This window comes from Desmodus rotundus, chromosome 12 (genome assembly GCF_022682495.2).
Source record: "Desmodus rotundus isolate HL8 chromosome 12, HLdesRot8A.1, whole genome shotgun sequence".
NCBI lineage: Eukaryota > Metazoa > Chordata > Mammalia > Chiroptera > Phyllostomidae > Desmodus > Desmodus rotundus.
The window spans coordinates 77,079,600-77,143,207 of record NC_071398.1 but is presented as its reverse complement, the minus strand read 5'-3'; the positions used below and the strand labels follow the sequence as shown (position 1 = coordinate 77,143,207).

At 41.3% G+C, this 63,608-nt stretch overlaps 1 protein-coding gene across 1 annotated transcript; it reads right to left on the bottom strand.

The window, feature by feature from the left end:
• Positions 1–16,189: 16,189 nt before the first annotated feature.
• On the bottom strand, positions 16,190–37,901 carry ACP6 (acid phosphatase 6, lysophosphatidic). The gene is given in 10 exon segments (XM_024572476.2): positions 16,190–16,330; positions 16,469–16,634; positions 18,261–18,350; positions 20,451–20,587; positions 21,773–21,905; positions 22,746–22,782; positions 22,785–22,832; positions 37,688–37,722; positions 37,724–37,811; positions 37,814–37,901. Coding segments are annotated over 10 exon segments (963 nt in total).
• Between the last annotated feature and the right edge of the window lie 25,707 nt (positions 37,902–63,608).

The following is a 63,608-nucleotide window of genomic DNA, read 5'->3' as shown; positions in this document are numbered from 1 at the left end:
AGCTGTGAAGGAAGAACCCCTAAGACTTCATTAGATATTGGGGAGAAAAAGAAGGAGAAGTCAAACAAGGCCAGAATTTTGAGAAACTAAAAGATAGAATCCTGGTGTAGGAAAGGACCAACTGACTGCTCTACAGTGTTTCTGACAGGTAGTCTTCCAGTAGTGGAAGGCCATTCTATTGAACGTCATCAGTTCTAACATTTGGAAAATTCTAGGACACATAATATCAGGCTTCTTTTTGCTTTTTGTCAATCTCAATCCTGCCTTTAGAATAAATACAGAATAAGCACAGTCCTTATTTCACATGCCAGTTTTTCTGATAGTTGAAAATAGTTATGTCCCTCCTAATTTCTTTTTTCCCAGGCTAAGTCCCCTGCTCTATCAATTAAGACCTATGAGATCTAGTTTTTAGTTCCCTAAGAGCCCTCATAGTTTTATCCTGCTTTATTACAGCTTATAATTTCCTTAAAAGTACAATACCGAGAACTGAAGACAGTGTTTGGTGCCCCAGTGTTGTATGATCAGCACAGTGAGACTGTTAACTTCCTTTTATCTGAACAGTTATACTAATAGGTGAAAGTTTACTTTTTTTTCTTGCTATGGGGTTACTTTGGAGTTTTAGAAAATAAAAACCCCACAATCATTTTCATATAAAAGAAATCATTTCCCCTAATTCTATGTACTCTTGCTTATTTTTATTCTGCAGTCAGAATTTTACAGTTATTCCTCTTTAATTTCAGTATTAATTTTGATTTATTATTCCAGAATCTTAAAGTCCTTAGAAACTTGTTCTAACATTCTTTGTATTGGTTTTAATTTTTCTATCAGAAGGAAAGCTGTTAAGATTTTTATCCAAGTGATGAAAGGACCCAGAATAAAGTCCTGAAGCTCACAATTAGAGATACTTTATTTTTGCCTATTTCTTTTTATTGTAGTTTAAAAAATACATAACATAAAATTTACCGTTTTAAGTGTATAGCTCTGTGGCATTAAGTACATCATTGTTGTGTAACCATCACCACCATCCACCCCTAGGATTCTTCTTATCTTGCAAAACTGAAATTCTGTACCCAACAAACAATAACTTCCTATTCCCACCCCCACACCCTTTGACCTGGCAATCAGTATTCTATTATCTATAAATATGACTCCATGTACCTCATACAAGTGGGATCAGGTTGTATTTGTCTTTTTATGACTGGCTTATTTTACTTAGCATAATGTCTTCAAGGTCCGTACATGTAGAGTGTATCAGAATTTCCTTCCGTTTAAAGGCTGCATAATATTCCATTGCATATCTATTCCATGCTTTGTTTATCCATGGACACTTGGGTTAATTCTAGCTTTTGGTTATTGTGAATCATGTGCTATAAACACAGCTATACAAATATCTGTGTGAGTTCCTGCTTTAACTTCATTTATCTCTTTTTGCTTTAACTTTTTATTTCTTTTAACTTCTTTAATTACAGAAGTGGAATTGCTGGATTCTCAACTTAATTTTCTGAGGAATTGCTATATACTTTTCCACAGTGGCTATACCATTTTACACAAAAGAATTCCAATTTATCTGCATCCTTGCCAACATTTGTTATTGTAGAGGTTTTTAAAAAATAATAGTCATCCTAATGGTTGTGAAGTGGTATCTCATGGTTTTAGTTTGTATCTCCCTGATTACTAGTGATATTGAGAATCATTTCATGTGCTTATGGAACATTTGTATATCTTTTTTTTTACTCCCCCTATTTGTATATCTTTAGAAAAATGTCTGTTCTGGTCCTTTGACTGTTTTTGAATTGGGTTGTTTTATGTGTGTATGTTGAGTTGTAGGATTTCTTTTTATATATTCTGGATATCAATCCCTTATGATTTGTAAACATTTTTCTCCCATTTCATGGACTGCCATTGTGTTCTTTGATGCACAAAAGTTTAAAAATTTTGATGAAGTCCAACTTACCTATTTTTTTCTTTTCTTGCCTATGCTTTTGGTGTCATATCTAAATCATTGCCAAATCCAATGTCATGAAGTTTTTCCCCTATATTTTCTTCTAAGTGTTTTGTAGTTAAAGCTAATCTTTAGATTGACATCAATCAGTAATTTATTTTTAGGATGTACTTTTGCACTCATAAATCTATTATAATCCAGCTCACACTTTCCATCTACCATTAAGTAATTAACTCTTATATTTATTCTTTGTAGTACCTACAAAGCTAGGAACTGTGACTACAGCAGTGAAATGGTCATAGTCTCACCCTGCCCTCACCAAGCTCATAGTCTGTTGAAGAAGTCAGACACTGAACAAGTGATCACAGACACAGATGTGACATAAAAGAAGAAAAGGGAGCTGATGACATGTAATATTGAGAAACACAAACTACCTGGAAAGATTTTATCAAATTTCTAAGGAACCTTTGATCTACTGGTCTATTAATTCAAACATTGTTTTTCTTTCTTTTTATTTGCATTCATTTATTTGCTTATTTGTATTTTCTAATTTGATCCAAAATCAAGGAAAAACACTTTGGAGTTTTGTTTTGTTTTATACCAGAAACTAAACAGAAGAGGCAAAAAGCAAAGAAACCACAAGGAAAATATACCCAAAAGTTAATAGTGGTGTTCACTGGGTAAGCCTAAAGGCAATCATTCTTCTCATTCCTTTTTCTCATTTTATCTACTCTTTCTACAATGACCATTCTTTGCTTTGCTTTTATAATAATAATAGCCAACATCCCTATACACAAAACAAAAGACATTTTGTTTTTTAAAAAATGTGAAAGACTAAACCATACCAAAATGTAAACAATGGTTATTTATGAAAAAAAAAGTTTACTTAACTACTGATTCCTAATGGTGATTACTGTTTTCTTTCCTAAGTGCTCACAGACTGTTGTTTAAGATTCCATTCTAGACTCTACTGGGACCAAGGAGCTGTAGGCCTTCAGATTCTGGAGTTTACAATTTCATGGGTTTACAAAAACTAGGACCATATTTGCCTTTGTATTTTGGCTTTCTGAGACTAAAATCTGAATGGTTTCATTTTGTCTCTCTCCTCCATTAAATCCTTTTACCCAGATATGGTGCTTACTTTTTACTTCATTATTTTCTCATAATATAACTTAAAAGCCTTTAGCTTCCCCTTCCTGCCCTGCCTAACCCAAGCATGTGGTATCATGGGTAAAACCCAGGGAAGTTGGGTAAGAGTGTTTATGGGGGTTGAGGAAGCACTGAGTGTTTAGGGATGATGTGGCATCTATGTGTGGACAGTTGGAGATAAGGGCAGGAGGATGAGTGGTTTGGCCAAACTATGGAGATATGAATTCCTCCATGTGGAGATGAGTATGGATTATCTCCCCATGGAAGTGAGAAAAGAAAGCCAAATGGAGAGCCATGAACCAAGTCAGGAGAGATTGGCATAGTCAGGGATTAGGGGAAGAAGTTCCAGGAAAAGAAACGGAAATTCCTAGAATAGGAAGAAACCTGAGAAATGATCTAGCTCACCTTTTTCATGTAACTGATGAAAAAATGGTGTCCAGATTAAAAACAAAGGGTCAGTCATGGGGGTAGCAACAAAAGTACAGAGTTGCATAAATCCAGGGATGGGGAGGTGAGAGAGTGGCTTTCAAGAAATAGAAGGTGGTCCATAGGGCCAAGTGCTACTGAGGAATCAAGGAAGGTGAGGATACTAAGAATGGTTCCCAAAATTGATTGATGCTTTGGTCTCCCAGAATACAGTTTTGGTGAAGTAGGAGAAATGGAAGTCACATTGCAAGGGTAAATATTAGGGAAGAGGGTTTGGTATGAAAGAAAGGACCTACTGATTACACATGCTCAGTTGGTTTGGCAGTACTAGGCAAAAGAAATAGGATGATAGCTAGAAGGAAAGCAAAAATAAAGTTTAAGATAATGGAAATATTACTATTTTAAGACAGAAAGGAAGGAACCAACTGAGTGAGAGGAATTGAGGATACAAGATAACCCCTGCCATCCTAGGATGACAAGAAGATCACAAGAAGCAGGAAAGGAACCTGAACACCAGTGGAGGTAAGCTTTGGAGAAAGGAAGATACAAGGAAGTAAAAGGAAGAAGGTACCACATGAAGTGAAGGAGTCAAAGAAAGGGAAAGCCACATGCCCAGAGGAGAGATGTGGGGATACAGGGAGAAAACCAAGCTGACCCCAAGGTCAAATGTGGGAGTTGGAGTCCTGCCTCTGCCTCTTCTGGATCATTGACTTTGATCTCTCTGAGCCAGCGGCTTTACATTTGAATGTCGCATAGTTTTTGTGAGACTGATATCAGGTAACATGTACATATGCTTAGTACAAGGTGAGTTATCGGAGAGTCATCCTGGGGCTCATAATACAGCGACCTAAAATGGCTGCTCTAGTGAGTAAATGCAAAAGCTCAGAGGATATGCTGGCTGGGCAGTAAGAAGGTTCTAGCTGGAACTGGAAATTGTCTTTTTGCTTTCAGAAGGTAGGCCCTCTTGAGGTTCTCCTGGGCACTGAAAGGTAGCAGAGGAAAGCCTCAGAGAAAGATTCACCGGAGTGGAAATCTCAAGATGGGATGGTGGTAGAAGCAGCAAGAAGGCCTTTTTTTTTTTTAAAGAATGCCTTTTCAAGAGCTACTATTGGGTTGGCCAAAAAGTCTGTTTAGTTTTTTCCATAAAATAAAAGACACATTTTTTCATTTTCACCAATAACTTTATTGATTTCGATATTTTGAGTATGCTAGTGCTCTCCTGTGTGGCATAATGTTGATTGTTCTCAATTAATGTCTCAATTTAATCGCTATCAACTTCAGGTGGTCTACCCAATGGTGGAGCATTGTCCATTGAGAAATCTCCAGCACAAAACTTTGCAAACCACTTTGACACATTCGATAGATCACAGCACCTTCTCTATACACTGCATAAATCTTTTTTTTTTTGCATTTCAGTTGCATTTCTACCTTTCTTGAAATAATAAAGCATAATATGCTATAAATGTTGCTTATTTTCTTCCATCTTAAATATTAAAATGGCTACACAAAAATTCACTGACTTTGATTTTTTTTTTTTGCACACTGATATGACAGCTGTCACAATACAATCTAACAAGATTGTTTCAAATAAAGACAACTAAGTGCTACTAGAGCCATATTATGGAAAAACCAAATAAACTTTTTGGCCAACCCAATATTTTCTAGAGTCTCAAAGCCCTAGTGGCCCAAGGTGGTAGTAGCAACAACCTCTTCAATCAGGTTATACTAAAGTCACCAGATTCTCAAGCACTTCCCTCTTCCCTCTTTAAAGATCAGAATCATCAAATTAGAGGACCAAGCCCTATTCCTGACTACATGAAAAGCAAAATGAGGCCTGTCTCTGACTCACTGTTCACAGGAAATGAAGGATGCTGTGGAATTATAGAGCCACTGATTTTCAGGGTGAGTGGAGACTTTAAAAACCATTTATTATTTAGTCCAATCACCTAGCTGGTATGTAACCCTTTACAATATTCTGGCTAAATGCCAAGGTAAGCTCAAAATCCTCCAGAGATGGGAAACCCTCCAAAGTAGACCAATTTATCCATGGCCAGATCATCATATCAAAGATTTTCCTTATATTGACCTGAAGTCCTTGTACTTACACCCTGGTCTGAGTGTGGTCTTTGGGGCCCACATAAATAAAATGGGGTAGCCCCTTGAACCCCTCCTGCTGTATGATCATTCTCCAGTTGACATGTTTGCCTCTCTCTGCTATCAAGCCTGTTTGTCGGCTCTGAGCACAGTTCTCTGGATGTGGTCTAGCTGTGCAGGTTGAAACAGAACCGTTACCTCCTTTTTTCCAGGCACCAGTGCAGCACAGCACATTTTGAATTTTGAAGAATATGTCATACTGAACAAATTGGTCACTGCAAACCCTATCCTGTTGTGAGCCATTGACTTTGAGATCAAGAACTCTTATTTATCCCCCATTTAGTTTCATTTCATTTTAGCTCAAGATAAAAAAAAAATCAGCATGGACTATCTAACATACCTATCATTTATTCACTCATTCATTCAGTCATTCCTCCCAGTTTTATGTCCTTAGTAAATGTGACCAGCCTGCATTCTGTATGTTTATTCAGCTGTACTTTTATGTAAACCATTTAAAAAGAGGTCCAAAAGGGTAGAGGCCTACCACATAACACAAAACACCTCCTGGAAGAACAAATGACCACTGAATTATTTCATTAATTCAGCAAATTCATTCCATAAATGTTGAGGCCCTACTATGTGGCTGGTCATGATCCATATGCTGGAGAAACACACAGCAGTGAACAAAACATGAGGTTCCTGCTGATTACATTGGGGGAGATGGAGGACACTAAAATAATACTAACTAACATTTATTGAGCATTTTCTTTGTGCCAGGCATCATTCTAAACACTCTACATGTTTGTTCTTCACAAAAATTTGAGGTATATACTATCATTATTCCTTTTTTATAGATTAAGTGTACTGAGGCACATAGGAGTTAAGTCACTTGCTCAAAAACATATAGGTCCTGAAGGATGCAGCACTGACCTAGGCAATCTGACTTCAGAGACCATGGACTTTTTGTTGTTGTTGTTTTAATCCTCACCTGAGGATATGTTCATTGATTTTAGAAAGAGAGAGGGAGAGAGAGAAATGTTGATTGGCTGCCTCCCATACACTCCCCAATAGGGGGTTGAACCCACAACATTTATTTGGTGCGAGGGATGATGTTCCAACCAGCTGAGCCACATGGCCAAGGCAGAGTCTGAATGTTTTAACCATTGGGCTTCTATTGTGTCTCTGCAAAAAATAAACATAAATTAAATGTACACATAAGGAAATACTCTCATATGAGGCAGTGTTACATTTAAGCTGAGGTGTGAAAGACATGAAGGAGCGAACATCTCATGATCTGAGGGAAGAGCAAAAAGAAGGGTAATAGGGGTGGAATTTGGAGAAGTGGGCAGGGACCTTGCACATGGGGGCCTTGTGTACTAAGGAATGGTAGGGATTGGGGCTACAAGAATTCAAACAGTTACAAATAAGCCTAACTGATTCAGTACCCAGCTTACATATAACCATCTTGTTTGCAAATATACCATGAATGATTTCCTTTCCTGATCCCTACATGTGATCAAAGGATGCCTCCTTTACACTCAGAGCAGCTCCCTCCCAGTTGTCACCATCAGTGTGGAACAGAGTGTGTACTCTATATGCACAATCAGGATGCAGAGTCCAATCTCCATCTTGCTATAGTATCTCGGCCAAGTCACTGCCTCTCAGATCTTCAGTTTCTGAGGATTTCTCCCATTGCTTCACAATGTTACCTTTCCCCTAGAATTGAACCACTAAGGAATGAAGCATTTTGGGACACTGATCTAGGGAGCAATTGCTCTCAACCTTTCCCCTTCCTGATCTCTTCCCTCCTCTCCACAAGGCCCAGGTAAGCTGTGTCTAACTTTGGCTTTAGTTACTAAGAGTAACAGTCCTCCAGGGACTGTTTAGCAGTCCTCCAAGGACTGCTTTCTCTTCTCCCAGAAGCCCTATTGGTTTGACCTCATCAAGTTCTACTTACCCAAAGTGTTATACAACTGTCCCCTTAATTACACACTCAATCAGTTCCTCCTGAGCTCAGCAATTTGTCATCTCCAGGCATCCCCCAGCTGCTTTTTTGGAGGTAGCTCCCAGGCTGGGCCTTGGCATGACTCTGAAACACTGACTGAGTAACTAAGGCCATGGTGCCCAGACTTGAAAGCCTTGATGCTATTTCACACTATTTCCTTCCAAATTAATTCTCTGATTAATACTATCCTTTGCAGTGATTCAGTGTGGGCTATTTATTCAGATCCTTCCTTTACCTTTGAGACTTTTAATCTGTCTTGACTCCAGTTTTGCCGCTGTGGAAGCCTGCATTAGAGAGAAATGTCTTGCTTTCCAAACAATATAAACAGCCCTACCACCACTGGCTGCAGCCTCCTGACACTTCTTTTACTGGTTTACCTAGGATGTATGTTTGATTTCAAAGCACATACTCACCTTCTGTAAAAATCTAAACCAAAAGGAGCAACTGAGTTCTGGGGAGATAGTGAGCCACTGAATTCTAGTTTCTTTAAGCCTCAAATACATGATTATGCAGATTTAAAGTTTATATTTGAGCAGCTACCATGTTCTAGACCCTCCCACCTGCAGGGAGCATCCTCCTCCTCAATATGCAGGTAAAAAGAGACCTGCAATGTTCGGTGAGTTGCCCAAGATCGTGGGGCCCAGGAAAGTGGTAAAGCTGGAATTCAAATCCCTAGATCTTTATTCTGTGGGAGGTGCTTCTTTCACCCCCTAAAACAATCACCAGGATCTTATCACCAATGGCACACTATCCAGGCTGGGCACCCACTGCCCCAGCTGCCTGAGGAACACTCAGAAGTAGCCACAAAGAGGCTTTCCTGACAATAACATGAACAATGCCTTATGTTTGTAAAACACTATGTATTATGAAGTGCTCACATACCTAATCTAGGTGATCCCAGGATAATTATGTGAGGGATTCCCATTTTACAAAAGAGGACTTGTTAACAGGAAGTTAATGGACTTGCCCCAAGTTGCACAGATAGTACATACAGAGGTAGGACTCATGACTCCAAGACAAGTTCTCTCTCTAGTTCTCAGACATTAGATTGGATCTTTACTTCACAAATTAAGATTGTGGGCCCTGGCCAGTGTGGCTCAGTTGGTTGGAGTATTGTCCCATAAACCAAAAGGACGTGGGCTTGATTCCCTGTCAGGAACATGCCTAGGTTGTGGGGAAAGGTAACCAATAGATGTTTCTCTATCACATAGAGGTTTCCTCCTCTCTTTCCTTCTCTTCACCTCACTCTAAAGGCAGTGGGAAAAAAATGACCTCAGGTGAGGATAAAAAAAAAAATTAAGGTTGTGGGCCATGCCACCACTCCACCCCTCACCTTCAAGGAAGTGTACATTTCAAAACCCAGGTAGAAAGGATACCTGGAAAGACCAGCTTTTGGGGGGTTAAGTATTTTTTAGCTCTCTCTCTCTAGCTACCCTTAGACAGGGACCAGTTCCTAGAGGCTGACAGGGTGCACTCGCAGGGTTGGGACTGCTCAGCCAGTCCCCTTGGCCACTAGAGGGCAGGGTCTGAACAATGCACACAGCCGTCTCCCCAGAGAATTCCCAGCCAGCTGAAGCGACACATTCTTTCCCTAGTAGCTCCAGGGTACACAGCAAACTGCAGCTCTAGCCCCAAATCTGAAAGATGATACTTCCCCAGCATATAGTAAATAAAGCTGTTTTCTTGACCCCTCCCAACCTCCTTTGCAAGTAGATGGGCCTCGAAGATTCCAACTGAGGAGAAGAGGTGCTAGGTACCATTTGCAAAGACCTGAGAATTTGGGGTTTTTTTTTTCAACAAATGCAAACAGGTCAGCATGCCAAGTTCTGGTGCTCTGAGGACTGAGAGTGGGATGGGATGGGAACTACCCCCCTCCAGGTGGGCCCTTCAGAGTTTTGATCCTCTTGCTGTCCTTTCAAACTATCTACATGAAACTATTAAAGGGGTATCAGTACATAGGAAAGAGCTCCCTGAGTAAGATAAGCCAAGAGGCCCTAAGGAAGGTCTGTCAAGTGAGTTCCTGATGATGTCAACCTACCCAAGCAAGCTCAGCTATGCAGGGGAAGAGGACAGACCACTCTATCCTGGCAGGCCCTTTATTTTCAAGGGCGGGATGACCTCTGTATATTAATTTAATCTTTGATTTTTAAATATATTTTAATGTTATAGTATACATTTTATAATTTATGTATTGTATTTTTTCCATTGTCATTTAGCCCCCTTATATCCCCCTCTCCCCACAATCACCACTGTTGTCCATGTCCACGAGTGCTTTTACCTTTTTGCTTGATCCCTCTCCCCCTAAACTCAACCCCCCCAACTATCATCCTGCTCTCTATCTATGAGTCTGTTTTTATTTTCTTTGTTAGTTCAGTTTATTCATTAGAGTCCATATATGAGTGAAATTATGTGGTATTTGCCTTTCTCTGACTGGCTTATTTCACTTAGTATAATGTTTTCCAAGTCCATCCATGCTGTTGCAAGGGTTAATTTTTCTTTTTTATGGCCAAGTAGTATTCCAGCATGTAGTTGTTTTATCAACTCATTTATTGATGTATACTTGGGGTGCTTCCATATCTTGGCGATTGTAAATAACACTACAATGAACACAGGGATACTTATGTTACATCTTTCAAATTAGAACTTTGGATATATTTCCAGAACTGGGATTGCTGGGATAAAAGGCAGATTCATTTTTAATTTTTTGAGGTATCTCCATACTGCTTTCCATATTGGTTGTATGAACCTAAATTCCCACCAACAGTGCGAAAGTGTTCCCCTTTCTCTACATCTTCATCAGCACTTACTTGATTTATTGATGACAGCCATTCTGAAAGGTGTGAGGTGATATCTCTTTGTGGTTTTAATTTGCATTTCTCTGATGACTAGTGACATTGAGCATCTTTTCATGTCTATTGGCCGTCTGCGTATCCTCTTTGCATAAGTGTCTATTCAGCTCCTTTGCCCATTTTTTAACTGGATTATTTGAGGTTTTTAGATGTTGAGTTTTGTAAGTTCTTTATACACTTCTGATAGTAATCCTTTGTCAGACGTATCTGTGAATGTTCTCCCATTTGGTGGGTTGTCTTTTTATTTCATTGATTTCCTTTGCTGTGCAAAAACGTTTTAGTTTGACCTAGTCCCATTTATTTTTTCGTTTCCCTTGCCTGAAGTGATTTATTAGAAAAAAAAATGCTATGAGAAATGTCCAAGAATTACTGCCTATGTCTTCTTCTAGGATTTTTATGGTTTCAGGTCTAATATTTAAGTTTTTGATCCATTTTGAATTTATTCTTGTGTGGTGTAAGAAGGTGGTCTAGTTTCATTTTTCTGCACGTATCTGTCCAATTTTCCCAGCACCATTTATTGAACAAACTATCTTTAGCCCATTGTATGTGCTTGCCTCCTCTGTCAAACATTAATGGATTATAAAGGTGTGGGTTTATTTCTGGGCTCTCTATTCTCTTCCATTCATCTATGTGTTTCTTTTTATGCCAGTACCATGGTGATTTGATTACTATGGCCTTATAGTATAGTTTGATATTAGGTAGTATGATTCTGCCAACTTGGTTCTTCTTTCTCAGGGTCGCTGTTGCTATGCAGGGCCTTTTGTGGTTCCATATACATTTTTGAAATATTTGTTCTAGTTCTGTGAAATATGTCATTGGACTCTAGGAATTGAATTGAATCCATAGATTGCTTTGGGTAGCATGGATGAAATTAATTTAATCTTCACAGCACTCATTATAAAAGCATTAAGGGAAAAAAGGCCAGGGGCAAGTTAGGAGTTTATGAAGTGCTTTTCATATCTATCCTCAGGACAAACTGTCAGGTAGGCAAATATTAATGTCCTTGTGTTATAGGTGGAAAATATAAGCACAGAGAAGTTAAGTGACTTGCCCACAGTCACACAACTGGTGAGTGACAGAGCCAGGGCTTTCCATTTACATAGGAACACTCCCCACAGTAAGGGCAAGCAGAGAGGAGGCACTACTTGCAGAGAGGGCAGCTGCAAAGAGCATTTCCAAAGTTCCGTATCAGTTGAGAAAACCTCTCACAGCTAAGAACCGAGTCAGGAAAAATAGCAAAAAGATAAAAAAAGAACACTTGACAGCCCTTACATTTATTCAGTGTAAGCCCTCACACCAACCTTCACTAGTAGGTATAATTACCTCCATTTTACAGGCTCAGAAACATCTGTCCAGGGGTCACAAAGAAACATACAGACTAGTGTCAGAATTTGAACCCAATAGAAGCCTTATTTTCCTTTACTCCATGTTTTCCCCTGGTGGTGCATGGGGAAGAGCACACAGAGCCACCTTTGTAGGAAGAGTTCAGAATACATTCAATAAATGTTTCTTGAAGTCCACTTTGTGCCAAGTCTTTGCTTGGCTCTAGAAACACAAGAGTAGACAAGGTAGTCCCCACTGAGAAACAAACAGAAACACGTGAGGCATCAAGATGAGCAGGGATTAAGAGGGGCAAAGGGAGTGCCTGTCAGGGGTGAGAGGCCATATTTTTCTTAAAACAGTTTTGTCTGGCCAAAGAGGATGTGTGAGGATTGTGAGGGGTGAGGCTGGAGAAGTAAGCAGGAACCAGATCTCAAACGTAACAAAAGGAATGAAAGGGTGTAACCCATTAGGAGGCCACGCCTGGGAGGATGATTAGGGGCCCAGGAAAGTAGTAATGGATATGTTCACTCATTCAACAAATGTTTGAGTACTTGCATGCAGGAGGAACTATTCTTGATGCTGGGCACACATCAGTGAACAAGGCAAAGTCTACTTTCATGGAGCTTATTGTCTAGTCAGAGAGATAAATAAATATACTGATGTATAATATTAAGCACTGATCAAATTCCATGGTGGGAGGAGATGGGACAAGGAGTGTTGGTTTACTAGGGCTACCATAACAAAATACACAGATCAGGTAGCTTAAACAACAGAAATATACAATATTTCCTTACAGTACTGGAGGCCAGAAGTCCAAGATCATGGTGTCAGCAGGGTTGGTTTCTTTTGAGTCCTTTCTCCTTGGCTTGTAGATGGCCATTTTCTCTGTTTTCACATGATCTTCCCTCTGTGTTGGTGTCCTAACCTCTTCTTGTAATGATACCAATCACTGGATATGGTCCCCCCACATGACCCCCTCTTTACCTTAATTGCCTCTTTAAAGGCCCTATCTGCAGTCACATCAACATAAGAATTTTGAGGGGACATAATTCAGCCCATAACAAGGTGATAGGATATAACTGAGGCTGGAGTTAGGAGGAAAGGGAAGGGTCTGAAATAGTTTATGTAGGATAATATGGTAGGATCTCTCTCAAATGACACTGAGTTGAGATCTGAGATCTAAGAAGGAGCCAACCATGTATAGAACATTCCAGAGAGAGGGAACAGCTTATGCAACTATACCAGGTGAGGACATGACTTAGGGCTATGTGGCATACAAGATAGTAAGAAGGCGAGAAAGAGAGAAAGACAGAGGAGAGGGTGTCATAAGGCCTTGAGGACCATTCTGATGGATGGCTCTTTGATATGGGAAGCTAGGGGAGAATTTTAAACAGAAGAGTGGCACGATCTGACTTGTTTGTGTGTGTGAATTTTAAAAAATTTTATTTATTTTTAGAGAGGGGAAGAGAGGAAGTGAGAGAAACATCAATGTGTGGTTGCCTCTCGAATGCCCCCTACTGGGAACCTGGCCAGCAACCCAGGCATGTGCCCTGACTGGAAATTGAATGGCAACCCTTTGGTTCACAGGCCGGTGCTCAATCCACTGAACCACACCAACCAGGGCTGACTTGTGTTTTAAAAGCACTGGAGATGTTGAAAATAAACTGGGGGAGAGGGGAAGGGCAGAAACAGGACTTTGCAATAAATCCAGGTGAGAGATAATGCTGGCACTAAGACAGTAGCAGTGGAAGTCTTGAGAAGTGGTCAATTATGGATATAGTTTAAAGAGAAACACAACAGGATTTACTGATGGATTAGATGTAGAAATGAGAAAAAGGGAGGAATCAAGGGTAATTCCTAAGTTCTTGGCCAAGCAACTGGGTGAATGGTAGTGCCATTTATCTAGATGGGGAAGCCTGTGGAAGAAGTATATTTAAGGAGGAATACTCATAAGAATTGAGAGTTGATTATGGACAATGGAAAGTTTAATACCTATTATATATCTTAAATATCGATGTAGAGATTTTGAGTACACAATTGGAAATGAGAATTCAGGGGGAAGGTGCAGATTTAAGATGTAAATTTAGGAGATCTTGTATAAATACTATGGAACTGCTTGCGATCCACTGGGAATAAGTATAGGAGAAAAAGTCAAAGGACTAAGCCCTGAGACATTCCAACACTTAGAGATCAGAAAAAGGTAGAATCAGAAAAAATCTGAGAAGTTGAGAAGCTGGAGGAAAACTAAGAAAGTATTTATTATGGTAGCCAAATGAAAAAAACACATAACAAGACTGCTGACAAGAATCTGCGTAAGACTGGAAACTGGCTACTGGATTGAGCACTCAGAGGTCACTGATGATTTTAACAAGAGCTGTTTTCATGGAGTTGGAAGGGCTGAGTACCTAATCACAATTGGCTCAAGCAAGAATGGGAAGGGAAGAATCAGAGATGGCAAATATAAACAACTCTTTTGAGAAGTTTTGTTGTAAAGGGGAGAAAAAAGTATAGTAGTTGTTCGAAGATGTCAAAAAATTTAACAGATTTTACAGCATATTTGTATGCCAATGGCAATCATTGATAGGAAGAGAAAATTAACAATGCAGAAAAGAGATAAATGTAGGGGTCAACAAAAAACTGGAGGGTTGGGCTTGGATAGGAGTAGGGATGGTAGCAGGAAGGCCTTATGGCCACTAATACAAATGGGTTAGCAGATTTGGTGGTGGTGGTTGGGAGACCAAAGATCTCTTCTGATTGCTTTTACTTTCTTATAGGAATCATTAAGAGTGAGGATGGGGAGGGGATATTGAAGATCAAGGATAAAGAGATGAGAATAGATTCAATAAGTAAACTAGGTAGGATGGCCCTGGTCAAGTAGCTCAGCTGGTTAGAGCATCGGCCTGATATGCCAAGGTTGCAGGTTCAAGCCTTGGTCAGGATACCCAATGACATGGCTCTGGTTTCTCTTCTGAGCTTCAGATACTCCTGTCCACTTGGATGTACCACAGACAGGACATTTCCTGTGTCAAAATCAAACCCCTCTCTTCTCCCAGGCCTGCTCCTTCACAGGCTTCCCTATTTGAATGAAAGACACCTCCACCATCCACTCAGTTGCTAAGCCAGAAATCTATCTTTGTCTCCTTACTCTCACATTCCCCTGTCTTAATCAGTTAAGTTCTATCAATCCTACCTAGTTTATTTTTTAAAAAGTTTTTATTTACTGGTTTTTAGAGAGAGAGGGAGAGAGAGAGAAACATCGATTTGTCGTTCCACTTATTTATGCAGTCATTGGTTGATTCTTGTATGTGCCCTAACTGGGGATCAAATTCACAACCTTGGTGTATTGAGATGATGCTCTAGCCAACTGAGTTACCCAGCCAGGGCTTTATATTTGTGAAATGAAGACAGAAAAAAAAAGAACTGAAGTCCAAAGCCAGCATAATTCTATAGGGTTATGATGTTCCCAGCCTATATCATAGGCAGATGTTTCTGGATGTGGAAATCAAGCCACAATATAGGAAATATCCTTTTGATATTAATATTCAAGAGACCTTAGCCCTGGCTGGTGTGGCTCAGTTGGTTGGGTGTTGTCCCACAAACCAAAAGGTCACGTTTTTGATTGCCGGTTGCAGTTTCAGGATGTGTACAAAGGGCAACCTGGTCAATGTTACTCTCTCACATAGAAGTTTCTTTCCCACTCTACCTCCCTTCCCCTCTCTCTCTAAAAAATTTTTGTTTTGAAAAAGAGACCTTAATATTACCTGTAGGAAGGAAATACCCTTACCTTATGTTAAAGCACACTAACTCTTGTTCCTGCCTTTTCCAAACACAATAGCCAGAGGCATGGTATAGAGGCATTTTATTTAAAAATCAACACATCCTGCTTGGATAATCAGTCACCCTCCATTTCCAAGTTCCATCACCTGTGCTCGAGAGCTGAGCGCGTGGTATTTTTCTGGGTTTCAGGTGTAAACTGACATGGTGTTCAAGAAGTTGTCCAGTGGACAGAGCTGGTCAAGGCAACCTCTCAGCACTTGCTCTTGTGGAAGAAACATTACTCACCAGGGCCAGGACCCTGTCTTACTGTTTTCAGCTGTGCCCTATGGTCTGTGCATGCACACATATTACAGCCGAGAAGACCCCACTACTCGGTCAGCCTCCAGAATAACAGCACTATGTCTGCTTGTAAAAGTCACTCAAGACATGTTTGTTGAACTGACTGGGAAGACACGGTCAAGTTAGGCCCAGAGCTGGAAGGGCTAAAGGTCTAATCCTTGGGACTGCTCTAGCCTCTGCCCTGGACAGCAAGCTGCTGAGGCAGCCAAGGTATCAAGAGTACTGACAGCACAAATCACGTCCCAGAACACCATCATTAATTTTCAAAATAGGCTTCTTAGGATGTTACAACCTGGCAGAAACAGAAGAGTGGGGTACTCCTATCACTAGAAGGAGTTTATAGGAGAACTGGGATAAGGCACGAATCCCAGCCTGCCTCTGTATGCCAAGTTCTGACTTCTCCCTGGGCCACAGCCATGAGTCACCCTAGAGGGTTCAGAGTGCTAATTATATCAACAGAGGTTCCAGTGGGCCTGAGGAGGGAGACTTGGTGCTTAAAAGCAGGTGGGTGAAGTTGGGGGAAGGGTGACTAGCCATCACCCAACCCCACCTCAGAGGCCTTACCTCCCCATGGTAATAGAGCTGCACAAACCACTCCTTAGATTCCTGGTGCTGGTAGAGTTCCATGGTCACGTCAACAGCAAGTGGTGGCCATTTGTGGTCAAAAATCCCCAGGGCCATTAACAGAGGAATGATGGTCACGTCATGAGTTGCGTAGAGGTACAGCTTTCTGCAGTGCAGAAACAGTTCTTCACAAATCTTTACTCAGGATTCTGGAGGCCAGGACATTGCCTGCCTCCTTTCAGTAAGGAATAACACTTGCCTCAGAAACCAGGTGATAACCTAGAAGTCAGCTGAGCCTGGTATGAAACTCCTTTGAAGTAGATGGTGGGAGAAGCCTTATTCCCACTCCTATGTTTTCATGATGCAGGATCCCCACTGGAGTAGGTATCTTGACCTCCTCCTGTCCACTGGCTCACCTACCCACCCACTCACTCCTCCCCTGGTGAGTTTCAAAGAAGAAAATGAACATGTGTGCCTTGTGCCCTTTTCTATGGAACCAGCCTGCCTATAGCAAATGTTCTTTCTACTCAGCTATGTGATGAGTTTAGTAGAGGAAGCACTCCTCCTTGTTGGGGAAGCTTGCATTTTGGGGGAATTAAGTTCATTTCAAAGAAATATTAATGGACTTGTTTGGTCCTCAAAACATTCTCCAAATGGCTTTAATCAGTAATAAAGTTGTTATTTTAATCTGTATCTGTCTGACCCCTCTATCTAGCTCTTGGGAAAGATCAAGGATTTTATTTGTTGACCTCCAAACTAGAATACTAGCATTGGGTACTATAGTATTCTACAGATATAAGGCCAAGGAGGACAAAGTGGCAAAGGCCAACAGGAAAAAATGTGTCGTCATCATGAGTACTGTGATGGACAGGGATGGGCACTCCCATAATTTGCTATTATAAATCTTGGTCTAAGTTCCTGAACGTTCCTGTTTCAACTAATTGTCCCCTGTCTTTCCCTTGGCAATCTTGTTAAAATGCAGGGTCTGATTCAGGAGGTCAGGCTGGGGCCCGAGAAGCTAACAAGCTTCCAAGTCATGGTAAAACTGTTCTTCTGTAGACTACACTATGCTTAGCAAGTGTCTGGGCTTGCAGACCTGTGGTCCCTAACCTGGGCTTCCAGGCTCTACGGAAGTGGTGATGGAAGTTCATGGGCCACTTCCAACATTTTACAATGCCTAGTGTTGTTATACCCTTCACTTGATGAAGGTATTCAAACTAAAAATCTATTAACCAATTATCTTTATTTTGGCCTATTATAGTATTAAATCATTGTGATATCATAATTAGTTACTCTGACACATTTTTTTTCTTTTTTTAAAAGATTTTTAAAAAGCATGTTATTTATTTCCAGAGAAAGGGGAAGGAAGGAAGAGAGGGAGAGAAACATCAATGTGTGGTTGTCTCTCAAGCACCCTCTACTGGGGACCTGGCCGGTAACCCAGGCATGTGCTCTTACTGGGAATCAAACCAGCGACCCTTTGGTTTGCAGGCCAACACTCAATCCACTGAGCCACACTAGCCAGAGTGACACATGTTCAATTATAAAAAAATAGAAAAATAAATTTAGGGTTCTTTTAGGTAAAATTAAAATTTCAAAACGTGGTAGGATAGATGTAGCAGTAGGAAAGGTAAAAATGTTGTGAACTTCTTTGGGACTTGTAGCCTCTTACACATCTACTTTCAATCACTGACAGCCTGGTTCTTGCTCCCCTAAAACCTGAGTTCCCTCCTACAGACAAAGGCCCCCTACTGCCCTCAGCTGCCCAAAGCTGAGTTGCTGTGTCAGGAACCTATTCTTGCCAGGTGAAGTGGCAAGGTCCAGGGCTTTCAGCAGGTTGCTCTCCAGGAGGTGGAGAAATGGTTCTACTGCCATCTGAAGACTTTCCCTAAAGCAAGGAAACAACATTTAAGCACCTAGCTTACTGAGCATACAGGGAATGTAGGCTAGTTCTGCCTCTGAGGAGTTCACTAGTCCAATGAGAAAAAGACAAGTAAAGCATTAGGGACAGCAACAGGCTGGAAGGAGAAAAACAGTGCTGACTCAAGTTTGGGGGTTCCCTGTGCACAAACATTTCCAACAACAAAAGCACCAGGTTACAGGCCTGGCATGAACACAGCTGAGATGGGACTGACCAGGATAAGTCATACAAAATTAGGCCTTCAGGAATAAAAGAACAAAGCTGGGAAAGGCAGGGTGTCATGACTTCCAGGAACTCCAAATTAGAAAAGTAATGTGAAGGAACCACATCCTAAACTATGCTTCCCATGTACCAGCCTCCTTCTTCGGAGATAGACCATAAGGACCTTTTTTATTTACAGATATGATTTAATAAGAAGTTCAGTGGTAATGCTTGCATGATTGGCATTGTGGCTCCACCACTTTCATTCTCAGGCTGGTCACCTCATGATCACAAGGTGGCTACTGCTACTCAAAGCATGTCATCTCAGAGAAGAAAACAAAGCAATATGGTAGCCACTAAGCAGCCAAAAGACTTGGTTTTGGTGTCTCTCACTTTTTATTAAAGAGGAGAAAAATACCCTTCTCCCAGAATTCCCAGAACCCAATCACTGACAAAAGGGAATGGAGTTGTTGTGATTGGCTTAAGCCAATCCTTATTCATGATGACTGAATAAATGGCCACCTTTATAAATCAAGGAAGGTTGAAGCAATGGATGAGGACTAGGCAACCAATACTATATGCAACATACACTTTCCAGAAAATGTGCACAGGCCAAGCCAAGTTTGATGGTATTGTGAAGTTGTAACCATTTGTGTTTGAAGAAACATCATTGTATGAAACCAGAACTAATTGGAATGTAAAGGATAATGAATCAGGTCTTGTTTAAAATGCACTACACCAGGAGAAAGCAAACTATGGCCATTGGTCAAATCCAATCCACCTGCTTGTTTTGGTAAATAAAGATTTATTGGAACATAGCTGTGTCTGTTTGTTTGCGTATTATCTATGGCTGCTTTCAAGCTACATGAGTATAGAGGAGTAATTCCAACAGATAAAGCATACGCCAATGCCTAAAATATTTACTATAATGTGTGTATGGAGTGGAGGACAGTCAATGACAATTTAAGTCTGGTGGGGTCACTTCAGGAACAGATGAGGGAAGGTAGAAAGTACAGGTAGTGGCAGCATGCTGAGTGGTGAGGCTGGAGCCTTCTGGATGCCCTGTGTGAGTGTACAAGTGGACATATGGACTCTGAGTGAAAGAAAAGCTGTCAGAGGCTCTTATTCTCATGCAATAGACTGGAAATTCTTGAAATGTTAGCTGCTTTTTCTTCCCATGCATCTTCCCAGGGCTGTTCCTCTATTTCCCATCTTCTCTACCAAGTCACCTAACCTGAGTGCAAGCTGAGTGTTCCTAACTAATCAGAAAAAGGTGTTGTTTTGTAATTTGGTAAAAGAGAAACTGTCCATTCTGATACTCAGGAAACAGGCCTAAAAATAGAACTCTTAAGTATCAGTAATACAGAGAAAACATAGGATTGATATTTGGAAAATCTGGGTTCCAGTCTTGGCTTTGCCACTTGCTAACTGAACTGAGACATGAAACAAGGTAGCCCACATCCCTCAGGCCCAGTTTCTTCAACTATAAAGCCAGGATGTGGATCCTATCAGGGATAATGACACATATCTCACAGCAAAAATGTGAAAATTATTTATAAATTGTGAGGCAATGAATAAAGTGAGCAATAATTATTCTTGCTTCAGTTCCCCCACTCCAAATCCTTTGAAACTTACAGCAATAGGAATAAGTCAGTACTTAAGAGATAATCAAGTGGTGGCTCCTGATTCTGTGTAACAGTGAAAGGAAGTACTAGGGCACCAGTTCCAGCTCTGGAAGTGTTAAGAACTCTCAGTAAGCCAGCAGAATGGGATGATTTCTGCCAATGCACACAGAGATGCCAGCTGGCAGGTTGTGAGCAGCCTGATGAACCCCCTTCCCCACACACTGGAAGGCCTGACCAAGTTGACTTAATGCCAGCAGCTGAAGAGGCCTCTCATCTGTCTCCACTTTGCGCATACAAGGCCGTGTCCATAGCTCTCGGTTCAATGATGCGTGAAAATCTCTTCAGCATGGGACAGTTCAGGAGGCCATGCACCTGAAAGGGCCACAGGTACAGTTTTAGAAAGAAATGCTTCTCATTCACTGAGCCTAGCAGCTGATCAGCTCTCATAGAGCCTTCAGGAGCCTGGGAAGGGCCTTCTCTAAAAGCTGTGTCCATCAAGGCCCTTCAGACGCTATTCCTAGAGATCTTCAAGGCCCAGAAAAAAAGGTTTTTTCCCTTTCTCATGGCTCCCCATCTACTTCAAAATGAAAAACATTTGTATTTTTTAAACTGTAAAAGACCCTGGCTGGTGTGGCTCAGTGGATTGAGCACTGGCCTGTGAACCAAAAGGTCACCAGTTCCATTCCCAGTCAGGGCACATGCTTGGGTTGTGGGCCAGGTGCCCAGTTGGGAGCGTGCTCATTAGCCAATGGATGTCTCTCTCTCTCACATCGATGTTTCTCTCCCTCACTTTCTACCTCCAGTCCCCTCTCTCTAAAAATAAATAAATAAACTCTTTAAACTGTAAACAAAAAAAAGATGAATAAAATACAACTCAAGTAACTCATGGCCTTCATTTTCACCAAAATAATTTCCAGAAAATATGGCACATAAATATGTCATAAACTCTTGTCTTACAACCTTAAACCTATTTTACACATAGGCACAAGGTGCATTTCTGCCTTCAGGGCATACTTTTATCTTCACCAGAGAAGGAAGGAGGATCCAGGCTATATGGCCTTTGGGTGTTTAAATTTTGAATCTAGAGAAGCATTTCCTATTGTGTAGTCTTCAGTATTATTAGATTTTTAGAAATTCTATGGCTAAATAAGTTTGGGAAAAACATAAATATTAACAAGTTTTCTTCACTATTGCCTTCTCAGATTCTTTAATATGCTAATGTGCATATAGACTCTTCAAAAGGTGACTCAATGTACAGGTTTTCCAAAATTTTTAGACAACGATCCTTCCCTTCCCACCACACACCCCACCTCTGCCTGTTCATAACACACACATTCACATCATTGGTATTCTGGGGAACATGCTTCAGGAAACTCTGATCTAGAGTTAAATGTCTGTGTTTCTGATGAAGAGTCCTCCTTGATTGTTCCCTATCTCTCACAGCTGCCTCCAAACCAGGAGGCCTCCACCCACTTCTCTCTATTTAGGGGCCAGGCCATCCAGTTACCCATGCCAGGCTCTCCCACCCTCAGAGCCCAAGGAGGACAGTCATCCCACCTGCTCAGCAGCCACATTGTCAAGGAGAATGAGGAAGTCCACTCCATCACTACTGGCAATGCCCATCCCCCCCTTCACCTTTTTCAAATCCTCTGATATTACTGGCTGCAAAAAGGCAGCCTGCCTCTGGCCTCTGTCAAAAAAATAAAAAGTATTTCCTTATATTATATAGTGACTAACAGTTTACAAAGTATATCTCATTCATCATTTAGAATCTCAATTAATCCTCAATAACAACTCATAGGGGTTAGTTGTCATTATTCCCACTTTACAGATGAGTAAACTAAGGCTCTATGAGGTCAGAAATGACTTGCGAAAATTGGCAAGTACCAGGGCTAGAATAAAAGCCCGTATTTTCCAAATCCCACTCCAGCATTTTCTTTTATTATGTAAAAAATGATGCAAGCATAGCATAGGTCTGCTTGAAAACAGCATTCATTTTCTTTTGTGGAACACATAGTTTATCCTCTTAGCATAGCCCAGAAATTCCTGGACGAAGAAAAGTGCCATCAGCCCGAACCAACCTATCTGTACAGCAGCACGTTGGTAAGAGAAAGGAAATCTGTGTTTTCTGCTTGCCCATCTGGATCTGCAGTTTGATGACTGGTTCAATCATCTATTTAACCTGTCAGTTTCTTCATCTACTCCATCTGAGGAGGGCTCAAGATAGTCAAGAGAATAATGCTTTGGAAACAGCGAAGCCCCACTCATGGCTGTATGTACCATCTCTCTAGCCCACCACATGGCCTTTTCCAGGCTTCCTGGCCCTTTACTATGAGTGTACCACTGCAAGCAAGAGCTTATTCACTTCCTGGACAGTGGAGTTAGACCTGAGTGTAATGCCATCCTTCCTATCCCTAATCCACCATCACAGTAAACCCAGGCAGGCCCTCAGTTCAGGCAGAGTCCTGCCACCAAAAGTAGTAAAAGGCTGTCTGTCCCCCAGTGGTGAGCAAGAACCCAGGGTAGTTACCTGGTTCTTTCCCACAGGCTCCAGCAGTTCTGGTAGTTGGGTACAAGACTTCAGAACTTGCTTCGTCAGTGTGGATAACAATGGGTCCTGGAAGTGAGGTGGGAAGCAGGGGAAAGACGAGGCTTTAGTTTGGTCTTCACAGCACCTCCTCCCTCTTCTTCTCATTGTCTTTACAGATGGAGCTGCTCCAGGAGGCAGATCATTAAGGATACTCCTTAAGGACAGTGAATGCCTTCAACATGCCTTCACCTTGCCAACAGTTCTCCTATGGTCTGATCAATGGAGAAAACAAGTAGCAGCCTTGTTCTGTCTGGCACAACTCCTCCTATTGGGCCACATATAGACTAGAGCAGGTACATACCTAAATCAGACCGCCACTTTCCTGACCCATTCCAAAAAACCTGATCTCCAGGAACTACCAGCACTTGTGCTTTCTAATAAACAGGCCATTCCCGACTTTACAAGAATAGGTGACTTTCTTGCTTTCCAGTCAATCCTATATGGTGACTTATCACATGACAATCTAAGAAAGGTGACCACAAGGCCACAAATCCTCTCAGACATCATTGCCCTGCTCAAAATGAAAGCCAGTCTTCCAGACAAACTGCCAGGAACCAAAGATTAGACTACAAAAAATGTTTCTTTTATACCTCGCAGCATCTCCCTACTGCTCAGAGCTCACAAGTACTTTTGTTTCTTCTTATCAATGCTCAAAGAAGGTGTTCTAACACCTCCCCTTGCTTGGCTCTGTGCCAGATATGGCAAGGGTCTGTGGCAGCTCCCCTATCTATATAGCTCAAGCCTGACCTTCTCTGATGGTAAAAGAAATAGCTCCTGGAGGGAGGAAGATGGTGGAGGAGTGAATGGAAGTGACACTGACCTCCTCCCAGGACCACTCTGGAATTACAACTAAATTGTGGAGAAATTACCCACTACAAACAACTGAGCAGTAGCCAGAGAGAAGCACATAACTTCGGATATACAGAACCAGCTTTGGCATAACTGGTCTGGTAAGGAGTGCAGTGGAGACTCGAGAGGGCTGGCTTGGCACCCACTGGCAGCAGCAATGGTGTGATAATTAAGTGGCTGGTTGGATCGCCCAAAGATTGGGGTCTAAACCCTAAGCTAGGATTCCCAGCCTAAAACACCAGAGCCCAGAGTACACAGATAACAACCAGTGGGGTTGCTTTCTGCCGGGGACAGACACTTGGAGACGCAAGGGCCGTTTAAAGGGCCAACACACAAATTTTCATTTGCAGCCACTTACCTGGGGCTCAGGCAAAGACAGGAGCAGAGTGGGTTGCAGAAACCTGAGGAGAGACTGGGGACACGGAGGCCTTGAGGAGAGAGCTGAGAGAGTAGCAGCTGGGATCCTGGTACTGAGTCATCCCCCAGATGGCAGCAGCCTTTGTGCTCAGGCAGACCACTTGCCTCTGAGCAGCAGTAGCCTGAGGGGAAACCATAGCACCGACCCCAGGAGGGTTTCTGCCCCAGACCTTTGGTGCTTAAGCCTGACCTCTGAGTCCTAGTGACCAGATAAACAACCAAAAGAGACAGCCAGAGACAGTAGATCACTGGCAAAGGTGGGGCAGAGTGGACTACAGACTTGAAGAGAGACTGCGGACCGAGGCTTTGGGGAGAGAACTGAGAAAGTAGCCTCTGGGATCCTGGTCTGGGGCCAACCCCCATTCACAGCAATCATCCTGCTCAGGCGGACCACTCCCCTCCAAGCAGCAGCAGCCTGAGGGGAAAAAATAGCCCTCGGTTTAGGAGGGATTCAGCCCCACCCGGCAGTGCTTAAACCTGACTGCCGAGTTCAGAGGGACCATATTAACAATTGAAAGAGACAGCCAGTGACAGCAGATCACAGGAAGTATCTAACAGGCTGCCTAAGGTCAGATGGGGTCAACATCTGACATCACCAGAGGCAGATCCAGAAAGAAAAAAAAACAGTGGTGAATACAAGAGACTACGGATATGAAAGCCAGTGTGGTCTTCTTCATGATTTGTGATATTTTCTTTCCTGCATAGCTTTATAACATTCATTTCTTGCCCAGTAAATTTGTATATAATAAGTCACTAGATTTTATACTATAGTGTATTCAATTCAAATATTTTGCCTCTCCTTTCCCTTAGCCCATCTTACCTTCCTCTTTCCTTGTAATATTCTCATTTCAAATTTGGTTTTCTCTCTAGGTACAACTTGTTTCCATCCCATACTCTTACTATTTCTCCCCTGTCCGGACACTCAAAACAAATTCTCTTGTCAAGGGTCATTTCACATACTTTTGCCCAGCTATTGAAATACCTGTGTTTTTCTCTCTACACCTGTAACAAACTTTGCTAGTTGATTGTGGGTAGGGTAGTTGTTGTTGCATTGTTTTATCAAAGTTATCTCTAGAGCTTCACTAATTCTTATATTTCTTTTTTTAATTTTTATTGTTATTCAATTACAGTTGTATGCCTTTTCTCCCCATCCCTCCACCTCATCCCAGCCAAACCCACCTCCCTCCCCCACCTCCACCCTCCCCCTTGATTTTGTCCATGTGTCCTTTATAGTAGTTCCTGTAATCCCCTCTCCTCACTGTCCACTCCCCACTCCCCCCTGACTATTGTTAGATTGTTCTTAACTTCAATGTCTCTGGTTATATTTTGTTTGCTTTTTTCTTCTGTTGATTATGCTCCAGTTAAAGGTGACATCATATGGTATTTGTCCCTCACCATCTGGCTTATTTCACTTAGCATAATGCTCTCCAGTTCCATCCATGCTGTTGCAAAGGGTATAAGCTCCTTCTTTCTTTCTGCTGCATAGAATTCCATTGTGTAAATATACCATAGTTTTTGGATCCACTCATTTGCTGATGGGCACTTAGGTTGCTTCCAGTACTTGGCTATTGTAAATTGTGCTGCTATGAACATTGGGGTGCATAGGTTCTTTTGGATGGGTGTTTCAGGGTTCTTAGGGTATAATCCCAGCAGCGGAATTGCTGGGTCAAAGGGTAGTTCCATTTTTAGTTTTCTGAGGAAATTCCATACTGTTTTCCACAGTGGCCTCACTAGTCTGCATTCCCACCAACAGTGCACTAGGGCTCCCTTTTCTCCACATCTTCACCAGCACTTGATTTATTGATGATAGCCATTCTGATAGGTGTGAGGTGATATCTCATAGTGGATTTAATTTGCTTTTCTCTGATTAGTGATGTTGAGCATACTGTCATATGTCCACTGGCCATCTGCATGTACTCTTCAGAGAAGTATCTATTCAAGTCCTTTGTCTGTTTCCTAATTGGATTTGTTTTTGGTGTTGAGTTTTATCAATTCCTGATAAATTTTGAATATTAAGCCTTTATCAGATGTATCAGTGAATATGTTCTCCCATTCAGTGTATTATCTTTTCATTTTGTTGGATCCCTTTGCTGTGCAAAAACCTTTTAGTTTAATGTAGTCCCATTTTTTTTTTCTTTTGTTTCCCCCACCCAAGGTGATTAGAAAAACTATTGCTATGAGAAACATCTGAGATTTTACTGCCTATATTTTCTTCTAGGATTTTTATGGTTCCAAGTCTAGTATTTAAGTCTTTAATTCATTCTGAATTTATTCTTGTGTATGGTGTGAGAAGGTAGTCGTTTCATTTTTTTTTTCATGTGTCTGTCCAATTCCCTCAACACCATTCATGGAATTGACGATCTTTACCCTATTGTATGTTTTTGCCTCCTTTATCAAATATTGATTGACTATAAAGCTGTAGGTGTCTTTCTGGGCTCTCTATTCTGTTCCATTGATCTATGTGTCTGTTTCTGTGCCAGTACCATGCTGTTTTGATTACTATGGCCTTGTAGTATAGCTTCATACCAGGTAGTGTGATTCCTCCAACTTTGTTCTTCTCAAGATTGCTCTTGCTATGTGGGGCCTTTTCTGGTTCCATATAAAGTTTGGAAATATTTCTTATAGTTCTTTGGAAGATGCCACTGGTACCTTTATAGGAATCCTCTTGATTCTATAGATTGCTTGGGTAGTATGGATATTTTAATAATGTTAATTTTTCCTATCCATGAACACAGTATATGCTTCTACTTAATTGTACCTTCTTCAATATCTTTCTTCAATGTAGTTATAATTTTCTGAGTACATGTCTTTTAGTTCCTTGGATAAATTTATTCCTAGGTATTTATGTTTTTCAAGCAGCTGTAAATGAAATTGTATTTTCAGTTTCCCATTCTATTAGTTCATTATTGGTGTAAAAATGCAATTGGTTTCTGGGCATTTGTGTCCTGCTACTTTACTGAATTCATTTATCAGTTCTAGTTTTCTGTGAAATCTTTAGGGTTCTCTATATACAGTTTCATGTCATCTGCAAATGACAGCTTTATTTCTTCTTCTTCTCTGATTGCTGTGGCTAGGACGTTCAGTACTATTCCCAGTTTGCTGAGAGTTTCTATCATAAATGGGTGCTGGGTTTATTCAAATGCTTTTTCTACACATAATGAAATGACCACGATTTTTATCCTTCATTTTGTTTATGTGGTATATCATGTTTACTGATTTGCAGGTATTTTACCAACCTTGCATCCCTGGAATAAATCCCATTTGATTATAGCATATGATCTTACTACTGTATTGCTAGGTCCAGTTTACTAATATTTTGTCGAGGATTTTAGCATCTGTGCTCATATGGGATACTGGCCTATAATTTGTTTCTTTAGTGTCTTTATCTAGTTTGGATTAGGATAATGGTGGCCTCATAAAATGAGATTAGGAGTGTTAACTCCTCTTGAACTTTTTGAAAGAGGTTGAGAAGGATAGGTGTTCTTCCAATCTTTGGTAAATTTGCCTGTGAAGCCATCTGGTCCAAGACTTTTATTTGTAGGAAGTTTTTTGTTGTTGTTGTTCTTGTTAAATTACTGCTTCAGTTTCACTAGTTCTAATCTGTCTATCCAGATTCTCTAATTCTTTCTGATTCAGTTTTAGATAACTATATGTTTCTAGGAATATATCCATTTCATCTACATTGTCCACTTTTTTGGCATATAGTTGTTTTCAATGTTTTCTTATAATTCTTTGAATTTCTGTTCTGTCAGGTGGTACTCTGCTTTCATTTCTGATTTTATTGAATTGGGGTCTCTCTTTTTTTTCTGGATGAGTCTGGTTAAAGGTGTGTCAATCTTTATCTTTTCAAAACTGCAGTTCTCGGTCTCATTGATCTTTCCTAGCTTTTTAAAAATTATTTTATTGATGTTCAAATACAATTGTCTGCATTTTCTCCCCACATTTCTGCTCCACCCCAGCCAAAGCCACCTCCCTCTCCTGCTTCCACCCTCCCCCTTGGTTTTGTCCATGTGTCCTTTATAGTAGTTCCTGTAATCCCCTCTACCCACTGTCCCCGCCTCCACCCCCCACCCCCGCCCTGGCTATTGTTAGATTGTTCTTAACTTCAATGTCTCTGGTTGTATTTTGTTTACTTTTTTCTTCTGTTGATTATGTTCCAGTTAAAGGTGACATCATATGGTTTTTGTCCCTCACCGCCTGGCTTATTTCACTTAGCATAATGCTCTCCAGTTCCATCCATGCTGTTGCAAAGGGTATAAGCTCCTACTTTCTCTCTGCTGTGGAGAATTCCACTGTGTAAATGCACCATAATTTTTTGATCCACCCATTTGCTGATGGGCAGTTAGGTTGCTTCCAGTACTTGGCTATTGTAAATTGTGCTGCTATGAACATTGGGGTGCATAGGTTCTTTTGGATGGGTGTTTCAGGATTCTTAGGGTATAATCCCAGCAGCGGAATTCCTGGGTCAAAGGGCAGTTCCATTTTTAGTTTTCTCAGGAAATTCCATACTATTTTCCACAGTGGCTGCACCAATCTGCATTCCCACCAACAGTGCGCTATGGTTCCCTTTTGTCCACATCCTCTCCAACGTTTGTTTGTTGATTTGTTTATGTTGGCCACTCTGACCTGTGTGAGACGGTACCTCATTGTGGTTTGAATTTGCATGTCTCTGATGGCTAGTGATGCTGAGCATCTTTTCATATGTCTCTGGGCCCTCTGTATGTCTTCCTTGGAGAAGTGTCTGTTCAAGTCCTTTGCCCATTTTTTAATTGGGTTGTTTTTCTTCCTGGAGTGGAGTCGTGTGAGTTCTTTATATATTTTGGAGATCAGACCCTTGTCTGAGGTATCATTGGCAAATATGTTTTCCCATACGGTTGATTCTCTTTTTATTTTAATGCTATTTTCTTTAACCATGCAGAAGCTTTTTGTATTGATGAGGTCCCGTTTCTTTATTCTTTCCTTTATGTCCCTTGCTTGAGGGGACATGTCTGTGAGGATGTTGCTGCGTGGAATGTCTGAGATTTTCCTGCCAATGTTTTCCTCTAGGACTTTTATGGTATTATGACTTACATTTAAGTCTTTCATCCACCTTGAATTTATTTTTGTGTATGGCGTAAGTTGGTGATCGAGTTACATTTTTTTGCATGTAGCTGTCCAGATGTCCCAAAACCATTTGTTGAAGAGGCTGTTTTTGCTCCATTTTATGCTCCTGCCTCCTTTGTCAAATATTAGTTGACCGTAAAGACTTGAGTTTATTTCTGGGTTCTCTGTTCTGTTCCATTGGTCTATGTGCCTGTTTTTATGCCAGTACCAGGCTGTTTTGATTACAGTGGCCTTGTACTACAGTTTGATATCAGGTATTGTGATACCTCCTGCTTTCTTCTTCTGTCTCAAAATTGCTGCAGCTATTCGGGGTTGTTTATGGTTCCATATGAATTTGTGAAATGTTTGTTCTATATCTGTGAAATATGTCATGGGTACTTTAATAGGGATTGCATTGAATCTATAATTTGCTTTGGGTAGTATGGCCATTTTGATGATGTTAATTCTTCCAATCCATGAGCATGGTACATGCTTCCATTTGTTTGTGTCTTCCTTAATTTCTTTCTTCAGTGTTGTGTAGTTTTCTGAGTATAGATCTTTTACCTCCTTGGTTAGGTTTATTCCTAGGTACTTTATTTTTCTTGTTGCTATATCAAATGGGATTATTTCCCTGATTTCTGTTTCTGATATTTTATTGTTGATGTTAAGAATGCCTTTGATTTCTGGATTTTGACTTTGTATCCAGCTGTTTTGCCAAAATCATTTATTAGATTGAGTAGTTTTTTGGTGGGGTCTATAGGATTTTCCTTGTACACTATCATGTCATCTGCAAACAGTGACAGTTTCATTTCATCCTTTCCAATTTGGATGCCTTTTATTTCTTTTTCTTCTCTGATAGCTGTGGCTAGGACTTCCAATACTATGTTGAATAGGAGTGGTGGGAGAGGGCATCCTTGTCTTGTTCCTGATCTTAGTGGGAAAGCTCTAAGATTTTGTCCATTGAGTATGATGTTGGCTGTATGTCTCTCACATATCGCCTTTATTATGTTGAGAAATGCTCCCTCTATTCCCACTTTGCATAGTGTTTTTATCATAAGTGGGTGCTGTACCTTATCAAATGCTTCTTCTGCATCTATTGATATGATCATGTGGTTTTTGTCTTTGCTTTTGTTTATGTGGTGTATTATGTTTATTGATTTGCAAATATTGTGCCATCATTCCATCCCTGGAATGAATCCCACTTGATTATGGTGTATGATCTTTTTAACACATTGCTGGATGAGGTGTGAATATTTTGTTGAGGATTTTAGCATTTATGTTCATCAGCTATATTGGCCTGAAGTTTTCTTTCTTTGTTATGTCTTTATCTGGTTTTGGGATTAGGATGATGTTGGCTTCATAAAATGAGTTTGGGAGTCTTCCATCTTCTTGAATTTTTTGAAATAATCTGTGGAGGATCGGGGTTAGCTCTCCCTTAAATGCTCTGTAGAATTGTCCTGTGAAATCATCTGGTCTAAGGCTTTTGTGTGTCAGAAGCTTTCTGATTACTGTTTCAATTTCATCAGGTATTATGGGTCTGTTCAGGCTTTCTGCTTCTTCTTTGACTCTTGGAAGGTTATATTTTTCTAGAAGTTTATCCATTTCATCTAGGTTTTCACATTTCCTGGCATATAGTTCTTCATAGTAATTTCTTACAATCCTTTGTATTTCTGTGGTATCAGTTGTAGTCTCTCGTCTTTTATTTCTGAATGTGTTTATTTGGGTCCTCTCTCTTTTGTTCTTGATGAGCCTGCTTAAGGGCTTGTCGATTTTGTTTATCTTTTCAAAGAACCAGCTCCTCGATTCATTGATCCTTAGAATTGTGCTTTTTGTCCCTATGTAATTTAATTCTGCTCTGATATTGGTTATTTCCTTCCTTCTACTTGCTCTGGCGTCTCTTTGTTCCTTGAGTTTTTATAGGCATAGTGTTAGGTTATTTATTTGAAATCTTTCTATGTTTTTAAGGTTGGCCTGTATTGCTATGAACTTCCCTCTCAGGACTACCTTTGCTGTGTCCCAGAAGTTTTGGGTTGTTGTGAGTTCATTTTCATTTGTTTTCAGAAACTTTTTGATTTCTTCATTAATCTCATTCTTGACCCATTCATTGTTTAATAGCATGCTATTCAATCTCCATGAGTTTGAGTGTTTTGAGATTCTTTCCATCAAACTTGTTTGTAGTTTCAGTCCCTTGTAGTCAGAGAAAATGCTTGACATGATTTCAATTTTCTTGAACTGCCAGGGCACATACCTGGGCTGTGGGCCAGGTCCCCAGTTGAGGCTGTGCAAAAGGCAACCCAATTGATCTTTCTCTCGCAAATCAATGCTTCTCTCCCTGTTTCTCCCTCTTTTCCCTTTCTCTAAAAATAAATAAATAAAATCTTAAAAAAAAGAAAAGACAAGAAATCTCCTCCTGTTAGGAATAGTTGCCAACAGATGATCTTTGATGTGTCTGTTGAATGACCCCTGAAAATTCAGGTATTGGCAAGTGTAGAGTACCTGTTTTCAGATTTTCAAGAATGAAGGGTCCATCAGTTCCATACATAATGTCCACCCCACATACATACTCTCATTCTTGTTCCTGTGTTACTGACAAAGACTAACTTTATAATTTTACTTAATTATTTATACCCCATTTAAAAAAAATAAAGTGTACACAGTGATAAAGTTACTCAAAAATGCACATTGTAAAAATCCATATATTGTTGCAGGTGAACTAAGATTCAACACTAAGCTTTCCAGTTTTTATGTAAAAGAAGAACCCTGATCAGCTAGACAAGCTTAAAGATAAAAGCAAGCCAACTGTTCAGGAGAAACCCACCATTTCTAAGGTGAACAGTTAAATTCCACCCCAGGGTCCTCATAAAGAGGCTACAGTAATGTAATGAGCATCTTTCCAGTAGTCACAGCAATGAGTTCTGTAGGACTGTTTCTCATTTTGTTCCGTCAAAAACCTAAGGACAGCATCTCACCAAAGTCCATTGCTGTGAAGACAATACTATTCTGGGATCGATATGCTACATTCCAAGTAAATGAAAAATCTACTTAAAATAAAACAAAAACCTTCCAAGTGTAGATTTTAGGAAAAAACAATGGTCCTAAACCTTGACTGCACACTGGCATCACTGGGAAATTTTTAAAAAGTTACCGATGCCTGAGCCCCATCCTGAGCTAATCACATCCAGATCTCCTAGGGGTAGAGCCTCAACTTTTTAAAGGCTCTCCAGTCCAGATTTTTTTAAAGCTTCACCAGAGAAGCTTTTACCAAGTCTAAATGCTCTAGATCAATTAAATCAGAATATCTGGGAAAACTCAGGTATCAGTATTTTTTAAGCTCCCCAATTGAGTCTAATGTCCCACCAAAGTTAAGGACCACTGCTCCAGAGGAGTGAATAAATTGATCAGCACATCATTCATGTGATGCTTCCTGAAAACCCTTCTCTTAGCAGAACTTTGGATAGATATTAAGCAACAATGAGACTGGCATCATGCTTCCCAGCTCATTTACATTATCAAGTAAATATAGAACCAAATGCTTTAATCAGCAGTGGAACTGAGATAAGTTGGATTTTATTTTACAAAAATAGAGTGAGCTGCCTAACTGGAGGCCATTTTGCCACCATCTGGAGGGGAGCTGAGGGAAATTTGAAAGCAGGGACAAATTTATCTTTTGAAAGTGTATGTGGATCTAATCTAATGATCAGAAAAAATGGTCAGTCAAGTTTCAGAGTTTTATTTCCAGAGTATAGCTAAAGGAAGACAAATTAACAGTCATTGAAGCCCTAAAAAACTCAGTGAAACATCTAGTTTTACACAATGCTACTCTCTGTGGATTTCCGATATAACTGAATGAAGTGACTCATCACATGTTTAGCTAGACACCAGACAGAAGTCTGGAAACATCAACCAAAGCAATTTAGTTTTAGAATTATTGTTAGGCAATCCCTTTTGATTATAATTAATAGCAGAACCAGGAAGATTAGAAATTCCCAGCTCTATCAAATTGGATCTTGACAGAAAGAAAACCTGAGAGAGGAGCTCCAGAAACAAGCTAGAGAAGGTCAATGACACTAGCTCATAGCTTAAATACAAAGTTATTTCCACCTTCCCACTTTTATGCACAAGACTTCATATAAGATAACCAAAGATGTTTAGTGCATCTGCGTAAAGTCTGGAGAATGTAAGCAGGCAGAAGAGGCAATGTGCCTTTCCTAACTGCAAAGTGAGGACATGGACTCAGATGTTCCATTATTTCATGGCTATAAAGACAGAAGATGAATGAAACTGGCATTCTACCTGAGCTACAACTGCCCCTTCCAACATAAAGGCAAAAGATACTAATCATCCCCCACCCCCAGCTCAGAAGAAACCCTTAAACAAAAATCTAATTTTTTTAGGCTCTCTAGAGAGTACATATACTATACATACTAAGTCCAGGACTAGACATTCAACTTTTTATTCTCTGCTACTACTGATAACTTTGCCTTTACTATGAGTCTTCTATTCTTATATGTTATTTTCTAGCTTTTCTGTAACAAGAATAAAGGGGGAGTGCACAGGAGATGGGCTATGTACAAAATCATAAGGAAAATGTAATGACCTAATATAAAAAGGCAAAATAAGGGACAGAGAGAGGAAGAAAGGGAGGGAGATAATGGGAGAGCAGGAGGGAGGAAGGAAGGGAGGGAGGGAGGAAGAATGAAAAGAAAGTCTAGTACCAGAAAGTGGTATATAGCAATATAGAAAGGCTAACTAGTAATCTGTTAGTAGAATTAAGTGTCACCCAAGATTTATTTATGTGGGAAGTACTTTAAAGTTTTGCTTTCATCTGTGGTAAGCTTTGAAAACTCAGTTTTCAGGTGTACAATGTGAGGACAAAGCCCTAAAAGGTTTCTGGAAAGCACCTATGATAGTGAAGAGTATGCCTAATACCGGGTTTGGACATGCTGTTGAATCTGCTCTGACATTAACTGGAGGACTGATAATGCAAAAACACTCTACAGCTAAGTGTAACAGCTGGGGGCCTGAGGATTTCAGGTTGCGTATTACTGGTAATCTTCATTCAACAGCCAGTTCTTAAGTCATAAGCCTACCTGCATTGAAAGGTCAGAAACCTTCACTGGCTCTCCCCCAAGAGATAAATACAAAAAAGGTAATTATTTTGAAAACTAATTATTTGTAATTATAATTTTCCTGACCAAACCAGGTATATTTTTAAAGATATTATAAACACAAGACTAGCCACTTTTTAACTCTTCTCATACCTTAAGTCCCTTGCACAAGATGTATAGAAACCCAATATAGAAAAGGAGAGCCTGAAGATACAGCACATCAGAAGCCTTCAAAAGAATCTCAAACAGACTCAGCAGTCAGGCTTAAGTACCACAGAGCCCTGGCAGAGTCTCTCCTGGGGTTGGGGCTGTTGTTTCCCCTCAGGCTGCTACAGCTTAGAGGGGAGTGCTCTGCCTGAGCACGATGGCTGCTGACCTGTGGTGGATGACTCCATACTGAGATCTCAGCAGCCACTCTCAGTTTTCTTCCTAAATCTTCCATCTCCAGTCTCTTCTCAGGTGTCTCTAGCCCACTCTGCCAGGATGGTACAATATACACAAATCAATAAATGTAATATATCACATAAACAAAAGGACACATAAAAATCACACAATCATATCAATACATGCAGAAAAAGCATTTGATAAGGTACAGCACACACTTATGATAAAAACACTCAGCAAAGTGGGAATAGAGGGAGTATACCTCAACATAATAAAGGACATACAAGAAACCTACAGCCAACATCATATTCAATGGGCAAAAACTAAAAGCTTTCCCACTGAGATCAGGAACAAGACAAGGATGTCCACTTTCACTACTTCTATTGAACACAGTATTGGGAGTCCTAGGCACAGCAATCAGACAACAAAAAGAAATAAAAGGCTTCCAAATTGGAAAGGAGGAAATAAAACTGTCACTGTTTGCAGATGACATGGTAGTGTACAGAGAAAATCCTATAGACTCCACCAAAAAACTACTTGACCTAATAGGATAATTTGGCAAAACAGCAGGATACAAAGTCAATATTGAGAAATAAAGGCATTTTCATACAACAATGAAATAGCAGAAACAGAAATCAGGGGAAAAAAAACATTTGCTATAGCAACAAGAAAAATAAAGTCCCTAGGAATAAACCTAACCAAGGAGGTAAAAGACCTGTACTCAGAAAACTACACAACACTGAAGAAAGAAATTTAGGAAGACATAAATAAATGGATGCATGTACCATGTTCATGGATTGGAAGAATTATCATCAAAATGTCCATACTACCCAAAGCAATTTATAGATTTAATGCAATCCCTATCAAAATACCAATGACATATTTCATAGATATAGAACAAACATTTCAAAAATTTATATGGGACCAAAAACGACCCTGAATAGCTACAGCAATTTTGAGAAAGAAGAAGAAAGCAGGAGGGATCACAATACCTGATATCACACTATATAACAAGGCACAGTAATCAAAACAGTCTGGTACTGGCATAAGACCAGACACATAGATCAGTGGAACAGGATAGAGAGCCTAGAAATAAACCCAAGTCTCTATGGTCAATTAATATTAAATAGAGGGAGCAGAAACATAAAATGGAGCAAAAATAGCCTCTTCAACAAATGGTGTAGGGAGATCTGGACAGCTATATGCAAAAAAATGAAACTCAACCACCAATTTACACCATATTCAAAAATAAACTCAAGATGGATAAAGACTGAACTGTAACTTGCGACACCATAAAAGTCCCAGAGGAAAACATAGGCAGGAAAATCTCAAATTCCATGCAGCACTGTTTTAACCAATATGGCCCCAAGAACAAGGCACATAAAGGAAAGAATAAACAAATGGGACTTCATCAAAATAAAAAGCTTCTGCATGGCTAAAGAAAACATCAGCAAATGAGAAGGGAACCAACTGTATGGAAAAATACCTTTGCAAATGATACCTTGGACAACGGTTTGATCTCCAAAATATATAAAGAACTCACACAACTCCACTCCAGGAAGACAAACAACACAATTAAAAAATGGGCAAAGGACTTGAACAGACGCTTCTCCAAGGAAGACATACAGAGGGCCCAGAGACATATGAAAAGATGCTCAGCATCACTAGCCATCAGAGAGATGCAAATTAAAACCACAATGAGATATCACTTCACACTGGTAAGAATGGTCATCAAAACCAAATCAACAAACAACAAGTGCTGATGAGGTTGTGGAGAAAAGGGAACCCTAGTGCACTGTTGGTGGGAATGCAGATTGGTGCCGCCACTGTGGAAAACAGTATGGAATGTCCTCAGAAAACTGAAAATGGAACTGCCCTTTGACCCAGGAATTCCGCTGCTGGGATTATACCCTAAGAACCCTGAAACACCCATCCAAAAGAACCTAAGCACCCAATATTTATAGCAGCACAATTTACAATAGCCAAGTGCTGGAAGCAACCTAGGTGGCATCAGTAAATAAGTGGATCAAAAAACTGTGGTACATTTATAGGATGGAATACTATGCAGCAGAAAGAAAGAAGGAGCTTCTACCCTTTGTGACATCATGAATGGAACTGGAGAGCATTATGCTAAGTGAAATAAGCCAGGCAGTGAAAGACAAATACCATATGATCTCACCTATAAGTGGAAACTAATCAAAACAAAACAAGCAAGCAAAACATAACCAGAGACATGGAAATTAAGAATAAACTGACAGTAATCAGATGGGAGGTGGGAGGGGATAATGGGGAGAGAAGGGGGACGGGTTGTCAAGGAACATGGGTAAAGGACACATGGACAAAGCCAAAGGGGGTAGGATCAAGGCTGGATGGTGGCGATGGCTGGGGTGGGGGTCAGTGGTGGAGCAAAAGTGGAGACAACTGTACTTGAACAACTTAAAAAAATCTTTAAAAACAAAGAATCTCAAATGGTCTCCAGCAAATCCTGAGAGGAAGCCATTGTAAAAATCTGTTCCCAAATCATAGATTTCTGTTATCTACTCTGATGCCAGTTAGGATCATTCCTGGTACAAAGGTCACTGCAACTCCTACAACTTTCAAAATGGTCACACAGAAATGCACTACACTCTTCTACTCAAAGCTACCCAAATATTCGTTAGAAATACAGAATTTCAGGCCTTACCCTACCTTTGATGAGTCAGAATCTGCATTTTAACAAGATCCTTAGGCGATTTATATGCACCAGAAGCGACGCAGTACTACTGTGCTAGGGCACAGACTGCACAGCTATCCCAGGCCCAACTCGAAGTTCTAGGCGTGGCACCTGGAGGGTCCAGTGGGTTGAGGAGCAGCGAGCTCCAGGCCAACATCTTCGCTCCTAAGGGATGAAGTGGCTACTGCTGTTTTCACTTCGCCCGGACCAAAAGCATGAACCCTGCTCCATGAGGATAAAATTCCAAAGGTGGGTGTTCCGGGTGGGTGCCTGCCCTGCCACTGTTTGGTCTTACGGTCCTTGCCCCAGCAGCCCCTGCCCATGCCCACCTCTGACCTGCTCCTCCTGTGGGAGAAGCTTGAGAACTCTGCGCCCCGCGTCGAAATACAACCTGCACCATTTTCAACTCCAGGAGGCTGCGGTCCACGGGATGCGGTGGACGCAGCTGCGCCGGGCCACCAGCCACTGGTAGATAAAGTACCCCAGCAAAGCCAGAACATCCAAAGATACCCACATGTGCCCCTAGAAGACATTGGTAATCATGGTGGAAGCCCCTTGGCTGCCCTCTGTAGAGGCTGCAGGACGGGGACACACACCCTCCGCGAGCTCCTGGTCTCAGCTGCTGCCCCCAAGTTCCCGGGAACCGGCAGGCACGCACATCCAGCCCCCCAAGTTGGGACCACTGCAACTGAGGGGTCCCCGGGTGCGAGTGTGGGATAAGAAATAGAGGTGGAAGCAGCGAAAACTTCCTGGGAGTTTTAACCTGGGTCGGGATTGGCTGCTCCAGCTGCAGTCTAGGGCCGGTGGGGGCGGGGGATGACTCAGTTCTTTATCTTTTGCTCTCTAGGGAACCTCAAACTTGAATTCGAGGTTGGACCTCCAGCACTCGAAGGTACAGGAACCAGCCCTAAGATCCTCCGCGGCAGTAACCCTACTAACTGATGACTGGATACCACTTTTCCACAAGCAAACTCCCACCCACCTCTTCACGAAGCCAGGACCCGCTCCAAATGGACCTCATGCAGAACAGCAGGGAAAACCAGTCCCGTGGAGACGGTTATCAGAGTTATGAGAATTACAACTCCCACAAGGCTGCTCACGGCAGGGGACCTCAATTAGAGGTATAGAGCCCGACAATGGGCTTCACACCCCGCACCCCGCCCACCAACACTAGGGCCTGGTACAAGTCTTCTCCAGGACTGAGTGGCTGAGGCACTGGGAGTGAATCTGCCAGTTCGCCATGTAGGGTAGTGTAGGAACCATGAGGACAGCGGTAGAATTGGGGTGTGGAGGGCAGTATTTTTTTGTCTAGGGCATGTAGTAGATTTCATTGAAGTCCTGGAAGAAAGGAACCTAGACACCTACTTACTGAGTTATTACCATTTGCAAAGGGCGGCACTAGGCACTTTATATTTAATCTTCATTTACTGCCCTCTTTATTTTTAAAGAGGCTTAAATCATGGCAAAACATGCAGAACTTTGAGCTCACTGATGTGTTTACTTACAACCAGAATATTTTCTCCTGGAAAAATCCAGGCCTCGTCTATAGGTGTCTCAGTAACTAAGCTCCTTAAATTACAAAGAAAAATGCCAATCTTAACAACCTGCTGGTCTGGTTCTCATGAATATACAGCTACCACAAGTCTGTGTTCCAGATCCTGGAAAGAGGACATGGACTGCCTGTGTCTATGTCAAGGCAAAGGTCAAGTTGAAAGGAGAGACATTTGTAAGGAGACTCTGAATATATGACATTTAACCAGTTCTTTCATCATTCTGAATTCTATCCTTGGATCAAAGTGTACCATATAAGAAGGTAACATACTTACGGAGGAGTATGGCTCCTGATGTGAGTTTAAACTTGTTCCCTAAGCTAGAAGTTTCTGAATATCTCCTGTGGGAGAAGGGTCATTTTGGAACACTGCACATTGTCACAGTTTTCCCTCTGGCCTAGCACATGGACTCACTTTTTCAGAGTGTTGTTGTCCTGATGTAACTAGAAACTGTGAAAGTTGTTTTTCTTTTTTCTTTTTCTTCTCTTTCCTTTTCTTTTTTTGAAAGCTGTTTTTCTATAGTCCACCTAGGACATCAGGAGCACCAGGCAATACTGCTTTGGAACCTGTATAATGAAATGTACCCCCATTTTGTTACATTTGGGTTGGGGAGAGCTGTTCTCAACACTTCAGTGAAAATGTGGTATAGCTTTAGTGCAGAAAGGCTCTGGTATTTGAGCAGCTTCAGCATCTCTTGAAAATCTTAGCTCATCAGATCCCCTTCAAAGCAGTGGAATATTGGCATCTGGGTGGACAGGCCAGCCTCCTCCACACCCTGCATTCTGGCAGCCTGGGCCAGACTTGTCAGGCATCATGAGCAGCACATTTGACCTGCATGAGCAATAACAGTGGTTCACCCCGCCCTCCTGCTGGGGCTCACACACAGGGCCTGGCACAGATAACACCCCTTTTTTATTACAAACTCTTTTATTACAAAATCATAAGCATGTAATTCTGTAACATAACAATATCACACTCAAGCACACTATATGACATTTTAGGTGAAATGTTCAAATTAAAACTATATATTATTACACCAATATTACTACCCTGCCAACCACACTCAAGCAGGTGTTACTTCTGCCCAACTCTGTTGTGTTTGGGGTGAGAATAGAGGTGTGTGTGGCAGTGCTGGGGATGCCTAAGCAGATCTGTGCAAGATGTGCCAACTGGTTAGGTTGGAAAATGACAGATTCCATGTGGTAATTGAAAGCACTGTTTATCAGCACATGTGAGACAAACCTTGAGGAGTCCTACAAATATTTGATGTGTGATGTATGGTAGTGCTAGTAGTGGTAGTAATCTGCAGATTAAATGAGAGGCTAGCAATCTTGAAATCATGATCTGGGGATGGGTCCAGAGTTGGGAGGTAGGGAGAACTGAATACTTATTATGAACCTGATTTTACCACCAGGTGGGGCTAGCTTAGGAAATAAGCTCTACTCCCACCAAACTGCTTTTCTTTTTTGGTTAATTTGAACAGATTTTAATAAAATCCAAAATTCTTTTTTAATTATGTTCAAATTGTCTTTTAATATTTGCAAAAACTCAATTTTAACCATAAGATCAGATAAGAAACAAGCTCATACACTGTTATATCTCCAGTAGTGAGCACAGTGCCTGGTTCATACCAAGCAATCCATAAATACTTGCTGAATGAAATTCATTGGAATGCTGTTGAGAACATTGTTCATTACATCACTTATTGCTTCCTATATAAATCTCCTCCTGAGAAATTTGTTTTAGACTAAAGTGTTAGCATTAGGTCAGCATTAAAAAGTACTATGATGACTTTTCTTTCTTTTTTGCCTTGATTCTTAATAAGCTTGGAGCCTAATTTTAAACTTAATTACAAGTATTTAGAACCTAATGCCCAATATAACTGTGATCTTTTACTCTGGGTTATCACCCTGTATTGGAAGGGAGCAAAACTGGAGAAAGTTCAGTTAGGAAGACGTCTGAAACCTTTAGGAGGTAGAATTAACAATGGAGAGTGAAAGGGAGGAAGGAGTCATGGATAACTTCTAAGTTCCTGGCTTGAGTAACTGGCAAAGGATGCCATTTACTTGCCTTTAGAAGAAGGTTGAACAGAAGTTAGCAAGTTAATTTTGAATTTGTACATTATTAGGTACCTGTGAGGCATCTGAGTAGAAATCACATAATCAATAGTCTAAATAGGAGACTAGATAATTGATTATGTGAGTATGGAGATCAGAAAAAGTTTGAACTCCTCTGCACAGTTATTAATTGAAACAGTGGGAGTGGATAAGATTCCCAGGATGAATGGGTAGAGTGGAAAGAAAAAAATGAGGGGGCTAGGACAGGACTCTATGGAACCCCACATTTAAAGGAAGGGCAAAGAAAGAGAAGCCTGAGACGTGACAGAGAGATAGAAAGAAGATAGGTATCAAGGAAGCCAAGAGAAGAAAGGTTCTAAGAAGAAAATGGACAACTGTGTCAGATGGAACTGTGGGGTCAAGTAATGCCCAGAACAAGTGTCCATTGGTTTAGACAACAAAGTAGCCTTTGGTCACTAGTGAGAGCAGTTTCAGTGAAATAGTGGGATGGAAATTAAATAGAAATGAGCAGTAAGTGGGAAGTTAAGTATAGATATCTTCAAGAATTTTAGCTGACAAGAGGAGGTAAACAACTATAGTAGCTGGAAGTGTTTGGTTCCTGAAGTTAAGAGAGATGGTAGTCTTTGGAAGATGAGAGAAGTTTGTATATATGTTTAAATGTTGATGTTAGGAAGAAGGCTGCAGATAGGGAGAGGTTGAAAATATAAGAGATCAAGTGAAGTGCTTAGGAGGGTAAGAAAAGATGAATTTAGCTGTCAAAATTAGCCTTAGAAGAAGAAAGTACATATTTTCCATGCTGACTGGAGGGAAAGAAGAAAAAGAATAGGCATGAATGGAGTTATATTTATAGTGTAGGAATTAGAAGATTTTATTTTCTTTAATGGTTTCTGCAAAATTGGGTTGGGGTGCAGGGCTTGGTGCTTTTGAAGATTTGTGGAACATGGGAAAGTGAAAGATCCACAGAATACACAAGAGAAAGGTTGATGAGTAGGTAACAAAAGGCTTTCTCCAACTTTATAGAGCATCAGAGTCACCTGGGATGTTTGTCAGAATGAAGTTTCCAGAGTACCAATATGTCTTACTAGTTCTGGGTAGAGCCCAGGACTCTGCATTTTAAACAAGCACCCAAGGTGATTCTGATATAGGAACTCTTTAGATCACACTTTGAGAACTACCAATAGAAAGTGAAGGAGGGAATTATTTTAGTATGGGACAATTTTTTACAAAATGGGGAAAAATTACCAGTGGAGCAGAAACAATTAAGACAAAAAGGAATAACTGATAAGGCAGAATCCCTAAGAAGGTGAGAGAAAGGTAATAAAGAAAAAGGAAGAAGAATCATCCTTGGACAGGAGAAGTGTGACCTCTTCACTTAAGAGCAGCCTTAGACAGAAGGGTTATGTCTTTTATTAAGGGTCACCCCTTCCATTAAGATGGGAAAGAAGGAGGCAGGTAAAATTGGTAGTTTCACCTCCAACAAATTATTTCTCCCAATGATGTCTCCAGCAAGTTTGGAAAAGAATAAAAAAATCACTAATAATAATGTTACTATTTAATGTTGGGTGCTTTCCATATACCTAACATTATGCTAAACCCTTTACATGCAATGTGGCATTTAATCCTCATAGTAACACAAATGGTAGGTCTTATCACCATTTCACAGAGAAAGAAACTGAGGTCAGAGAACAAACAAGTAATTTGCCCAAAGATATGCAGATCCTAAGTGACAGAGGCAGGGTAATGTGTGTAGCTTGTGAGCCTACCATATGAGCCACAGATATTATACTGCTAAACCAATACTGGGGAGAGGATAGTAATTTGTGATATGCAGCATGCATGGTATCCATCTAACATGCGAGATTGAAACTTTGTTTTCCCTTCATGACTTCTCACCAGTAAATCTCTTTCTTCCTACCTCAGTCCTGATTGATGGCTTCCTGGTTTGTTTTTTATTTTAAATATCATTTAGAACTCTTTTTGTTGCAATTGGCAGAAAACTTGGTTCAACAGGAAAAAAGAAAAAAGGAATATATTAGCCCACATTGTTGAAAACTTCAGAACTGTGGGCAAGGAAGTGGCTCCTGTTTCATGGAAAGACCACAGGAAAGCAAGGGCCAAGAGATCCTTATTTGGCTACAGTATCTAAGTGAAAGTATATCTAAGAGGATCAAGACGGCAGCAGAATAGGTGGATGTTACACTAATTTCCTCTCAGGACCAAACTGGCATTACAACTAAGCTATAGAGCAATCAGCTTGAATAAACAGCTGAAAACTAGCTGAACAGAAGTGTTATAACCAAGAATTTACAGAAGAAGCCACATCAAAACTGGTAGGAAGAGTGGAGATACAAAAAGTTCTGTGCTATTCCCATGGGCGGTGGCTGAGATGCTGAAGGGTTATCTCAACTATAAGGGTTCCTCCTGAGGAGCATGAGGGTTCAGCACCACACTAGGATCCCACCGCCCAGAACACCATAGCTGGGAAGAGACATTTACATGATATCTGCCTGTGAAAATCAGTGGGGGATTCTGTAGAGACCCAGGTGGTCTCTTAAAGGGATAATGCATAACATCTCATTCAGTCACTCAGCTGGGGTTCTGATAGACAGAATTCTGAGTGGACTAGAGTCATATGAGGAGATACTGGGGTTTGTGGCTCTGGGAAGAGAGAAGGGACAGACACCAAATCCCTGTGCTGAGTCACTCTTCCACACCACAGATGTCATCTTTCTTGGATGGAGTACTCCCCGCTTTACAGCACTAGCCTAGCAGATGCAATAGCCCTACACTCTGGATTCTCGGTCGCCCCACCCTGTGGAGCTTACACCCTGCTGAGGAGTCAGCTGCTTGGGCCAGGGTGTAGAGGTCCTGGCAGACTCAGGGGGTGTCAGTGACTGGATTGTGTGGCTTTGGAGCAGGAACTATTCCCCTCACCTTCCCATGAACCTGATATACACCTCCCCTTCATGGGAGATCTGCTAGTCCCACTCTCTAGGCTCCCAGCAGCCTTACTCTCCCAACTCATGATGACTCTACTCTCCCAAGGTCTAGGCAGAAACCCAGACTTAGTTATGTGGTTCTGAGGCATGGGCAACTCCCTCCCACCTTTTCCCAAGCCTTCCTGGCACCTTCTCTTCACAGGAGATCCACTAGTCCCACCCTCCCAAATCCTGATGACCCCACTTGCTGACCTTGGCCTTCCAGAATACCCATATCTGATCTCATTTGGGCTTGCCCAGACCTATGGCAGAGGGTAATTCTTGGGCTGATGCCCTTGTTAGCCTAGTGGATACCTTTCAATCTGCAGTAATGTCTCGTCAATTTTTTCACCAAAATAATCAGGACCTACATAAAGAATTTAATATTACAGGGGCCCAGGCAAAACAGACTATCAGGGAATGTCCAGATTGTCAAGTGTTTTTGAAAGTGCCCCTAGTCTTGGCGTTAACCCTAGAGGGTTGCAACCTCAAATAATTTGGCAAATGGATGTTACTCACTATCCCTCTCTTCATTTCATAATATACTCCTTAAGTCAACCATTTGGCAATCTAATCGGGCTTAAGTTTTAAAAGACTTGTTATGCTTATTTTGGAATGCTATGTGGATTATGTATGTTGTAGAAAGTTCAAGTAAGTCGTAGGTGGTCTATAAGGAAAGAATTAAGAAAGTGAAGGAAAGTGTAGGATTGTGAAGGAGGAAGGTAAGAAGGATAAAGGAAAAAGATAGATACCACATTCATGTGTGGCATAGAAAGTAGAAGTATAAAGGAAGTAAGAGGAATAATAAGCATCTAAGTGTTTGAAACACTACAAATTCTAGACCTAGGAACTACCAGGTCCTGGGAACATTAGGGTAATGAACTCACTGCTCAAACTCATTGAAGCTTGCAGAAACAGCAGGGAGCCTGTCAGGTGTTCTACAGGCCACTCCTCTCACTGGGGAATCAACAAAGAATGTTATAGCTCGTTGGCTTTCAGCCACCTAGGCCATCCACAAAAAATCAAGACTGATAATGGCCTGGGATATATTACACAAGCCACTCAGGCTTTTTTAGAAAAATGGAGAATTTGGCATAAAACAGATATCCCCTATAACCCTACGGGCCAAGCAATTGTTGAAAGAGCTCACCAAACCTTTAAAACATTATTAAGCATATAAAAAAGGGGGAGTCAGGAAATATCCCCCAGGAATTTAACCATACTAGCAATATATGAATTTTTTGAATTGTGATGATAATCTGAAGTCAGCCATAGACAAACACTTTGTACAAAACAGGCCTGCAGGCCCACACCCTTTATTCTTGTACAAAGATCCATTAGGGGAAGGAAAATGGGAAGGCCCAGTTGAGCTATTAACTTGGGGAAGAGGGTATGTTTGTATTTCCTCTCCAGAAGGACTTTTGGAGCTGGCAGTAAAGAGGGTGAAGCCATATCACAGACAAGGCTTCCCTGGCAGCGACCCACCTCCGCTCCATTGGACTCTCCCGATCCAGACTTCTCTATCTGTGTGTCACCCCTCTGAAGTAGAATTCCAGTCAGGATTCCTGGGCAGATATTCATCATTGCCTGCAGGGCACATTCTTTACCAATCTCAAAGGACAAACTGACCAGCTCCAGCTTGAGCTCCAGCAGCAGCTCAGTGACATCAAATGCCTTATTGAACAGAAGGTGTTCCAGACCCTCCACAATAATTTATAATGGCTGAACCCTAAGAACCGGTTCAATGGACTGAATTTACAAGTTTGGGTCATGGCAGTCCTTGGGTGTCTCCTTGTCTTAATCCTTATTTGTGCTTTGTGATGTATATGGAGGTTGTTTTCTCGAGATTGCATTTGGCAGCAGCAAACAGTAGGTTTCACAGGCTTAACAACTACAATTGATTTCACAAACAAAAAAGGGGAGATGTTGGGAACCACCCTGCCTGGCTTCAGAAGCTGTAACCCCCCCATAGCTAAGGCTGAGTGAGAGACCTTGGGACCATAAGCCATTAAGGAGATAAAGCTTATCTTCCTTGTAGGGGCACCACCTCTGCCTCCTGTTACTTCACCTTGCTTTGTCCCTGGCAGATGACTGGTTAGCTAATGACAGGTAAGATTCCTCAAGGGAGGGATGACCTAAGACAGGGACAGTCATGAAGAGGACCTCAGGGAGAGACTTTCGGGGCTATAGAAAAAGGGGATGATGGACCCTTGCCCCTCGGCTTTGACATAGCCTGAGTCCTCGTTCTGTCTGTAAGAAGTCTCCTAATCTCTTGGCTGCCTTACTTCCCCTGCCTGACTTAAGCCTGAAAAAATGATGGAGGGTGGTGTGTCCCTGTGCTGGAAAGGGCAGGATCCCAGGGGCAACCAGGCCTCAGAAAGAATGCATAAAATCCTGTGAAACCTGCTTTGCTAAGAATACCTTCAATTTAAATGATAAGGGTTGAAGTTTGTTTCCCAAAGTTTTATAGCCCTTTAGCTAACTGACCCTGACTCAGAATAAGCCCTCATAGTTCTTTGAATGTTATCTATTGTTTGATCATTACTGCCTGACAATGATTGATGAACTTTACCTGTATTTCTATGCAAATTAAACCCAATAAAAGTCCACCAAAACTAGCCAGGAAGGATCCACCCTATAAAAATAGAATCCCTCCAGCCCATGAGGTCAATCTCTGCTTAGAGTTGGCCCACTCCCATGTTCTGTGGAGTGTACTATCGCTTAATAAATCTGCTCTCTCTCCTTATGCTATAAACTCTGTGTGTTCGGTTCAATTCTTTGTCCACAATCACCAAGAACCTGGTTACCTGTGCCCACCTTTGACAATTTTTGGCAAGCCAGCCAGGAGAAGATGCCGGAGTGGTAAGCTCCCTTTGCTGCTCTGACACCCAGGGATGCCCCTTTCTGTTGCCTTCTATTCTGTTTTGGTGAGTCTGATGTTCCCTGATGGAAGGTCGGCTGCTAAATTGTGGATATGGGTCTGGCAGTTAAAAACCACAAGGGCACCCGCCGCGTTAAGACACCCATGATAGGATAACCTGGGCTCAGAACAGGGTCAGCCTTAGCCCCTGCCAGGTGCAAGAAAATGTCCGCACACCAATTAAGCACACTGTGAAAGCCACAAGACACTGCCCCACCCCAAGGCCACTCCCTCATAGGCATGGTTTGACCTTCCATATGTGATATCAGTCACCACCTCACCTGCACTATGACTTCCTTTTGCAGTCTCCTCATCAGGTCCACGGATAGATTTTTATCTTGTGCTCCCTGGCTGACTTTTGGTCTTTTCTCCGGTACTTGTACCCCACTTGCCTTTCATGTAGGAAGGGTTCCTGCTGTCTTTGTACCCGGAATATCTATCTCAGGGTCACGAATAGTCCCATTGCTAAGTATAGTTGCAGGAATGAGTCACTCCCATCTTTGACATGTATATACTATCATTGTAAGTAGCAACATTGCCCAAAGCTGCTTAACAGGCACCTGCGGTTCATTTGTTGCTAGAATGGCCATGTGGAGCCACTCTTACCCAATTAATTGAATTTGGAATTCTAAGGTGGTTTACTTGCCCCTATAGTGGTATTTTAATTTCCCCTCTTGGTCCGTCATCCCTCTATGAGATCCACCTCCAGTTTGAAGGGGGGTGCTTTAGACACCTCTTGAGGTCCTTTCTGGGGAGATTTCAGACTCAAGTCTACAATTTCTTAAAGCTCTGGAAAATTAGATAGAATACCTGAGGGTATTCTTTGTGATTTGGAAAACAGTCATTTTATAATAAGATCATCTTGGTGCCCCTCGTGGTGGTTTGCGGGGTCAGAAACTATTTGCTAGTAAGACACTTCCTTTGCCCCAGACCTGAAGGCTTACAGGAAAATGAGGGTCTCTGTAGAAGGAGAATACAGAAATGGAAACATACTCAGGCCACCAGGGTAGAGCAGTGGGTCTGGGGTTTTCTGGATTATAGGCAATTGCTCAAGAACACTGGACTGGTTCCTTCCCAACAGTTCTTTGCAGCCTGGACACTCAGTAGGACCATGAATTATGCAAATGGTGTCCAGGGAACTCAAAACCTCTGAATTAAACAAGGAAAAAGAAACAGAAGAAGACTGTGTCAATCTTCTCAAGTCTTTTAGATTTCTGTCGGCCGATGCTCACTAGGATTTCTTTTGCCAGAGACGTCTGGTAAGTCGGTGGGATCCCAGGGGACGCCTTGTGGCCCACTAGGAGAGCTCCTGAGACAAGCAAAGAGGGATGCCTCTAGATTGCAAAGGAGTATCTTTGTGAGTTTTTTCCTTCTCTTTAGGATCACCACAGTTGAGATGGGAACCACACCTTCCATCCCATCCAAATCACCATTGGGTTGCATTCTTAGCAATTGGGATAAATTTGACCCTAAAAATTTAAAAAGAAAGAGATTAGTTTTCTTTTGTAACACTGTTTGGCCCCAGTATAAATTAGGGGATGGAGAAATATGGCCTGAAAATGGGAGCAGGAATTATAGTACTATCCTACAGTTAGATCTATTCTGCTGGAGGGAAGGAAAATGGTCTGAAATTACTTACATGCAGACATTTATGGCTCTGTACTGAGATCCCTCACTTTGCTCCGGCCCCACCCTGACAGAACCTATGAGCCCAAGTGTTGATCAATTAGAACAGGGGTGTGTCAAGCACATTTTCACCAGGGGCCACATCAGCCTCCTGGGTGCTTTCAAAGGGCCAAATATAATTTTAGGACTGTATAAATGTAACTACCCTTAACAGTTAATTGGATTTATGCAAAGACCAGTCATTAATGATGGTTTTGTTAACCAAGATTTTGACTGGAATGTCACACCTGAAGGAGGCATTTCTGGGTTCTGGTTGTTACCAGAAAGCCCTGAGGAACTGGGATTGACTTGCGAAGCTAGGAAAAGCCCATGAGAAAGATCCTGGTACCTGAGTGGATTGTGCAGTTCGTGGCAGTCTTTCCACGGAAGGAACGAAGGTTGCTTTCCTGAAAGATGGCTAAAAAAGGAACCTGCGGGCACAATGGGAGCCTCAAGGACTTGAGTGAAACAGCTGGTAGTACAGGTGAAGCCAGATGGCAGATGTGTGGCTCTGCTCCTGTGCCCCAAGGGGCAGACTGAAAAGTCAACCTAAAGGTTCCTTGTGTGAGTTCCAGCAAAGCTGACTTAAAGATCGTAGGTGATCCAGGTTGCTCTTGGTGTGTTTATGCAAATTAACAGGGAAAATTAAAAGCTGGACTCAATGTAGTCCCTTCAATGACAGGGAAGTTGATCTTAAGGAGACAAATTGTGATTTAAGGAAAATCACTATGCTCAGTGTTGGACATCAGAATGGCGCAGCTTACTGTCTTGAAAGTTTGTTTTCATTTGGAAGTTGAAACTGGGTTTGTAATATCACCAAAAATGTTCAATTTCCAAGCATGAAGGACCTGTCAAATTGCCACTGTTAAATGTCATTGCAGCAAAGGCCTTGCAACTGGATGTCTTCCCAAAAGACAGTCTCACAGGCATAGAGACTGGCTTGGGAATTGTTCTGTGAATTAACATTTGTGTTCTTCCTTCTGTTTTCATAGGGTGTATGCCTATGACTTCATTACCTAAGTAACTGGTTGCAGTATAGACCTCACTTAAGGAGCCCATCTTCATCATTGCCCCTCCCCCTCCCTGAGACTCAACAGTTTGGCTGAACTAAGTGGTTGGGTTGGTGATATTTTGGGGTGGTCTGTAGGCTTCACTTTAGAACTGTTTGTCTCTTTTCTGTCCTAATGGCTTGGACAGAAAGGACCTAGAAATCTGAAAGGGGAGAAATCCTAAAATATTCCCCTCAGCCTGAGCTAAGTATAGTGGGCAAAAAGGATTTTGGATAGGTGTAGCATGCCTTGTACACTTTCCTCCAGATAAGCCATTCTTTACCTAAGTCCCTGCCTTCATCGTTTAGTGGTCATGATTTAATTGTGCCTTCCAACTCTCTTGCCAAATCTGTCACCTCCAGATTATGATGAGGATGCCAAATGTCCAGTAGTGCCCGCCTTTGGACATCAAGCCTGCAAGTTCCTGGTGATAGCCCAATGACCTGGATTCTGTAAGGTCCTTCCCCTTACAGGAAGGATGCTCTCTATGCTGCCCCCCAACTGTTTCAGGGAACTCCTGACCCAAGGGTAGGTAGGACGACATCCATGTCCAGCCAGACATAGCTACAAGAAGATGAGACCTTTGCCCATTGTCCTTTATATGATTATAAAGAGGTTGTATATATGAAAGGGGGGCTTTGAAAGAGGGTGAAGGCAGGGGATACCCAAAAGAAGGATTTGTAATGGGGTCCAGAACTCAGGGTGTCCAGGAAATATTAAAAATATAGGATGTCCTCACCTCCACAAGTCTGAACTGGGGGATGGGACACATGGAACAAGGCCATTGAGTTGTTTTGCATAGCAACAGTTTTGCAGATAACCTCTAGAACGGTCATTTAACATATCTATAACCTTTAACTGGTTTCGTGGATATGTTAAATAGCTGTGGCCATGCTTTGAGCCAGGGAGATGGGAATGACTTCCACCCAGGATGTAACTGGGAGGCAACTCCCCCTGGTTACCGAACCTCTGTAAGAGCTTGGAGATGATTGGCTCCGCAGCACAAGGTCATGCCTGCCTGGACTTACTATGGCAGCCCAGGAATGCTGGCAAGTATAGTCGATTGTGGGAGGGGTCGGAAATGGGGCTGCAGAGGAAGATTTGTGCTGGGATTAAAACCCAGGTGCGACAGCCATGACGAGAAACACCACTTGGCTTTGGCAGAGAATCACCATGCAGCTTTAGCAGTGGAGAACCACGTGGCTTTGGGTCTCCCTTTGCATCTTAGGAAGCCAGAAAGCAAGATGTAGCAGAGATGCAGAGCTCTCTCTTAGCAGTTTGGAAGACTGCAGGAGAGATGCTGCAGGAAGGAAAGGGGTGAAAGGACTCTTGCTGGTAGGCCATGAGTAGGTGCCACGAGGGTTTGGATTAAGAACTGGAGATCCTGGCGACACAGCTGTTGGTGCTGGGAACTGAGGGAGGCCTACCAGTCAAGCACATATTACTAGGAAGAACAAGGGGCTACCTGAGTCACAGACTTCCATTTCTTTTCCTGAGATATGGTACCCCAGACTGGGTAAGGTGAGGAAGGAAGGACTGTGTGTATTTGTGGGTGTTTTAAGAGACTTTGGGATTTTAATGAAGGCATTAAGTCAGTCTTAAGTCTGTATAAATTTTGAATAAATAATTCCTTTCCTTTTCACCTATCTCTGACATGGAGAGCTATAATTCCCTGGCAGCGGGCAAGGCAAACCTAGTACAGGGGGACCCCAGGAGAAGGGGGGTCCATTTGGTAACATTGCATGACCCCTTCTCTAGTGGCCAATCAGGGAATATCATGGGAGACCACATGCGCAGTAGCTTTGAAGTGATACAACTACTTGCACTTGTGCAGTAAAAGCCCACCAAAACTAGCCAGGAAGGATCCACCCTATAAGAATAGAATTCCTCTAGCCCATGAGGTCAATCTGTGCTTGGAGTTGGCCTGCTCCCATGTTCTCTGATATAAACTCTGGGTGTTCAGTTCAATTCTTTGTCCCGATCACCAAGAACCTGGTTACCTGTGCACACCTGTGACAAAACCACTTGAGCTACGGGGTGCAGGCAATTCTTCAAAGGAGATTCAGGGAACTGTTTTTACTTAAAATGAAAAGGTAAATGGATGCAGGGAAAACAACAGATGTCTTCCCTGCCTTTCTCCCATCCTTCCTTCCCTCCTTGATCAACTTCCAACAAGCATTGTCAGTGACTCATACTAAAATTGCTGACCTTCTGGCAGAAGGAGGAGAGCTTAACACTCTACAACTCTTACAACTCTAACGGGGTATGTCTATACTTTATATCATTGTTATTTCCTTGTTTAAACATTTTTATTAGCTCCTCATTGCCCACAAAATATTATTTACAATATCAGTGTTCAATGGTCTACTACTCTGGTATTCCATGTTGTTTCAAAAATCCTGGAATCCTAGTATTTCTGCTGGTATAACACAGTTACTTTGGAGTTTAAAAAAAAAAACCCGAATTGTTTGTGTCTTGAGACATACCAGATGCATGCTTCATTAAAATTCTGCATCAGACATATGTGAAATTGTTTAGAAAACCATCTTCTATACTTCCATAATCCTCAAAAAAGTAGAAAATAATCACCACCAAAGCAAGCTACTAATGCAAGAATAATCTTTATTATAAACACTTTCCAACAATTGGAACACAAATAGAACATTATTGGTGTTAATATAGTGTCTGTATCAGACATTTATATGAGTTGAGATAGGAAGATGAAGGCAAATGAGAACTACTTTCTTTGAAGCAAAAAACAATATAGTTTTGTTATAAATGAAAAATATGTTTCCTGAAAAGAAACAAAATATTGCCCCCCAAGTTTCCTCAGTTATCAACCAAGAGATAGGATTGTTTAAAAACAATCAGCTATAGAAAAATGTTTAAGCACAGCTTAAAACTATCTCTTCTATTGCTTTATCATTTCCTTAACTAGCATAAATTTAGAAAGAAGTTTCCAGCAACTGGAGAGTTTTTCACACATCAATGATAATATCTTTGATATGCTAAGATCATTTTTAAAAACACTGTAATTTTACTTCATTTTTAACCTCAAAGTTTATTTTGTGTAGTACTTACTTTTAAAATTTTATTTATTGATTTTTGGAGAGAGAGAGAGAAAAGGAGAGAGAAACATTGATTTGTCATTTCACTAATTTACTCCTTCATTGGTTGATTCTTGTATGTGCCCTGACTGGGGATCAAATGTGCAACTTTTGCATATAAGGAAGACACTTTCACCAACTGAATTACCTGGCAAGGGCTTATGTAGTGCTTACATTAAGCAATGTTTTATTTTCATATTAGACTGATATGTTTAATATATATCTCAGTATATTTACATTTTACTTACACATGAATTGTTTTAGAAATTTGTAGGTTTGTTGTTTTTTAATTTTTTATTTATTTCTTAAATTACTTTATTGTTGTTCAGTTACATTTATCTGCATTTTCTTCCCACCACTCCCCCCAACCCCAGCCAAACCCACCTCCCTCACTTGCGTCCACCCTCCCCCTTGGTTTTGTCCATGTGTCCTTTATAGAATAGTTCCTGAACACCCTTCTCCAACTGTCCCCTCTCCCTCCCCTCTGGCTATTAGTTTGTCCTTAACTTCAATGTCTCTGGTTATATTTTGTTTGCTTTTTTTCTTCTGTTGATTACGTTCCAGTTAAAGGTGAGATCATATGGTATTTGTCCCTCACCGCCTGGCTTATTTCACTTAGCATAATGCTCTCCAGTTCCATTCATGCTGTCACAAAGGGTAGAAGCTCCTTCTTTCTTGCTACTGTATAGAATACCATTGTGTAATGTACCATAGTTTTTTGATCCACTCATTGCTGATGGGCACTTAGGTTGCTTCCAGTACTTGGCTATTGTAAATTGTGCTGCTATGAACATTGGGGTGCAAAGGAACTTTTGGGTTGGTGTTTCAGGACTCCTAGGGTATAATCCCAGCAGTGGAATTGCTGGGTCAAAAGGCAGTTCCATTTTTAGTTTTCTGAGGAAATTCCATACTGTTTTCCACAATGTCTGCACCAGTCAGCATTCCCACCAACAGTTTACTAGGGTTCTCTTTTCTCCGCATCCTCTCCAACACTTGTTTGTTGATTTGTTTATGATGGCCATTCTGATGGATGTGAGGTGATACCTCATTGTGGTTTTAACTTGCATCTCTCTGATAGCTAGTGATGCTGAGCATCTTTTCATATGTCTCTGGGCCCTCTGTATGTCTTCCTTGGAGAAATGTCTGTTCAAGTGTTTTCCCCTTGCACTTGGAATATTTCTAGCCATTCCCTTCTGGATTGGAACATTTCCATTGGGAAGTCAGCTGTTATTCTATTGGGACTCCCTTGTATGTTACTACCTGTTTATCCTTTGCTGCCTTTAAGATTCTCTCTTTATTATGGAGTTTTGCTATTTTAATTATGATGTGTCATGAAGTGGGCCTTTTCTGGGTTCCTCTTGCTTGGGACTCTCTGTGATTCCTGGATTTGTGTGAGTTTTTCTCTCACCAAATTAGGGAAGTTTTCCATCATTACTTTTTCAAACAGGTTTTCTATCTCCTCCTCCTCCTCCTCCTCCTCCTCCTCCTCCTCCTCCTCCTCCTCCTCCTCCTCCTCCTCCTCCTCCTCCTCCTCCTCCTCCTCCTCCTCCTCCTCCTCCTCTTCTTCTTCTTCTTCTTCTTCTTCTTCTTCTTCTTCTTCTTCTTCTTCTTCTTCTTCTTCTTCTTCTTCTTCTCCTTCTTCTTCTTCTTCTTCTTCTTCTCCTTCTTCTTCTTCTTCTTCTTCTTCTTCTTCTTCTTCTTCTTCTTCTTCTTCTTCTTCTTCTTCTTCTTCTTCTTCTTCTTCTTCTTCTTCTTCTTCTTCTTCTTCTTCTTCTTCTTCTTCTTGCCCTATTATACAGATATTACTACATTTCATGTTGTCCTGCATTTCCCTTAATCCCTCCTCATTCTTTCTGAGCCTCTTTTCCTTTTCTTGCTCTTTCCGGGTGTTTTTTTCTACCTTGTCCTCCAGTTCGCTGATACAATCCTCTGCTTCATCTAGCCTGCTTTTGATTCCTTCTACTGTGTTCTTCAGTTCAGAAATTGTATTCTCCATTTCCTCTTGGCCCTTGTTGATAGTTTCTATTTCCTTTTTCATGTTGATATAGTTTGCTGTGAGTTCATTGTAGTTTCCTTGTAGTTTTTGGTAATTCTGTGTGAACTCATTAAGCTTCCTGATAACCGTTGCTTTGAACTCAATATCTGACAGTTGACTTGCCTCTATTTCATTTAGCATTCTTTCTTATGCTTCCTCTTTTCCTTTCATTTGGGGATTGTTTCTTTGTATTCCTATTGTTTGTGAGACTCTTCTTGTTAGCCTGTATTTCTTAAATTGATCTGTGGTGTGAAATTCTGAATTTGTGGTGTGAAATTCTGTGGTAGAAGACCTATGAGATTCAGTGGTGCCGTCTTCTTGATCTCCTGAGCTCACTGGTTTGGGCTGTTGTTTATGTTGGCTCTGTGTATGTTTGGGTTTTGGTTCTTCTTGGGTCTTTCTTTGGTAGGTCCCTCCCTCCAGCTGGTTAACTGAGGGTCACTCCATCCACCATATCTTGTATTTTATTGTGCAGGTGTGGGCAGGTTGTGTTGAAGATGGTTCTTCCATGTTAACAAGGTTTTGAGGATTCTCTCTTGCTCTTGTTTAGTTTTTTGTTCTGGGTAATATCTCCACCATTTAGTTGTATTTTCAGGTTGGTTTTGGGTTGAAGTTAGTGTGGCTTCCACTCCTTCCTTCACCTTCTTCTGTCGTTATCTGTTGGTGGGTTTCCTTATCTAGCAGGTATACTGTTGTTCACATCTTCCACCTACTCTTTTTTTGTGATCAGTTGGAGGGGGAAGACAAAATGATTTAAGACAGCAGGAATGTATTCAGTGATATTTAAAGTACCAACCCGTGGAGAAGAGATAGGAGATCCTGTGGATATGTATAGTGTTAACCATGATATTTTACCCAATTGGGCACTTTTTAGAATGGGTGGGGAAAAGATAAGCCTCTTGTTAGTGGGAGGAAATATTGTGAGTTGGATCTAGAAAGCAGTGAGTTTCTTGGGGGTAAGATTATGAGGTAAAGTGAGAGTAAGGGATACAAAATAGGTTAGTGTGTGAGAGAATAGAGTTAAGCACACCAGTAATAAAGTTTAGGAAACAATGAAGTGGGCTAAGATCTGGGAGGGGTGCTGTGTAGTATTTACAATTGTATGGAACAGCAATTCTTTACAATAATAATGGAGCAACAATAATATGACAGAATCTATGTGATCTGGATAACATGAATAGGAAGTATAGCACCTAGAGTAGTGTGCTAATGGAACACAAGTGAAGTGAGAGACAGTAAATTAAAAATACACTATGAAAGAGAGAACAAGGGAAACCAGTCATACAATGCAATTTAACCAGCCAAGCAAAGCAGACTAAACAGAAAGAAGAGAAATACAAAAATACTAATAAAAAGAAAGATGTAAGAATAATGAAAAAAAATAATAATGCAAATATACAATAACGTTCAAGTTCTCTGGTGTAGCAAAGTGAAGTTTGTCTCACTGTCTCAGCTATTGGGATGACCCCTCTTTGGATCTAACTTTGGTCTTTTCACAGTTCCAGGTTTTATTGTCTCACTTGTGGGAATTAAAAAAAAAAGAAGAAGGAAGGAAGATGAGATATAAAGGGAAAGAAAGTAAGAAGGGAAGAAGCAGTAAAAAAAGAAAGAAGGAAGGAAAGGAAAAAGGAGTTAAAAGAAAAAAAATTACTTAAAAAGCAAAGCCTCCTGGTGGCTTCAAACTGGCCAAGCCAATTCTGCTGGTCTCTGGCTGCAGCAGGCTGAGGGGGGATTGGTTTTGCTTTTCTCCCTTCCTGAGCGGCACTTGCCCAGCCTTCAGCCCAGTTCCTCAGTTCCCTGCTGGGCCCCCAGTGACCTTCTGCACCCAGCCTAGGCCTTCAGTCCACCAGTTGCGCTGTCCTTGAGGTGCATCAGTTAGGGGCAACTCACACACCACCTTCTCACTTTTTGCTGTCCTAGATGCTAGGGACTCACAGCACCCCTTCAGGCTACTTCAGCCACTCCACTGAGTTAAGTCTTTCTGGGGATTGCTGACTCCCTGAGCCCTTCAGTTCTCCTCTGCAGGTGGTGTCTCTGCCTTCCTCTTAGAGAACCTGTTTGCCCTGCAGCAGGTGGCTGCCACTTTGGAAGCAGGTGTGCGCCATCTCTGCTGCTTCCCTGGAGGTGCAGGAGTTGGGTGAGCAATGCCTCTGGGCTTTGGGTCAGGTGCACTGCATCCAGGACCTGCAGGTGTGGCGGGACGGGCAGACACCAGTCCTGCAGGTTTGGATGTGCACCGTCCCCAGGGCTTCAGGTGTGAGCGCAGGGGTAGGTGTGCAAGAGGTCAGGCGGCTGCTGAAGATGGTGTCCACAGTCTCCGTGGGTACACACAGCACCTGTGTGTTTGCCACTTTGTCCTTATTCCCCTCCTTGCGACTTCAAGCAACCAGGTCTCTCCTGGTGCTGCTCAAACCTTGTTTGGCAGGGGAGGGAGCCATTGACCTGGCTCTCTCCCAAGAACCCTGTGGCAGACCTGGCAGGTGCTAGACCTGGGGTTGCAGCCACCCTGGTCCCTGCTGGACCCACAGACCTTATTGTCCTGAAGCACTCTCCTTACCATCTGATTTTTCAATGTCCTCTATAATTTTTGGTCTCCAACCTTCATATATGCTGGGGTACTGTTGGCTGTTCACTCTGTTCTTCAGAAGATTGGCTTGTGTTTCACCCGTATGCAGGGGGAAGTGGACTCTGCTCCCACCTATCTTGCTGCCATCTTCAGAAGCCTACACTTGTTAATTTTTATTTGAAATATATTAAATACTTTATTTTACTGATCTCAAGTCCTTAAAATATATTATGTCAAATACATACCAAAATATACTGAAATTTTACTCTAGTATTTGACTGTTTGGTTTGGCACTAGAGGCTCTTCCAATCAGCCTCTTGTCTACATTTCCAGACTACCTCACTCTACTCCATCCCTGGGAAAGACATTTTTATCTATGTTTCCTTTTCCAAACAGAGCTTAGATCTGGCTACCTCTCTATCTTTGCACAAGGCTCCTTCTCCTATTTCTATCTTTAATGATTACATTGAATATTTCAAAGTGTGTGTTATTTTTAGATTACTTTGTTATTTCTATTTCTCAGTGTGATTCTTCTAATTGGTTGTATATAATGACTGTATCATGGCTGGTTTTTCTTAAGTTCTTTTTTTTTTTAAGATTTTATTTATTTATTTTTAGAGAGAAGGGATGGGAAGGAGAAAGAGAGGGAGAGAAGCATCAATGTGTGGTTGCTTCTCACGTGGCCCACACTGGGGACCTGGCTCACAACCCAGGCATGTGCCCTGACTGGGAATTGAACCGGTGACCCTTTGGTTCACAGCCCATGCTCAATCCACTCCCCCATGTTTCCATAGCACTACATATCCAGCAGCAGTTTGTCTGGATCTCTTCTAATGGGTGGCCCCTCACCTCTGCAAAAAGAGTCATTTTGAACAGCCTGAGCAAAACCTGCCAACTCCCTTTCCTGCAGGGGTCTCATCTGGCCCATAGGGAACACCATTTGCCCAGGGAAACTCTGGTAATATAGCTACTTCCCCACACCTCAGCCCTGTAGATTAGATTTCTCAAGTGTGAGCCAATCAGCAGTCCTGTGCTACTCAAACTGTAGGAGATACACATTGAGCTCTGCAGATGATTCCTGGTCCTTTGGTCCTGTCCTTTGGTTTGAAATGAGAAATAGGTATCTTCCTGAGGAGGGTAGAATTCTTTGCAGCCAATTGTTTTCTCCAAAGAAATTCTTTTAAAAAAATCTTTCTATCTCCAATTCAGCATCTCTTTATGCCATCAATGTGAGTGACATTAAAAGTTACCTGCCTCAGCCCTGGCTGGTATAGCTCAGTGAATTGAGTGTGAGCCTGCAAACCAAAGGGTTGCCTGTTTGATTTCCAGTCAGGGCACATGCCTGAGTTGCGGGCCAGGTCCCCAGTATGGGGTGTGTGAGAGGCAACCACACATTGATGTTTCTCTTCCTGTCTTTCTCCCTCCCTTCCCCTCTGTCTATAAAAATAAATAAAATCTTTTTTAAAAAGTTACCTGCCCCTTCCCCCTCCTCTTTTTACAACCTTGAAAGTGTTTGCATTTTGGTCCAACACATAGCTCTGAAATGTGCCTTGGCTGAAGCTTTCATTTTAACACCTTGTTACCATCCCTAAAGTTCATTTGTATGCCTATACCTCCACAAAAATCTTCCCTATCATCCCCAAGGTAGTAATTTTTTTACTTCACTGAACTGTAAGGTGTGGATCATCATGCCATTCACAAGGCACTTTTTTTCTGCATTATATTGTGGTTATTTAAGTATGCTTATTTCCACAGAAAATGTGTGTACTTTTATCAAAGGTAAGCACCATGCATCTTCATTTTTATCTCACCAAAGCCTTCCACAATGTATGTACATAATATTTATTATTATATTCAAAATTTAGATTGCTCAGTATTGCTATTATAAAGCCTTGGAAAGTAGATAATCTCTTCAGTTTAATCTATATATATTGAATAGGTGCTGAATTTTAAGCACTATGCCCAGTTGAGGATACATAGTCCTGTATAGGAGCAGTCATAATTATCAAAGGAAGGTGGAGTGTACCAAAAAATTATGTAGTCCACAATAAATGTGTGATCTAAGTTTTACACAGGAGTGAGTAGTTTAACAAGAAGGCTCAGAGAAATCTTTGTAAACTTGAAACTACCTTCATTTTTTTAAAAAATTATAATTTACATATAAAACTCACTTTTAAAATTTTCTGTTCTTATTTGCAAAATATGTAAAGAGATTCTGCTTATAAACAAAATCATGTATCTGCTCTTTAATAAATTATTAGTGAGCAAAAACAAAAAAACTTTAATTAAGTGATTGTAATTTATTCACAAAGATGTGCAACCATCACCATTATGTAATTCCAGAACATATTCATTACCCCCAAACAAACCTCATACTCATTAGTAGTCATTCTCCATTCCTCCCTCCCCCACCCCCTGGCAATCACTAACTTGCACCTCACCCAGAGATTACTGCTGGTCCCTCTGCCAGAGAACTGTGGCCTAGTTAGAGTGGCACACACTTACTTATACATTGGATTCCTCTTGATACCAAAAGAAGACTTTCTCTCTCAGTCTCTCTTTTTTAGTGATGAAAATGCCAATTGCAATTTTTTTTTCATCATAAAAGTCTCTCTGAGTACCCAATTCAGATAGGATGTGAGAATTTGCCTCCCAGAGAGAGTGCTTCTCATTGCCACTAGAGGGCCTGTACTGCTGATTCTGGGAGAAGTGCCACTCCTGGAGGGATTGAAAGTCTTGTTTCTGTGATCTGCCAGCTGTCAGACTCACAAAAACCTCATGGTGCTTGGTTTATTTGTTCTAGAGAATGACTGAAGGGTGTTTCCTTGGCCAGCTGGGAGAGAAGGAGAGAGCGATGGGAGAATTTCCTGCCCACCTCACTCCTCAGCAACCCTTCCTAACAGGACCCATCCTTTAAGACAGCAGGTCCTCCAGAGAGTGGAGGAAAAAGGGTGTTACCTACCTTCAAGAGCAATAACTGTGCACAGTGCTGCTCGGAACCAGAAATATTTGGAGTAGATTAACCATGAAGGGGTTATGAGAACTCCCAATTCAGAACACAAAGGAAGAAAAAACATCGAACTACAAAGATTTATGAGAGAGAAAGACTCACCTAAGAAAAGGAAATTAGAAACCAAGCAAGCAGAATATTCAAAAAACAGCCACATACCATGCATACTAATGAAGTTTCCATGACTCCATTTGGCTCAGGTCTGTATCCTTAATATTTTATATAGCAACTCTCCTTCCCTCAGCAAACAGGTGGGCAGGGGGAAGTGCTTTACAAATATTTCCTCATTGCTTCTTCCACTGTCTCTGAGAGGAAAGTCAGATTGTCCAGAAGGCTTTCCTTTCAGCATTCAGATGGAGAAACAGGTTCTGAGTGCCTGCCATTTGCATTAAGTAATGGAATGAGACAATGGCAGTTCTGGGACTAGCCAGCAGACTTCCTCATGCCTTTATGGATAGGCATTGTCCCTCAGGCATCTCAAGAGGATGGGATGGGGCTGAGGAATGAAGGCAAATGTCATTCCTCAGTGAATGAACTTTGAAATGGAGGCAGGCATTCAGACCACACTGGGTTCCTTTGGAAAATGACGCAATAGAGACCTCATCTTTGGTTGGGTCTTGTTCAGTTGATTTATGGTGTGGGGGGTGTTCTTGTCATGCTTTGTCCACTGCTGTCCCCCTAGCCCAGGTCCATTTCCCTCCATACCTGTGCTTGTGGCTGGTTTTCCCTGACTACACTGTCTCTTTCCAGTTGGGACTGTGCATGTTGCTGCCAGAAACATCTTCCTGAAACACTGCTTCTACTATGTTCCTCCCCAGATGGAAAACCTATGGTGGAAGTCACAAACAAGTCACATCAGTCCTGTAGATATGCTTTGTTTGACTATGTGATGTTTCAAAATACTTTGAATTTATCTCCAATATTGAAATGAAGATTTAGATAAAAGCCTGAATTTTGAGCTTTTTGGGGGGTGGAAATTAACATATTTGGCAACTCTAGACCTGCATTTCCACATTGCAATTGACTGGAGAAGAGTAGCATCACTGCTTTCTTACAGGGCACATGTTTTCCAGTTTACCTCAGTCCCTACTGCTCTCCTATCTACACATTTACCCAGCTTTGCTGGTGAGTGTGACCTGCCTGGTTCCTCTGGACAGAATTTATTATTCCTGTCCTATGGCAAAACCTAGCCCAGAACAGAGGGTCTCAAACCAGGCTACACATCAGCATTACTGAAAGGGCTTCAGCTTTAGGGTCTTCTTGACCAGTGGTGATAATTCCACATCTGGGTTTAAAAACAAAAACACAGTACAAGTGATATAGTTTTTAGCTAGGCAATAGCACTGAGAATGGAAAGGAAGGGTCAATTATAAGGAGATTTTTTAACTATAAAATTAAAAATTAAGCAGTACAGTTTAGTGATTTGGTTATGAGGAGTGAGGGAGAGAAAGAGGACTAAGATAACTCCAAGGTTTATGGCTGAGTAACTAGGCAGATAGTAGCAATATTTACTGGGATAAGGAGCCCCTGAGGAGGAGAGTGTTGAGGAAGACCACTCAGATGGACAGATATGGAAAGCAATTGGATCTCTGATTCCCAGGCTCGGTGTCAAGGCCTGGGCTAGAGATAGAGTTTGCAGAACCACCAGTCCTGAGGTGGTTGATGAAGGAATGAGAGTGAAGAGATATTCAGGGAGGGAATGTGGTCTGAAAGTGAATAGGACCAAGGTTGGAACATGGGGGAACTCCATGAGGGAGAGTCAGAAGGAGACTGAGAAGAGGTAATCACAGTAGCATGGCAAGTATCAGGAGAAACAGGTCTCAGAAGCCCAGGGAGAAGAGAATTTCTAGAAGTGAGTGGTTAGAGAAATCACATAAGAAAAAGTCTGAAAAAAATCTATTTGAGAAATTGGGAGGAGGTAATTGTTTTGTTTTCAGAGTGTAATATATTGGAGGGATAGAGGAAGAAGCCTTATTGCTATGAATTGACACCTAAATGGGAGAAGAGTAGGAACATGTTAATTGCCAACTATTCTTTTGAGAAGTTAAGAAGAAAAAAAGATAAAGAAGCAGTTAGAGGAGTTGTAGAACTGAAGAAGGTGCTTTCTTTTTTTTCAAGTGGAAGATGCATGAGCATTTTGACATGTTGCAGAAAGCAGTGGAGAAGGAGAGGCTAAAGTCTAAGGAGAGGGAGAATGAGTGTGGAGCAGAACTGGGGAGGACAGTGCAGGGTGGGATGAAGAACATATGGCCAGCTCTGAGATTGGGGAAAGGGTCCCTTCATGCTATGGGTCTGGAGAAAGGAGGAGAAGGAATTTGAAGGTAAAGAAATAGGAAGTTGGAATTCATGTCTGATTGTTTCACAATTTTTTGATGTCCAAGGCAAGGCAGGTGGCTGGAGGAAGGTATGTTTTGTGTGTTGGTGTGTGTGTGGAGGGGTGTGGAATTGGTGGTATGGAAAGTGTTCATCTTAGGGTGCCCTGTCTGAGCCCTAGAAGGAATGGCTGCTCCTTATACCTGTTCTCCTATAATCTTTAGAGTTATCTTTACTTCTTTTTTAAAAAATTATATTACCCATTTTGTGTACAATTTAGTCATTTTAGTACACAGAGCTGTAAAACGATCATTACAATCCAATTTTATCAACATTTTTATCACTAAATAAAAATCCTTTATGCCCACATTCAGTCAATCCCCATTTTTACCCCAAGGCAACCAGTGATCTACTTTCTGTCTCTATGGATGTGTCTATTTTGGACATTTCATATAAATGGAATCATCAATATATGATCTTTTGTCTCTTCTTTCACTTAGTATATTTTTAAAGTTCATCCATGTTGAGCATGTTTAGTACTTTATTCCTTTTAATAGTTGAATAATAGTCTACTGTATGGTTATATCCCATTTATTTATTCATCCACAAGTTGATGGACACTTTAGTTATTTCAAGTTTTTGGCTTATTTGAAGAATGCTGCTCTGAACATTCATGTTCATATCTCTGTGTAGACATGTTTTTATTTCTTTTTTGTGAATATCTAGGAGTGGAATCACTGGGTTATACAGTATGATTTTTTTTCACTTTTTAAGAAACTGCCACACCACTTTTCAGTTTACATTTTCACCAGCAATATATAAGGGTTCCAGTTTCTCCACATTTTTGCCAACACTTGATATTGTCTGTCTTTCCTAATTATAAGCATTCTAGTGGGTTTGAAGTGATAACTCATTGAGGTATTCATTTACATTTCCCTGATGACTTACAATGTTGAGCATCCTCTCACATGCTTATAAA